At 51.3% G+C, this 67,338-nt stretch overlaps 2 protein-coding genes across 2 annotated transcripts in view; both read right to left on the bottom strand.

The window, feature by feature from the left end:
• The window catches only part of TTLL2 (tubulin tyrosine ligase like 2), a 13,580-nt gene extending 2,843 nt beyond the window's left edge, over window positions 1–10,737 (bottom strand). The window contains exons 1-3 of the mRNA XM_032408240.1: window positions 10,561–10,737; window positions 6,479–8,088; window positions 213–402 (exon numbers count right to left, since the gene is read on the bottom strand). Of these exons, the coding sequence (XP_032264131.1) occupies window positions 213–402; window positions 6,479–8,088; window positions 10,561–10,737 (1,977 nt within the window). The remainder of the gene's footprint in view (window positions 1–212; window positions 403–6,478; window positions 8,089–10,560) is intronic.
• A 15,417-nt stretch (window positions 10,738–26,154) lies between these two features.
• Window positions 26,155–48,100, bottom strand: UNC93A (unc-93 homolog A). Its single transcript, XM_032408238.1, has 8 exons — window positions 48,014–48,100; window positions 44,495–44,676; window positions 43,292–43,521; window positions 41,593–41,718; window positions 39,905–40,113; window positions 37,844–37,979; window positions 36,286–36,417; window positions 26,155–26,420 (listed from the first exon to the last, which is right to left on the bottom strand). Exons 1-8 carry the CDS (start codon window positions 48,098–48,100, stop codon window positions 26,155–26,157), a joined length of 1,368 nt encoding a protein of 455 aa, XP_032264129.1.
• Between the last annotated feature and the right edge of the window lie 19,238 nt (window positions 48,101–67,338).

Raw genomic sequence — 67,338 nt, 5'->3', positions numbered from 1 at the left:
TACCATGGGGGATGCACACCTGTACTGTGGGGGATGCACACCTGTACTGCAGGGATGCACACCTGTACCGTGGTGATGCACACCTGTACCATGGGGGATGCACACCTGTACCACGGGGATGCACACCTGTACCATGGGGATGCACACCTGTACTGTGGGGGATGCACACCTGTACTGTGGGGATGCACACCTGTACCATGGGGGATGCACACCTGTACCTCGGGGATGCACACCTGTACCGTGGTGATGCACACCTGTACCGCGGGGATCCACACCTGTACCTTGGGGATGCACACCTGTACCACGGGGATCCACACCTGTACCGCGGGGATGCACACCTGTACCACTGCAATGTGCATGGTCTCACAGGTGTGCAGGCTGCCAACCACCTGGGTGTTAATCCTAAACCCGAGAGACAGAAACTTTGAGGGGGACGAAGCTGACTGCCTCCCATGCTATGCGAGCTGACCTTGTTTCTGTTACACTTCCACGAAACAACCATATTAGTCCGTGTTTTGTTAGTCTGTGTTTTCTTATTTAGAACTCAAACTCGTCTCCCGTTGCTGCTGAAACAAATCTCTACCAGCAACGGCTTCTAGTCCTGGAAGTCAGAATTCTAAGATGGGTTGGCAGGGCTGCGTCCCAGCTGGGGGCTCTCGGGGAGAACCCGCTCCCTTCCTTCCGCCAGCTTCTACAGCCCGCCGGTCCTTGGCCCGTGTGCCCCTCCTCCACCTCCAGAGCCAGTGGTGCAGATTCGTCACATCTCTCTGACTCTGCTTCCATTACCAGCCCTCTGCTGTGAGGTGACATCTTCACGGGCCCCAGGATTGGGACGTAGACGTCTTCGGGGGGCAACGCTGCCTACAGCAACGCTCGACGGAAGAACACAATTCAACAATATTCTCTCCGTGTGAAAGGCACTTGACGTCCTCACTGTCCGGATTCCTACACAAGTTTCTGATAAAGTGTGGTGAATCTATGAGACTAAAAATGTCCTTAGCTCTGTGACTCGCTTGGTGGTCCCCTATGTGTAGTGAGAAGCTCCATGGCTTCCCTGTCCCTTAGCAGCTAGGTTTCTGCTGACGGCACCGTGTGCGCAGTGACAGATTTGCTGCTGGATGCTGCCCTCCCAGCAGCTGGATTTCCTGCCCAGAGCCCACTACCTCCTAGCGACACCCCAGCACTGCTGAAACACCCCTCAGCCTTCCGCACGCTCACCCGCACCTGGGCTTCACTGACCCTCGGCCCCTTGTACCCCTGCATGGGCCCATCGCCCCAAACCTGTCTCCTCTCGCCAGCGACTTTCTCCATGGGATGTGCTCCAGGGTTCTTCTTTTTGTTGTTTATACAATCTTTGTTTTATTTTATTTATTTTATTTGAATTCAGTTAGCCAACATACAGTACATCATTAGTTTCAGAGGTAGAGGTCAGTGATTCATCAGCTGCATAGAACACCCAGTGCTCATCACATGTGCCCTCCTTAATGCCCATCCCCCAGGTACCCCATCCCCCACCCCCTCCTCTCCAGTGACCCTCAGTTTGGTTCCTAGAGTTAAGAGTCTCTCATGGTTTGTCTCCCTCTCTGATTTCTTCCCATCCAGTTTTCCCTCCCTTCCCCTGTGATCCTCTGTGCTGTTTCTTATGTTCCACGTATGAGTGAAACCACATGATAATTGTCTTTCTCTGCTTGACTTATTTCTCTCCAGGGTTCTCAGGAACAAAAATACTCTCTCTCCTGAGAGACTTTCCTTGACATCACAAAGTACATCAGTAATCTTGCAAATCCCCTCCCAAACCACACAGTCTGCTAGTATGTGCGCGTTTCCAGATCTTGAAAATGAGAAAAGCATGATCTGCAGAGCACCAATACAGCAATCCAGCATATTTATTTCCTTTATTTTGTTTGGATATATAGCTTTTTTTTTTTTTTTAAAGAAGAACTGACGAGGCATTTGGTTAAATTAAAGGCAAGATAGACACTGAAACTTCTAGCAGGAATGTCGGGTCACAGCCACCAGCTGAGGGAGGCGGCCTCGCGTGGCCCGAGAGCCCCAGCCCAGAAGCACGGGGGCCTGGGTCTGCTTCCCAGAGGCCAATCAGCAGAGACCTATGTGAAAATGCTTGGAAAAATAAAATAAAACAGAAACATCTCTACAAACCTGAAAAAAGTCCCCATCAGCCTTGAAGGTGTCCAGGTTTTGTAGTAAGTACAGATCTAATGATAGAATATTCACTAAAACCAACCCCAAATCAGTTTTTTAATGAAAATAATATTTTAGTTATTTTAGAACTTAAATGAATTGTGTCCTTTATTTTGGGAAGCCGCCCCGGAGAGGGGGAAGGGGGCGCACCCTCTTCGTGACACCAGTGTTCTTCCCCGCCGTGCAAGCTAGCCTGCTGACCCCTTCCTGTCGGCCCCCGGAAAGCTCTGGTGTCTTCCCTTGTTAACGCAGGCGGTCTGCTCGTTTAGGCTTCGGAGCCCTGCCGTGTTTCTGCAAGGTGGCAGCGCCACAGAGCCGGGGGCCCCACGGCCAGCCCCACTGCCCAGGACCCTCACCGCCAGATTGCTCCCAGCTTGCCAGCTCAGAAGTGGGAAGGGGGGTGACTACAAGGGTCTCCGGAATGCCCATTCACCCCAGTTAAGGCACTGATCTGTTCTGCACGGCAGTTCTCCGGGCTCCGAGCTCCCCACACACTCACACTCCCGGGGTTGGGGGTGTGCTGGGCTCCTCCTCCTCCTGAAGCCCAGGGCCGTCCTCCGGGAGCGGCTGTGGGTGAACATGGTGGGGAGCACACGAGCTAGGAGGGTCTAGGAAGTTCCAGGAGGCCAGACCTCTTGTGTGGCCCTTGCTGGTGCCGAAAGCCGCTGCTTGTCTGTGTTCTTCAGTCCTGTCCGGTCCTGACCAAGGGGGAATCCTAGGCCGACGCTCCTGTGACTTTCTCCTGCAGCAGATGCTACCCACCATCTGGTGTTCACCTGCGGCCTCAGGGCGCACCGAGGCCTCAGGGACTACTCCAGGCCTCGGTTTCCCTGCAGCTCCCCATCTGACCACCCTTCCATTTTCACAGGCGAATGCTGCCTGTGTCTGCCGAGCACCCCTTCTTCCGAGAACTGTGCCTCTATGCTTTCCTCAAGGGAAGTCTTCCTCCTGCTCTCCAGGGGCTCTGGGGGGCCCCCAGGGTGCACCCGACCCCCCATTCCCTGGGATAAGGGGGACCCATGTGACCTAGGCTTGCCCTGTCATCCCCCCACTGGACGACGTGGGTCAGGGTCTTTTTCACAGAAGGAAAGAGAGAGGAGGTATTTCTTTACCCTCTGACCCTAAAACGAGATGTCAGACTGAACGTAAAAGAGACACACAGGAAAGCAGAATGTAGCTGTAGGAGGACTGAGCCAACTCAGAGGTGAGCCGAGCCAGGGGAGGGCAGAGTCCAGCAGGGAGCGCAGGGGCCCCGTCCCTTCCTGCCCGAGCCAGCAACCCTCCCTTATCCCTCAGCTGGCCCGTCTCCTGCATCGTCCCCCTGCAGAGTCCCTGGGAAACTAACCCTCGGGGAGACCGTAACGGACAGTGATTTCAGACGGTAGCCTGCTTGGGGACATCAGTATCTCAGGATGCTGAGGATGCGGGGATGTGGCTTACCTCCCACCGTCCCTTCCTGACAGGGTCCACCCTGCAGAGGAGCGGAGACGCCCTGGACGAGCCTCCTCCACAGGGGGCCGTGCCATCAGCGCACACATTTGCAGGTGGACATGGGGAGTCTGCTCAACAGACAGGAAGAGTCTCGAGGGTCAGGTTTGGAAGAGACCACGCGGGGGACTGCCCTCCTTCTGCCCATGTCCACCGGACCCCCTGCATGCCCCTGAGGTGGCGGCGGCGGCACGGCTCTGAGCCCTGCCGGTGGGTCTGTCTCACGCTGGCCGGCCGCTGTGCACCTGCCACCTGTCTTCCCGGGCTGTCCCACCACGTCCTGCTCAGGCTCCGCCCACTCGGGGGGCGGGCTTGGCGGGTGGGGGCCACACTCCCCCCACTGCTTTCCAGCCCGGTGTGACCTCGGTGTCAGTGAGCACACTTCTAGCTTCCCCATTCCTTCCAGAAGGTTCTCAGCGTGACTTCCTGTGTCCCCTGCTGTTGGTTTCTTCCAACCTCGAGTCCAGGGGAGATAGAATGCAGTTTGGAAATGAAGTAAGAATCTTCCCCTTCAACTGCAAGGCGCTTCCAGCTCCCTGGGAGATTTCTCAGAGTCAGTGACCCCATTCACGTCCCAGGCTCCTTTACTTACATTTCCCTTGAGCTGCCCCTCTCCTGGTCCTCCGCTCGGAGACGAGTCTTGGGTCTTTGTGTCACCTTGCATTGGCAGCTACTTTAGCGCCCAGTTTGGAGTATGAGGCAAACCCCACCCCCAAATCCTCAAAGCCAGGAAACCCAACACCCTATTTTTTCTTGGGGTCCCTAGTGGTACTGCCTTCTTTCTCCCCTCTGTGACTCCTCACGCTTGTCTATTTGCACGCGCCAACGTGTTCAGTTGTACTGAGTGAAGGTATGAGGAAATGTACGCCTATTCCACTTTCCCAGAAGTGAAAGTCCAAGGATTTTTTTGAAGAACTACCACATCTCCCGGAGAATTCTCTGGACTCTGTAGTTTTGACCTTCCTACCTCAGCAAGACTGCATTCATGTTTTCCCTCCATGTCCCTTACACAAGTGTGCACCTGCGTGCAAATTCTACGCACAGTTTCCTGGTGCGTTTGAGGTTTATCTCACTCCACTATGATTTTTGTTTAATTGGCCCACATTTTGCCATTTGAGAGATATACTGCCCAGACTTTGCATGTTTTTCCTGACAGACGGCCCAAGGCTATTGCCGTAAAACTTCAAATGCCCCAATAAAATCATCTATCCTTAATAGCACACGCTTCACTCCTCTCTGCAACGTTCATCCTCCCAGCTGAGTCATTAAAACCTGGCTCATGATGAAGGAGTGAGTATTTGAAGACACGGAGAGAATGAGAGCTAATCTCTGGTTTTCCAGCGATGCCAGCCTCATGATTTGGTCTTAGAGCGCACCTCAACGTTTGTGGAAAAGAACCTTTTCTTCATTTGCCAAATACTATAAAGTGGAAAACTGATATAAAAGATCAGAACAATCTTGATGCACTTACATTCCCACTCGACTCCTTTAAATCTTTCCTGGAACAAGACTGGGAGCAAATAAATGGACTTATGCATGAAACCAGGCAATGAACAAAATAGGCATTACAGCCTCGTGTTGAGAGTGCTGGATTTTTTCTCTCCCCCTTTCTTTCTGAACCATTCAGATCAAGCACTAGAATTTCGTTAGCCATTGAGGGGCACCTGCAGGTGCAATCGCAGTACGTAATCATACGCCGGTACTGAGAGCAATCACTTCCTGCGTTCTCTTTCTATGGCCGCATCACCCGCTGTGCGCCCTGCGTCCCCAGTCTATGTTTCGTCCTGCCTGTCTTAACTTGTGCTTTAACTTCTTCATTGTGGGAAAATAAGCATAACGTGAAATTTCCCATTAGTGACATTTGGCACATTCATTCATGGTGATGTGCAACCATCACCAGAACATTCTTGTCTTCCAAAAGGAAACCCCCCACCCACTTGCAGTTGCTCTCCAGTCCCCCACCCTGGACCCTGCAAACACCAATCTGTATTCTGTGTCTGTGGATTTGCTGACTCCAGACGTCGGCATGGAATCCTGCAACATGTGGCCTCGTGTGTCTGGCTTTTTTTCACTCAGCATAATGTTTTCAAGTAAACGCTGGAGACTTTGTGTCTTAGGACTCGTCAATACTTTCTTATGAGGCAGGAATGGTAACAGGGCTGCATCTGGAAGGTTCTGAGGTCACATGCTGGCATGGTAACCTATCAGTGAGGGGGCCAACCCAGAGGGGGCCACCTTTTGAATATGGTTGATGGATGTCCCCAGTGGGAAGCTATGTGGCACAGTGTCTGAGTTAGGGCCCAGGACCTAGGACTGATAGAGTCATTTGGGTATTTTGGGGGGAGGTTTTCAGCAATTGGCTTTACCCCAGATGACTGTTTAATCATTAAGTTGACAAAAATAATTTTGAAAAAAAATGGTGTGTTAAAAAACAAAAAAGTTAACCCTTGGTCTTTTTTTGTGTTGTTCTCACATAAGAGTCCTTAAAAATGTTCTAGTAATCTTTTCATGTTTAAATAAGTGCACTGTATAATTGTAATAAAGCATTTCCAAGTGCAGGCAAGAGGCTGGGTGGCATTCTCCCAAGAAATCAGAGCAAATAAGCCACTCATATCATATAATTTAATCACCACGTGAATGTGTCCAAATTTGCAGAGTAGTTATATTTACATACGCACCCACATCAGGGGTCCCAGTGACGTGGTCGATGTGCTGAATACAGAGGTCAAGGGCTGAGCCGTTGCTGTCCCTGGCGACGGAATCCCTGGTTTCCCCAAGACTCTTTTACCTTCTTTTTGCTTCCTTTTCTGCCATGTGGGGATGTTGCTTATTCATTAGTTTCTGGAGCTCTTGGATTATTCTTCGAACATTTAATCCATTCCTAGAAGCTCCAAAAGTAGCTTCATTGAAAGGAAAAATGAGCACAAAGTTCCCTGCTTGGAGATCTGGCACCTTGCTGTTGTCCGAGGGGACGCACGGGGAGATGCTGGTCTTGCCCACGCACGATTGAATGAGTGACATGAATGGAATGAGCGTCTTATGGGTCGAGTGTCTACCCTTCAGCTTTGGCTTGGTTTGGGGGGGTTCTTTTGTTGACAGAAGTAGGTCCTTCTTCCTACTCGTCATTTCCCTCGGCTGGGAGGCATGTTTATTTTCAGGACATATTTTTACGGCTTTCTTCACAGCAGATTCATCCTTAAATGTCCTACCTGTGAGCTGTAAGAGGGACTCACAGGACAGAGCGCTACAAGCCTTGTTGAGTCTACCCATGTCCAGCTTGGCAAGGGAGACGCTGCGGCTCCCCTTAGCACCGTCACGACATTCCGTCCTCTCGTTTCTTAGACCCTGCGAGTAAATCAGCTCAATGGTGTCATGGATAAGCTTCCTCTTCACTGATACGTCCGCCGAACAATCTACGGACAGGGCGGGGCTGAAGTTGACCTCCAGAAGCCAGGGTTTCAAGTTGTCGTCAATCAAAATGTCAAACCCAAAGAGCTCAAAGCAATTGGCCGCGAAGGGGACCGAGGGAGCGATGGCGAGCACCGTGAGAATAACCATGTGGTTGATTTTCCGCCACAAAAGCAGGTCATCCACATCCCAACTGCGAAGGTAGGAGAAGAATCTGCTGAGGGTCCACTTGCAGCCGTGACCAATCACTTCTTTGATTTTCTCATATGAGACCCCAGATTTATTGATGCTGCTGTTGGTCAAATGGGCATAATTGTTCTGCAGATTACTGAGGTCAAACTTCTCTGTGGCAAACCGCACTAGCCCTTCTTGGTAAATATAAATGGTCAAAGGCTTAAAGCCGGTGACACAAACATAGATGCGGAGGTCACATTTATATCTGCCCACAAGCAGAGGGTTGCAGATATATTTCTGTACTACGTATGTATCATCAAAGATTAAGTCTTTAATGTCACTGAAAATGATGATACCCCTCCCGCGAGAGAGTTCGGCAGGCTTACAAATCCAGTAGCTGTGCTTGGCGCCCAGCACGTGCTTCTCCCTAAAATATTCGGCCACGAACCTGTTGTAGTCCTTGGGCATGATGAACGTCAGGGGGATGAACTCGTACAGGGGCGTGCCATACATCTTCTTCATGTGCTTCAGGTGTTTGGCCAGATGGTCCTTCCTGGTGAGCTTGGTGGTGCCCGGGTGGTGGTTGAGGTGTTGCCACGGCTTGATGTTGACGTGCTCGGTCATCCGGAAGGAGGAAGTCCTCCAATACAGGTTCCAGTCTTCCACGTTCTGCTCTCCTTGATCGAACTTGTCCCACCCACGCTCCAGCAGGACACTCTGCACCATTTCGGGTGTGCTGTCATCTACGCGAAACACCAGCGGCTTCAGGATGGGCCCCGGAGGTTCGTCCTCTGTCATGAAATACGGTTTTCTTTTCTAAAAATTGATGATCAGAAATGCATTAGCAGGTGGGCAGGGGGGATCGCCTTCAAGAGGAGCTTACCCATAAAAGATTCCACATCCTATGGCCAGCCGTTTGGTCTGTGCCTTCCCGCACATCAGACGGTCTCACCAGATACCTACCTCTCTGCTCCCCCTGCAAAAATAGACCCGGGCCTCCCTGTGCAGTCTGTCTCTCCAGACATTACCTGCCTATTTCTCCCTTTTAGAGACATGTTCAAAGTGTTGGCAGTTCACCACCAATACTCTTGAGGGCTACTCTGCTCTAGGGCTGGAGGTGCAGTGAATCCTGTTGGCCTAAACCAGGAACATTCTTTAGAAAAAGCAAATGTCAAGTTGTCTACAGTTAGATGAATTTGGACATGCAAAAGCATGAAGCGCTGGTGTTAATATGATTAGCAGGGGTCTTACTGGCCTGAGAAGCTTAAGGAGTTTGGATCAGATACCTGCGATGGCCACCAGTAACTCCCCCATATCCCCAGTGGTCAGAGGCTGGGTTCCTTCCAACACATGGTAACTTGCAAGAAAAATAGTTAAGAAAAATCTTAGTTTCTAGAACTTTCACATTCTGTGAAAACAAAGACGATGTGAAGATCGTGCCTCGCAGTTCGCAAAGATACCCAGAAAGTGCATGTTTGGCATCTTTCTGAAATTTCAAAGAAAGAAAACAAGATAGCTTTTGAGAAAATCAAAACCGATAGTGAGGCATGATGTTTCCTTATGACCTAGGGGGAAAGGGTAACAAAGTCAAAGCTTCGTGGGGGAGATGTTGATATTCCAAAGTCCTAGAACAACGTGCTAATCAAAAATTCCAAGTTCAGGCAATTTTGACTTGTTTCTTTGACAATGTTAGTATGTTGGTGCACAATTTATCATTTAAGGAGGCATACAGAGCTTATTTCGGTGGAAATGCTGCGGTTTGGGAGACTCTGACTGATGCCATGGGAGGAAACTTTGGTACTGCGTTCTCAGTGAAGTCGGTCTGGCCAGAGCGAAAGTGGTCAGGAAGGACAGAGGGAGGGACGGAGGTCCAGCTTGCTCACCCACCTTCTTCTCCAGGTTTGAAATTGGGCAGAGTCAAGGAGCGAAGGAGACACCTTGTTCCCAGCGACCTTGTTTCCGACTGAAGCCAACCGCAGAGTATGGCTGGCCTCTGATCCCGAGGCTGCTAACAGGCTGGGCAGTGGCTCGAGAACTGTGTCCGAAAGAGCTGTGAACAAGCAGCGTCAACAGATGAACGAGCACCTTGTCGGTGCTGTTACTGCTATGACCAGGAGGAGCACGCAGAATTTACAGATCTGGCACTGTGATTAAGAAATTCAATCTTTGCAATTTACAGCAATGTTTTCAAACTATGTTCAATGACATTAACAGGTATTATAGCAGAGAGAGTGTGTGTGTGGGCACTCATGTGTGCGGGGGGGAGGGGAAGAAGATTCAGAGTCAAAATAATCATGGAAGCTGGATGAAACATGGTTGAAAGTGTTTTTTCTCTTTCTAGCTTCAAGAAATATGCCATCTTTCCCAAGCTTATTTGATCATGAAACCCTCTTAAAATTTCTGTTCTATCAGCTACCATTTCACAAAAGCTGTGTGGGAAATATTGAGTAGGACAAACCAAATTGAATGGAACCGCCCACCCTCCCAGCCTTGGAAACAAACCTATCAAGAGGAGACAGTGTGGTGTTCTGGCTAGAGCCTTGTTTCATGGGGGGTCAGCACTCAGTGGCTATAGGAGCCTGGCCTTCTCCCAGCTCCGCAGGTCAGTGGACAAGAACAGACCAGGAAATTCGGCTCTTGAGGACGGTCTGCAAACCTGGGTTTCCTCTCACCACGGAACCAAGAAAGCCAGTCAGTTGTCCTCTTGAGAGGTGAAGAACACGGTCTAATGAGGCTTTGGGTATTTACTAGGGCCGCTTATGTAGCCATCGGCCCTGGATCCTCTTTCAGCTGAGTATCTGTCTTCCTGTTAAAATTTCGTTGAGAAACCAAATGCATCATTACGAGTTTTCTCTGCTCAATAAGAGTTCATCTGGAGAGCTACTGACATTTCTTTCATCCTGCCTCTTTCAGACTTACAGACGCTCACAGCAGCAGATAGTTCTGTCTGACTGAGGAAAGCATGTGGTGGGGGGAGTAGGTGTAGGGATGACAAACAGGTCGGGGACCAATTCGTGAGCCCTCCCTGGGAGGAGAATGTCAGGACTGAGCCTCCGGCAGGAAGAGGCCACCATGGGGGAGATGACACGGGTGGTGGTGACCGAGTGGGGAGGAGCCAGCCGAGGACCCTTCCTGTGGCAGGGCACGCCGTCGGGGCCCGCACACGGCATTACGTGGCGCACAGCCCAGTCACACGGCTTTCGCCGCCGGTGGATATAAAGGAGGAAGTGCTCATGTTAAGGGGAGTGAAGATGTTCTCGTAACTCTATGTGTGGCAGTGCTGCTTGCCTGTGGGGCAAAGGCCCTCTGCTGGGGGAAACTGGACAAAGCCTCTTCGGCGTGCTCTCGGGTGCTGGCCCCACACGGCCTGGGCCCCTTTCTGGAGCGGGCAGCCGAGCCGACAGTCACCCTTGTCTCATCGCGGAACAGACTGTCCTCCTCGTGGGTAAGAGTGAAGTTATCCATGGAGATTTTCATAATCACCCATTTTCTTCCTTGGTCTGAGATGAGGGAAAAGAAATCCTCTAGGAAGGAGGAAGGTGACAAGGTAACACCACTCATGGCCACGGCAGGACCAGCCACGGGTAGGCTCTAGCTCTGGGTGTGGCCACGTGGTCCATGGACATAGAAGGAGCACCCGTGAAATGCACGTGTCTTTCCCCTGTGTTATGGTGTCCAAAGGCTGGCCTCCTGCTGCTGAAGGAGGAGGTGAGGGAGGAGCAGGGGGGGGAGCAGAGAGGGAGGTGAAGGGGGAAGTGAGGGAGGAGGTGAGGGAGAGGTGAGGGAAGAGGGGAGGGAGGAGGAGGGGGAGGAGTAGAGCGGGGAGGTGAAGGGAGAGGTGAGGGAGGATCAGAGTGGGGAGCAGAAGGGGAGGTGAAGGGGGAAGTGAGGGAGGAGGGGAGGGAGGGGAGAGGGAGGAGTAGAGTGGGGAGGTGAAGGGAGAGGTGAGGAAGGATGGGGGGCAGACAAGGGAGGAGTAGAGTGGGGAGGTGAAGGGAGAGGTGAGGGAGGATCAGAGGGGGGAGCAGAGGGGGGGAGCAGATGGGGAGGTGAAGGGGGAAGTGAGGGAGGAGGAGGGGGAGGAGGGGAGGGAGGAGGAGGGGGAGGAGCATCAAAGCCCAGCAGAGGGTTAGACGTGCCCCCTGCACGGGGTGACCCACACCAAGGTTGTCAGCGGGGTGGTGGCTGCTGGTGTCCCTGTCCTTCATATGTTTCGTATGATTAAATACCACGTGACCTTTTTAGGAGAAGGAGCAAGTGGCCCCAGAGGGTCCGGGCCTGGGGGTTCTGGACGGAAGCCGGGGGGCCCTGCAGAGGAGCAAGAAACACCCATGAGCACCACTGGGGTGCACGACCTTCGGAGAGCCAAGAGTGGCGGGGCCCCCGGCGGTGGGGCCCAGTCGCGGGCGGGGTCAGGTGTGCGGGCCTCCTCGAAGCAGCATCAGGTGCCTCTCCAGCCGTGAGGGAAGGAGGCTTTGTGTCTAGTACTGTCCGAGTCTGACCCTCTCTGTGCTGGCCACGAGAAGAACGCTTGTTTACCCCGAGGAGCAGCCGGCTGGACTGGGAGGCCGGCAGGATGCGGCTGGGACGGGGTCCGCGCCCCCGCGCTCCGGGCACCTGCAGCAGGCCTGCTGGGGCTGCCGGCGGCCCGGCAGGTCCGGTGAGTGTGGGGTCTGCGGTCTGCGCTCCGAAGGGGAGGTGGGGGTGCGGGGTCACCAGGGGGAGTCTCCCCTCTCCAGGGGCTGCAGGCCAGCGTTGGTGCCCCTTAAAATGAGCACTTCCTCCTTTACACCCACTGACGTGGCCATCCGTCCGCCTCACCCACCGAAACAGGAGTTAAACCTCAGGGCTGCTTTTTAATCCCTGTTCCCGCATTGGGTGCCCCGTTGGTGGGATAAATGAATGAACCAGCAGACCAGTGTGGGGTTGGGGCAGGGGAGAACATGGGGGTTACATTTTTTCCTGTACATTAGAGGAATACAAGATGTCATACATTTTTCCTTCATTTCAGCCGCAGGTAAGTAACACTGAGTACAGGTAGACATAGGATTCCTACTCCATTGCTCATTTCTGCCCAAGATTTCCTCTCCTTTTTTATAACATTATAACATCTCATTTATCTAGGTCAGAAGCCAAGAGGTTTATGGCTAATTTAAGCTTCTCAGTCTTGAACCCAAAATTCAGTGGAAAATTCTATTCCCAATTAAAATAGACATCACCAAACCTGACATTGTACCAAATAAGCACTAGACCTTTCCACCTTTTCTCCAAGTGCTTAAATCCGTAACTATATGTTTATTTGGGTGTTTGGACTTGTAAGACTGTGACACGTAAGCTGTACTGGAGGAAAATTGAAATGACCGCTATTGCAAGGAAATTAATTAAAGATAAAATAACTTCTATAATTAAGGCAGTGCTGGGTATTTTATTTGCACAAGCAGAGAGCCCTGGCTATTTTGCAAAGGCATCAATTTATATTAATTGATGTCTATAATAAACAATTAAAATATTAACTTGGGCTGTACTAAGATTTAAAAGGCAAAGTAATGTGTTATGCCATGTAAGTATCATATGCAAACACACATGCGTAACATGAAAATAGAATATGACATGTTAATTATTTTAAAATATGTGCCGTTCACCCAGGACGGAAGTGGAGGTCCTGGTCAACCTAACGGCTATGGTTCTAAACCGGAACGTAGCTGGGGCTCCCGTTGGAAGAGCTCTCAGGGACCACAGACTTTATCCTGAAAAGAGGCCGTTAAACATTCTCTTCCAGCTTGAAAACACTTTATTTGGAATACAGTTCTCAGCCTCCCTGGGCAGTCACGCAGATGTATCACGATTGGCCCAGAAATGTGTCCAAGTAATAATAATTACTAATAATGTGTACTCTCCACCAGTGCACTGCAAAGGAATTATCTATACACTGCCATGAGATAGAGTCGTGATCTCCCACCTGCATTTCCACGTGCTCTCTCCGTGGGATGCACGTGGCAGGTGCACGGCCACAGACCTGAAGACACTGGAAACAGCCCGTCCGCCAATGAGGCTTGAAGGATGAAGAGTCCCCGTGAGGCATTCCAAGCTAAGGTCAGCCTCCACGTAAAAACTTCCAGAAGGAGACCAGAACGCACTGAGCTGCTCCCCGAAGGGAGCGGCGTACCCTGGCCCGCAGGACAAAGTCCATGTGCTTTCACCTCCGTCAGGAGAGGGACGGGCTGTGACTGGGAACGTTGCCGGAACATTCCCGGCTCAAAGGCCTCGTCTGGGTGGAGAACACACCACACCTGGGACAGAACGACCGTCTGACACCGTGTGTGAAGCAGGAGCAAGTAAAGGCCCAGAGAAGCTGGGGGACGCACAGCCGGAGACCCACGTCTCAGGGCAGGCCACGCTCTCGTGTCTTCCTTGGCTGGGACTCGGCCGATGTCATACTCAGCTTCGGAACAGCTGTAGCCTGATGCTGAGAAGCTGCACCCAAACGTCTGTTTGGGTCGTTACTATAATCACGGGGCTTAATGATCTCTTAGAGCCTGGTCAGCCCCGGTCATGCTCTGTCCCGGCTCACTCTTTTCCTCGCCGTGAGGACACCCCCTGGGCATGCGGGGCCCTGTTGCCATCGCTGTGGGCCCACTGCTTCTCCTGGAAGACTGATTCCTGAGTGGGAATTCTCTGGGAGGGGCTAGCTCCCAGCGTCCCAGCCCCGAGGACCGCTAGCTCTCACACTCTCTCCTTTCCAGCCTGGGACCCCTAGAGAGAATCGGGCACCCGGGCGCCCATTCTCTCTATGCACACCTCCTTTTCAGCTCATCCACTCCTGTGGGACGAACAACCCCAGGCCACTTCTGTGTGAACTGGTTTCCAGCTAGTGTTAAACCACGCGACCGAGTGCCACGAATGTCTGTTGTCATTGGACTGAGACGGGAAATATTTGGGGGTCAAGGAGAGGGATCCTCCTTGGATGACCCTGAAACCAGACGCTGCAAGAGCAAACACAGATTCTACCCATGCAGAGAACCCGTTTCTTAAAGAACCTCAGTCCATGGCTTCCTCAGTGGTTCTGTTTACATCGTACATGTACAGATGAAAGGAATAAAACCACACGTATTTCTATAAAAAGGTCTCTGCTTTCAGAACCTCAACCATTAATTTCAAAAGCACCTGCCCTGCCTTCATTGGAATTCCTGGGGATTTGCTACATGCAGCCTCGATGTTCACGTGTCCCACGTGGAAACATGGTTTCGTTAACTTGTTTCGCTGTGCAGTCTTGCCTTCAGCCCTACCGCAGATATATAAGAACACGCGCCGTCCTGCTGCGCACACAGGGGACACGTCACACCGCTCATGTGCTGTTCACACGTGCAAAGCACTCTGTTCCTATTAGCTAGGGACAGGCAGTGGCTGTGGGCTCCTGTGTAGTTCTAGGGGCGAAGCCAGGTGCTGGAGGAGGGACCGTCCCCTGCAACCATTTTTTTTTTTTTTTTGGAAATGCGTTGTTATTAACTTAAACTCAGAACAATTTTTAATTATTCTAAATCAGTGCCCATGCACTATTTTTTGCATTGATGATAGGTTCTGTTTTATTGCTAAAGCCATCAGTTCCCCGAGGGAAAAGGCCACATCCGATAACGCCTTACCCCAGACCCCTGAGCCGCAAATCCGTCTGCAGGAAGCACCAATGGAACAGAACTGACTTAAAGTGAAAATGTCCATCTTCCCAGGACTTGCGGAGCTGAATTTGCCCCTTTGCAAACTGCATATAAGAAGGTGCTGGTTTTTTGTTTTTTTGTTTTGCCTACTGGAAAGCGTTCAAAATGTCCTGTCTACGTCTGAAGGCCACACTTCTTAGCGTGGCATTCAAGGTGTTCCCATGAGTCCTCAGCCTCTGTTCAGTGGAACACACCTCCCGGCCCGACTTCCAGCTTGGCACGTGAGGGCCGTGAGCCCGGTGTCCGGCACCAGGCCCTCGCTGCGGCCTCCGTGCATCCCTACTTCATGCCCCCCCTCAGCCCCCTCCTCTGGGGCCCACGCCCTTCACACTCACCTTAGGGAAAACCATTCCCCCCTACGCTGCAGGACCAGGCAGCGTCCTGCTCTGCCCTGAAGCCGTGGCATCCGTCAGCTCTTGGAAAACAGGCTGCTTGGGATGTTCAGCTTGACCGCCCCTCTCACCGTGGGGTGCCGCTGAGTTCCCTCCTCCGCCCATCTGTCACAGAATGTGCTTACCCTGTCTGTCCTCTTGCTGCAGATCCACACACAGTAGGCACTCTGTGTATTTTCTGGACTGTTGAAGCAATGCAGCCCAGCTAGGGACGGAGGGCTTTTCCTCCTGAGTCATACGAAGTCTGGAGCACAGGGGCCCCGCTGCTCAGAACGCACACTGGCCATTCCTGGCAGCCCCGGCCCCCTGAGCTCTCTGGGAGGAGTAGGTCCTGGGATGGAGGCACACACTGGGGCCCCCTCCAGTGCTGGGTGTGACTTGCATGCACTTATCCCTGAGCCCGGCTTGGGGTGAATGACTCCAAGGGGGTCTGTGGTCCGCCTTTAGCCGCTGCAGAGCCCAGTTGAAAGGGCAGAACTGGAAGGACCCATGCTGGTCACTCAGTGATGCAAACCTGCTCTCCTCACAAAGGGGGGCACACATCATTTCAGGGGCAGGGGCTGAGGGCTTCAGAAGCCCTTCGGATATGGACCCAGGCTTCATTTGCATCTCCTCCATCTTCTTCCCGAGGATCTTCTTCCTTCTGTGGGGACTACATTCAGCCCAGGCTCCCTGGCCCCTGTCAGCTGCAGACCAGAGTTCGCAGAGGGGCTCAGGGCGTAGGACAGACGAACAAGAAGAGGCGGGTGAGCTCCTCCGTGGGGCTACCTGGGATCTTCTTGTGCTTTTCCCTGGTGGGATCTCAAAACAGATCATTTCCACATAAAAACAGTTGAGTTTGCAAAATGAATCTTTGTTTCTTTAAGCCACGTTTATACCTGAGCCCCCAGTCGGCACCATCCTTCCTGCGAGGCTGTGCCCTTCCCCCACGCCCTCGTTCTGTCCCCCGGGGCCTGTGCACCACACCTGTGGACTTTGGGAGGACACCAAAGAAGATCCGCCCAGCATTTCAAGGCGAGGTACCTCGCCATAGGATCTTTGTACTCGGCTCACTCAGGCTCCGGCGTCTTATTACTCTGTTGATTAATGTTTGATGTTTCGATGCCAAGTATTTAATTACAGACACTGTTACACCCTTGCAGGACCAATAAATTCCTTTACGTGATATAAGAAACTGCACAACAGAACAGCCAGAGACGTGTCAGGCGAAGGGAAATGCTGCAGATTTCCTAATTAGCAAACCAAGAATAAAAGTAATTCATTGTCTGTAGCCTACAAGGCATTTTTACTTTCTGGCTTGACATGTTCATTCGTAGTTAATTACCTACTGTTACCTGCAACCATATGTGCCGGAAAATAACGTAAGAACAGAGTAACGGAGTCCTTCCCCCAGCTGTCTTCACGAGCATCAGATGACGGGGGGTTTGGCCATGGTTTTGAGAGATGCACAGAGACAGGGTTGGCATCCAGACACAAGTAAGAGCATCTGGGCCAAAATCATGTAGTTTAGAGATCTACACATTCTAAATTTGTTCAGTAGTTTAAAATTTTCCCCTTCAATTCGAGATGTTCACATGAGCTTCCAAGACTGCCGGTAACTCTGAGAAAGGGGGGCAGGCTGTCAAGATCCAAGGACATTCTAAGGGCACGCTTCCCAGATGGAACGTGTTGGCTTCATCCAAAATGAGCATTCTTTCCCACATTCGTCCACTGGGTGGTTCCTCTGAATGTCTCAGTGGGCTCAGTTCTCCCTTGGCTCGTGTTCCCTGTGGGTCCCGTCCCCCTCAGACACGGAGAGGCTTAGGGAAGGCTGGGCGCCTCCTAGTGTTCAACCACACAGACCCTGGAGCTTGGGCTCCGATGATGGAGCCAGAGGGGCACTCACGCGCTCGGCTGCGCCTCTCCAGAACCACTTACTCCTCTACTCCAGGCTGGAGCCAACAGCTTTGGGGTTGGTGATCCATGGCTCTGGGGCCTCATGAGTGTCCATGTAATCTCACCTTCAAGTGCAAATGCTCCTTGTCCAGGACACACTTACCTCCTCTGGTAGGATCCAGAGGAAGTTGGGCTCATTATGATGTTTAAATCTAGAACTTTGGTGGAGTCCAAGGAAACACTGAACCAATAGGTCGAATTTTCCTTTTTTTAAATACCTCGGTCCTACCCACCAAATGAGCGCCAAAACTCATACCCCAGGTGGTCGATAGAAAAAGAATCCCCTCTACCATCTGCTCAGCCCAAGGGAGAGCGATGTGAAAAACAGCACAATCTACAGGAACTTGGAAATCTTTTCTGCCCCTGAAGATCTTTCCAACCAGTGACCAAGCCCTTGACACTTTCCAGTTAAGATTCACTGAAAACTACACCAAGCATAGCACCTGGTTCACTGGAAGGAGGGTGAATGTTTATTGAGAATGGATTTTTATTTATTACCAGGATCACTTCAGTACTTCTTGAAGGACATTTATAAACATAATACTTTTACAATAAAAGCATAATCAAGAGAGAAGTACAAATAATTAAGAACAACAAAAAAATCTATGGTTTTGGAAGTTGTTGCCCTTAGAGGAAGCCATAGACTGGGTCCCCATGGGGCTCCACACAGGTGTTTTGTTTCCTGGTCTGGGGGTTGGTTATATGGATGTATTCAGTTTGTGAAATTTTATCAAGCTGTACTTGTACAATTATACATTTTCTGTCTTTATTTTACAATTCAATAGAAAGCTCCAAAAAATTAAGCGCATATATCTCAGTTGAAGAATAGCATCTGGAGTTACTCTCATCAGCTACCCTTTTAGTAGAAAAATGACCAGGAGTTAAGAAATCAAGTTTTGTCCCAATTCTTCAACTAACTATCTCTGTGACATTAATCTTACTGACTGTTCTTGCTTCTCTCATCATGATCATGTAAGGAATCTGAACTAGAATAATCTTAATGCCCAACATTTCAGCTGCATAATGGTCCTTGACCCGCACCTCAGGCTCCAGCCACTGCCTCTTTTCCAGAGAAACCCTCCGCGAAGGGCTGGAAATCCTCCCTGAATCCACTTCTCTCCTCTTTTGAGATACTTGGCCCAGGTCTTCATCCCCAAGACACCACTGAGCTGCTCTGGCCACAGACACAGGGGACCTCATTGTGCCAAATCGGGGATCCGTTCCCCACTGTCCTCTGACCACACACCCCAGTGGCCGACACCAGAGCCGACCCGTCTCTGGGACACGGTCACTAACTGGGCTCTGCCGTGTCACTCTCTCGGGGTGCTCCTTTGTCCCACTGGTCACTTTCTTCCAGGCTCCTCCTGGTCGCCCTGACCCGTAAGACTGGAAGGTGCAGGGATTCAGACCCCAGGGCTTTGCTTTCGCCAGGCCCACCCACAGGTTGGTGTCCTTCCACGCCATGACCTTGACATACTCTCTATGGTGCTGACGTCCCCGTTTCTCTCCCTCCCTACAGATTCCAGCCTCCGACGTCTCACACACTCCACCCCAGGCTCCTGATTGCTGTCCCATGAACCCGCTCCTCTGCCAACCTCCCCAGTCTAGGAAAGTGGCCACTCGACTCTTCCAAACTTCTGGAGTTTTCTGTGGCTCAGCTCCTCTGCCTCAGCACGTCTCCTAGACTCTGCCTTGCAAGCCCGTCCTCAGTCTGAGCCCTTCACACCCTTTCCACTCCCTGCCCCCGGGTCCGCCCTGGTACCAGCCACAGTCCTTTCTTGCTCGAACGATTCAACAGCTTCTCAGTTCAATGGCTTGTAAGTCTCTGTCTTACTCCTGTGCTGACTAGTCGTCTTTGCAGCAGCCAGAGGGAGCCTTTGAAAACTAAGACATATCATGTCACTCCTGTCTCTTGTGGGTTCTGTACTGGGGTGCATAGGTCCCCTGGAAATTCATGTCCTTCCCAGAACATTCTGAGGTCATTTCAGGGGTAGTTGAGACAAGGTCAGGCTGGATAGGGTGGGCTCTCACTCAGTATGCATGGGGTCCTCATCAGAAAGGAGAAAAGACGCAAAGACAGACAGACACAGACAACACAGACTCATGGAAGCCCGCCACGTGATGCATCCACGGGCCATGGGACATCCAGGACCGCAGGCAACACCAGGAACCGGAAGAGCAGGAAGGATGTTCCAGTACAGGCTTTTGGGGGGAGAACGACCGTGCCCACACCTTGATTTTGGACTCCCAGCCTGTAGACTGGGAAAGAATCAATTCCCACTGTTGTAGCCACTCACATTTAGTTTTGTGTGCTTTATGGCTCAGAATAAAGCCCAGAGTCTTACCTGGCCCATAGGCCCTCCGTGATCTGCTCTGCTTTCTGGCCTTGAGTCCGGCCTTTCCTCCCCACACACCCGTCTGGCCCTGGGCTGCGGCGGGCTGTTGGCGGCTCCCCATGCCTAACTGGGCTGCGTTCCGCTGGGCACCCGCGGTTTCCCTCCTCATAGCACCTGTCAGAGAAGCGGGACCCTTCCACCGACACAGAGGAGCGACTTCCCTCCACGGCTGCACCAGCATCACTCCTGACGCCCGTCCTACTGCCCTGCTCCTCAGACAGACTTTCACCCAATGACCTATTGTACGTTCTCGGCTTAGAGCAAATTTCTTGAGAATGGAGGCTTGCTGTCAGGCCCCCTGCTGTAGGGAGCATGCGCAGAGCAACTTCGGGCACTTAGCAAGCACTTGCTGAGTGCATGAGTGAACACCTTCTCGTTTGCTTACTGGACAATTTCCTCGTGTGGCAAGAGTTGTTCCGGGCAAACTGGGCCTGCTTGGGGTTTGTTGGGGTCAAGAATGGAGGCTGCACAGATCAGGTGAAGTCTCGCGCAGAATTTGCTGGGACAGCACAAATCAGGGTTGTCATCTCTAGAAGCGTGTGGAGTGGAGGTGGCGGGGACGCCAGGCAGGAGGTCAGCGAGGGGCAGAGGGACAGAGCAATGGGGAGCATTTGGCTGGTGCTAGCGGAGGTTCTCATAGAATGAGATCCGTGGCCCTATAGTGAACACAGATCCGCTTTTATTTAAGGGCATCCCACTCACACTGGCCTCAGAATTTCGTCGATGGGCTCTGCGGCTTGCTGCGGGTGTGGACAGGTCCCAGCGCCCCTGCAGCTTGTCCCCGGGAACCCATGTGGGTCTCCGCTGGGTCTCTGAGCCCCTGCAGGGTGGTGATGGCTGGAGCGGAAGAAGCTCGTGCCCCCCGCGGCCAGAGGCTGGAAGGAAAGAGCCCCTCTGTAATACGAATGCCTCGGACTTCAGGAAAACATCTGGGGGACACGCAGAGGCAGCTCTGCTCCACGGTTTGAATTCCTAGCTAAAGCGCTGTACCTTCCGGAGCAGCCTGGCAGGGAAGCTTCCTGCTGTTTTGCTGTGTTTCTGTAAGGAAGTCGGGGGCGGGGGGGGGGGGGGGGGGCAGGCGAAGGGGCATCACACGGAGTCAGGTTTCGGTTCTCTGTGAGAGAAGTAACCAGCAAGGCACCGTCCACGGGAAGGCGGGTAGCACTCCAGAGAGGGGTCGGAGCGGGCTCGGAGGGCCAGGCGAAACAGGTGAGCAGGGGTCACCCTCCAGGGACGGGATGACAGGCCCTTCTCTGCCCACACGGCTGGGAAGGCGGCGGTGGCCTCCCCTGCCCGCCAGGGGGCACTGTGTGGCCGCCGTGGTCCCCTGCTCCTGCCCGGGAAGGTGGAGCCCCGCGGTGGGGTCAGAAGGTGGAGGACCTGGGGTTCCACACACTGGGCTCTCTGGCGCTCACCGGGCAGTGCGTTCTCATCCCGCGCGTGCGGGAGGGAAGAACAAACAGGGAAGGGAGCGAGGCAAAGGGCCTGATTGCCAGACTCAGATACCCTCCAGCTGTGTCATCAGCCCACCGTCCCGCCCTCACGCAGGGAGGGGACAGGTCGTCTTAGGTGCCAGCATGGAAGAGAGGACAGAAGGCGCTGGGAACGCGTTGAGAGGGCACCCGAGGCAGGCAGGCTGCTGCCTGCAGGGAGCAGGGCCGTTTTATAGGATCTCCCCGAAGAAGGGACCTCTCAGCTGAATTCTGAGCACTCTGTTAGCCAGACAGAGGAGGAGGACAGGAATTTTCGTAAAGCTAGCGATAACTGCGACGTCGCAGAGATGCGAGAGACATTTATGTTGCTCTTTGGGGAAAGGACAGGGGTGGAGGGCCAGGGTGAGGTGGGACAAGCTATGGGGAGCCCTGTACGCCAGGTGAGGGCGTTGGGACTTCATCCTGAAAGAGAACAGTCATTGCTGGTGGATGGGGAGGGACAGCCGTGTGTCACCCTTACACTCTGAGGGACGGTCGGTCGGGTCACCTGCCAACAGAGGCCACAGGGAGAGACGGGGCTTGGAAGATTCCCAAATAGCAGGTGACCCAAACAGGGCTGGTGACTGATGGGGGGTGATAGCTGGGGTGCAGAGGCGTCCAGGAAGAGCCTCCAGCAGTGGGCCTGATGCCTGTGGGTAGCTCTTCATGGGAGGGGGACCAGAGCAGCAGGGTGGTCACTGGATGGGCCGGACATTGGGATGCCCACCTGCCTGCAGGAGCGGGGGACACAGGTCATGTGGCCCGGGGAGGGAGGGGCTTCTGGGAGAAGTCTGGAGTTGGGCCAGTGGAGGTGCACGGAAGTGAGCCTGGAAAGGGTCTCAGGAGGAAGAAGAATCTCTGGCTTTGATTTGGACGTGAAGCTGGAAGTGGGTGTCAAATACCTTATACTCGCTCAGCTCTCATTTGATGGTACCATGTGTCTTCTCTCTGGCCAGTGTCATGCCCTGAATAGGAAGCCCAGGCTGGAGCAGACCCTCACCAGCCAGAGTTAGGGTTAGGGTTAGGGTTAGGGTTAGGGTTAGGGTTAGGGTTAGGGCTGGACCTCCGAAGGCCCTTGGCCCCAGCTCTGGAGTAGAAGCTTCTAGTCTCCTGCAGGGTAAAGCAGAGAGTGATCAGGCCCTCACTGAGTGCAGCCCCCTTCCCCGGCCTCCTAGCCCTCCTCGCCCCACCTGTTCACAGGACCCCATTCCCACTGCACGCCCTCTGCCTCTGTCAGGGGTCCCGGATGTCAAACTGCCCTAAAACACACACGGACTTCTGTTGGACTGTGCTTGCCCGCATTCTTCGCTGAACATCCCTTTATGTTTTAGGACCCAGAAAATGATTCTCTTTGAAAACACTGACAAGGCTCCTTTCATCCAATAATGATGATTATATAATCTGTGGTTGTTTTTATTGCCTTGGCTGCCTGTGGACTTGGGCTCATTTTAGCAAATTGGAGGGACTCTCTAGATTTCTGACCACATTTCTCTTTATTAGGTGCTTTTTAACTTTGTTATTTCTACATTTAGCATTTTCTTTCAGATATATCTCCAATTTTCAGGAAGTTTTTTATGATATATTGTGACATACATCCCTACATTATAGATTTTTTAAATCTTGCCCTTATTAATTACTCTAAGCAAGTAACACAGTATGCATTTATTGCTGAGGCCTGGGAGTTGGGCCAAGAGAGTTGGGATTGTTGGATCAAATCCTAGGGCTGCTTGGGAAGTCCTGTACTTTAACCTTCATCCAGGGGTGGGACACCCCATCGTACACAGCGCTTCGCAGACATCACAACAATACTTTGTCTTAATGATTCCTTACGAAATGCCAAGATTCTCACTGTAGAAAAGGAGTACTAAGAGCAAGATGAAATCACTTACTTTCTGCTACAATCCAGTACTGGTGTGACCTCGGGCGCTGGCCATTCATCCTTCACCTGCTGACCAGGCAGAGACCAGAGTGGGGCGGGGGGGTGACTCTCTGTCCGGGCCCCGCACCGGGGTTCTTGGGCACATTCTCAAACTCTTCTCACCAAGAAGTTCGAAGCAGGAAGAGAAGAGAGAAGGCCCTCGTGCCGTAGGCGATCTTCCAGAGAGAGCTGGGGACGCAGCCGAGCGGCTGGCTGGGCAGATGGGCAGGTGCTATCTGCCGGGCACCTCTGCTGGCACCAGCCAAATGCCCCCAAGCAGCCGCTGCCCGTGTCTGCGTCAGGCTGACCTGCAGGCCTCCTGTCCCTCGAGGAGGCCTGGGCTCTGGGCAGCCCTGGCATCGGGCGCACTTTCCCATGAGCATCAACAGGAGCAGACAGGATCATGTGCTCAGTGATCTGATCAGAACTCTGGCGAACACTCAGCCTCGAGTGAAATCATCCAAGGCAGCAAAATCCCTGCCGTGGGGACGCTCGGAGACTCTGTGCTGTTGCTCGCAGTCCTCACCAAGATGGCTTTTGCTCTCGGTGTTGGGACAAGGGTGGTGTTTGGGCCTGAAGTTTGAAACCAGGCTCCTCTGCCCACATTCTCATCTTCGAGGGTCTAACAGATCAGGGAGACCCTCCAGGCAGGGAGGGGCCGAGCACCCCTAGCACCAGGACAGAGAGTCCAGCTTCTGCCCGTTAAGTCAGGTCAGCCTATCCCCTCCCTCAGACACTCGACAGCAGGCGGCCTCTGGGTCAGGAAACCACAAGGTCCCAGTCACAGAGGACACATCCCCAGCCTTGCAAAAAAAATCATTAAAAAAATAAAACAAAATAAATAAGATAAAATAACATAAAATATCAGGACAGCTTGTGTCCCCTCTGTGTCTGGGCTCTGACGCTGGACATGGGCTTGGACTGGTGCCCCTACTGTTCTCTGCAGCGCTTTGCCCGTACTTCCTGGCCCTGCTCTCAGCCTGTGGGTCCTTTTCCATGGACCTTTGGCTCAAGGCGCCCTCCTCACTGCCATCCATGTCTCAGCAGACTCCTAGCGGGCTCAGGAGAATCTGGCCCGTTATCTCTAGGATAATCTTCAAGGGCCTCTCTGGAAGGTATGAGGGATTCTTAAGTAAGTGAAGGTGTCTCACTTGCAAAGGCTCTGAGCTAAGAGAGTAACCAAAGGTCAGTTCCAAATCAGCCTGTCTTATCCTGATTTGCATCCAGGAGCTGCACATCCTTTATGTCCGGAATCCTAAACCTCCAAGTTGTAGGGACCATGCTTGTCATCTACCCCTCGTGGAAGGCCTTCTATACAAATACATTTGAGTTTTTGTGAAATAACCGAAACTCTGTGTTCGGAGATGGTCAAGAGTTCTTACAGGCAAATGTGACGCAAAAGGGAAAACAACATCACGAGATTCAGAGAACATGAAGACTCAGTTTTGTTGAGACCATGGAGGGCTTCAAGAAGTCATGGAAGGCAGGATGGGAGGGCAGAAATGATTCGGATGGAGACACAAGGGGAGGCCCGGCCCCTCCCTTCAGAAGCAAAGGAGACATGAGGAGGATGCGAGGTGGGCAGAGGGTCCACAGAGGCCGTGGAGGAGCAAGTGAGCCAGCCGGAGGGGAACCACAGGACCAGGCTAACAGACTCAACTCATATTGACTTGCGGGAGCAGGTGAGGGGGGCAGGGTTTGGCTGGAATTTCATGGAGAGACCAAGGAATGGGTGAATAGTTCTTTGAATTATTGATGGATTTTCTTCACTCAACAAACATTCACTAAGTGCCTGCTGGTATTGTATCCCAGACATGGCAGAGCTCAAGGTTCAGTTGAGGGAGATGCTCATACAAAAACTAAATACAACAGAATATAAGTTGCTTAGGCTTGTGAGGACAGTCACATAAGCTGGGTGCATTGGTGTGGAGGGGCAGGAAGGTTCTCAAGGTCGAGGAAGCGTGTGAGCAAAGGTCTGGAGCAGAGTGTCCTGGAGAGAAGCCTGGCAGCCTCCTGTGCGCCCTGGGACTGGAGACACTTGCCTCGTTGAAGGGGGGGGCATGAAAAGGTTTTAGGGAGATGATAGGACTTTGTTAAAGGCCCGGAGGAATGCTGGGCTGGGGTGGAGGCTGGGGTCAGAGGGGGGCTGCCCACAGGGAAGCAGGAGGTGTGGGAATGTGCAGAAGGGCCACCTTCATGGGACACGGATGGAGCAGCCTTGGTGAAGGGCAGGGACCAAGGAGGAAAGATGGCACCTCAGGGTGAAGGGGGAAAAGGGAAACATCCCAGGGCTACCGTCAGAGGCGCCAGAGGGTGCTGAGCTCCAGGGAGAAGGAAGACGTCTCAGAAGGAGGCAGAAGCCAGCATTAGCAGGGGTTACACACGACGAGGATGGGAATAGACTATTGGTGGACGTGGGTCCTGATCGGAAGGTGCACGTGTAACAGGTAACAAATCTGCCCACGGTCCAGGTTTATCGTGTTGTTAGCCTTACGCATTGTAGTTGCAGGCATGCTAACTCACTTATGTGATGACCGTGGTGTGTGTGAGCTAGGTGAGTATTCAGAATAAAAGTATCTGCATGGGAGATACGACCATCATATAGTTGCATTTATTTAGAAACTCATAGTCTGTAAACTTCAAGGGACATAAACTCTCATCTGCTTTGTCACTCACTGACTCTGAGAGGGAGTCAGCTGACTTGCTTGGATGTCAGTTTACCCATTTGTAAAATTAGAGTGTCCGACTCATTATTTTCACAAACAACAACGGTGAGTACAGCAGGTGGGAGCTGTTGGTTCTCCCTAAGCAAGTTGCTGTTGGCTGATGATGCTCTCAACTTCCTTCTTTGTGTCCGACATTAATGGATTCCTTCATGCATACTCTCCATCTCCACTGGTGACATGGTGGACTGAAAACTTGTTAGAATAGGAAAAAATTATACAAAAAAATGGATCTATGTTCTGTCTTCAGGACGGCTAAATACTGCTGACACCGTTGTGAAGAATCAGCTATAAAGCCTGAGGCCCGCCGGTAGAGCTCTCTTGCGACACCCCGTCACATGGCCGTCTCTGCTCCCGCCCCCTCCGCTGGCTTTGTCTGTTCTGAGGCAGCTGGCCTGGCCAGGCTCTTGGCCTCCAGGTACTCCACAGTCCCGTATGCCAGCATGGTCAGACTCAGGACTCCCAGGAGGATGTAGAGTTTGATGTTGACGCACAAGAACGTGCTGTATCCAAATGCAATGACGAACCCCAGCGCTTCCCACAGGCGGTAATTCGCAAAGGCAGCCTCCTTGTTCTTCTCGAACAGAACGCCGTAAAGAGCTGCAGAGGACACACGGCATGAACATGTTGCTGCAAAACCTCAAATGGTTTTTTTCTATTATTGCTGAAAGCAGTGCAGCTTCTCGGCTGACCAATTTTGTCAACAAAGTCAGGAATGTTTCCTTCTTAAAAGGACAGAATTGTTTTCTGTTGGGGATTATGGACGTCTGGAGACATTCGTTAGCAGTGAAGAACCATTATACATACAATTCGGGACTCAGGCAATGTTAGCACTGGACGGAGTTAGTCCAGCCTATCACTCGGGGAGTGAGAACGTGGAAAAGTGAAGCAGAGCTTAGAGGCCTGGCCTGGGTCAGATGAGGCCTGGCCCTTCGCTGGAGTCCAGAAGCAAAGACAAACACAAGCAATCCTAACCCCAGGACCTCAGCCTGTGACTGAATTCAGAAACGGGGCATTTAGAGAAGTGATTAAGGCAAATGAGGTCATTAGAGAGGGCCCTCATCCCACGACTAGCGTCCTTACAAGGAGAGGGGGTCAGGACACAGATGTGCACATAGGGACGGCCATGTGGGGACACAAGGAGAAGACAGCCGTCTACACGCCAAGGAGCGAGGCCTCAGCAGAGGCTAGCCTGCCCACCCCTGGGTCTCGGACCTCCAGCCTCCAGAATCGTAAGACACAAAAATGTCTGTTGTTTAAGCCGCCCATCTGTTGTACTCTGTTGACAGTCCTAGCAGGATAGTACAGTCTGATAAATGCTTTTAGATGAAAGTAAATGATTTTTGCAGGATGGTAAAATATTTGATATACCTCGATGAGAACCAGAAGCTCCCCATCTCCTGAGCTGAGTGAGGTGGCCGATGTGTAGAGGGGGTTAACAGCTAGGAAGCTGAGGCCCAGTGCTGGCCCATCTTGCTCTGTCATCCTGAGCTGCCCGGGCCACCTCCCCTCCCCTCTGGCAGATGGCCTCACCTCTTCACCAAGGACACCTCTCCTTGTGCACTCCATCCACCGTAACCCAGAAAGGGCCCTGCACAGAGGCCCCCCTCTGCTACCGTCCCCTCGGGGACTTCACCCCATCATGGAACCCCTGTCCTGCACCTTCAGCCTGACTCCCTCTCTTACCTCCTTCTCTTCAGTCTAGAAACAAAGCCGGGTCTTTCCCACATGTCACACACGCTGGGTTCAGATCCCTTGTGCCTCTGTCTACACCGCTGTCTGTCTACACCCTACTGCATGGCAGGCACAGCACTGAGTCCTGCAACATGAAAAGGCATGACATCTGCTGTGGAGGAGCCCACAGCCCATTAGTGGATTTGGACTCCGAACGTTTGGATCTCCTCTCCATGTGACCCTCCTGTCTCGCCTGGACTGTTCACTGCCTTGTCTCTCGTCTGCTCCACACTGACCTATTTCCTCCTTTCTTGTCTTACTCTGCTCCGTGTTACTCCCCACATTGCGGCTAGGATGATCTTTGCAAAGTGTAAATATGTCATGTCACTCCCACTCGGGGAAGTCTTCGGCGACCCCGCCCGGCTCTGGGGTAGAACAAGCATCTCCTCATGGGGGCAGGTCCTTCTGTGACCTGACCTTGTCACTCCAGGGCACCGCCTGTCACTGTGGAGCGTGCCCCCTGCTTCGGGCCCACTGACCGTGCTTCTGGGCCTTGTGCCTTTGCATGTGGCAGGCCTGGTGGGAAGTGCCTTTGCCAGACCTCTCCGGTGATGGTCCCCCTGTGGTTCTTCTGTCAGGTTCTCCATGATGCCATCCCACCAAGTGTCTCATTCTTACCCGGAATAATTCCAATGCTCTCATAGTGTCAGCCAAAGCACTTAGTGAATGACCAAGTGGACCAGTGGATGGACAGTGACTTCCTGAAGTCAGTAGGGCGCCAACGGGTGAAACCCCAAGCCCACATCCTGCGGGGTAACTGCAAAGAGAGCTGCCTGTTCGTCTTCTCTCCTTCTAGTTATTACCCAAAAGCCCACCCCGGGATGGAGTCGAGGTAACACGGGACCTGCAGCCGGAGCAGAGCACAGGCCAAGGCGCCGTGTTTGCCCATGAATGAGACAATAGGTAAACAGAAATATGAGTGTGGTCCTGTAGCACGGGGGGCGGGGGAGATGCACAGCAAGCCCTACGTCTGCCCCAGCCTCAGGGGCACCAGCCATGATCTGCACCAGAGACTGTTCTTTCTGGGGCAGCTGGAGTCTGGAAAGTTGTAGGGATTTTGCTAGGACTGCCCGTCCGGCAGGATGGGCAGCTGTGGGAGGGAGAGCCCACGTGGAACGTTCACACACATTCCTTTGCCCGCTCTCATCCTGTTCTTACCCTTTGCCCCTTTCCTCCTCCCTACATTTCTCAGGGGAGGGACGTAGGGAAGAGAAGCCTCTCCGGCACTGGTTTGAGGCCAGCAGCGAGGTCTCCTGCAACCCTGTCTGGAAACGTCACCACTCAGAAGGTTCTTGGATTTGGTTACTCGGCTGTTTGCCTACCATGGGAAGAACTCAGGAGGATGAGGCCATCAGAAAGATATAAGATCAGATATACATCATAAACAATATTCGTGTGCTTGGGAAAACAAGAGGCTGTTTGGAAGGCTCAGAAGAAGGTGCCCTTGTTGTCCGAGGCTGTGAAGTGCCACCTTAATGAAAGCACACCCACAATGAGAGTTTAATAACAAGATCTGGGATTTAGTAACTCCTAAGGTTATTTTAAAGATTTCTTGTCTTTCTACAGATGGCCAACAGATACATGAAAAGATGCCCATCATCAGGAAATGCAAATCAAAACCACGATGAGATACCACCTCACACCTGTCAGAACGGCTAAAATCAATAACACAGGAAACAATAAGTGTTGGCGAGGATGCGGGGAAAGGGGAACCCTGGTGCACTATTGGTGGGAATGCAAGCTGGAGCAGCCACTCTGGAAAACAGTATGGACGTCCTTCAAAAAGTTAAATATAGAACTGCCCTATGATCCAGCAATTGCACTACTGGGTATTTATCCAAATAATACAAAAATACTAATTCAAAGGGGTACAGGCATCCCTATGTTTATACCAACATTATTTACAATAGCCAAATTATAGAAACAGCCCAAATGTCCACTGACTGGTGAATGGATGAAGAAGAGGTGGTGTTTATATACAATAGAATATGATTCAGCCATAAGAAAGAATGAAATGTTGCCATTTTTTTGGGGGGGGTGAGGCAGAGGAGGATGGAGAGAGAGAATCTCAAGCAGGCTCAATACCCAGTGCAGAGCCCCAAGTGGGGCTCGATCTCATAACCCTGAGATCATGACCTGAACCAAAATCAAAAGTTGGATGCTTAGCCAACTGAGCCACCCAGGCTTCCCCAAAATCTTGCCATTTGCAACGACATGGATGGAGCTAGAGAGTATAATGCTAATTGAAATAAGTCAGCTGGAGAAAGACAAATGCCATATAATTTCACATGGAACTTTACAAGCAAACAAATGAGCAAAAGGAAAAAGAGAGACAGAAAGAGAGAGAGAGAGAAACCAAGACACCTTTTAACTATAGAGAACATACTGATGGTGACCAGAGGGGACAAGGGTGGGACGTTGGGTTAAACAAGTGATGAGGATCAAGGAGTACATTTGCGATGAGCACCGGGTGATGTATAGAAATGTTGAATCACTACATTGTACACCTGAAACTAATATAACACTGTACGTTAACTAACTGGAATTCAAATAAAAACGAACTCACTAAATAAAGATCACTTGTCTTTTGTTAGAGGGTGACACTTAAAACTGGATCCAAACGTGAGATGCTAGTGAGGAAGATCCACGTTTGAAACACAATGGCTGCGAGAGGTAGGTGTTTCCATGATCTGTGGCCAACAGGTACAAGGGTGCCCTTAGCAGATATGGAGCAAACACACCCCAATTCCATGAATATTCTAGTAATATGGCAATGCTAATTTTAAAGTAATGTGTTTGATCTATAGTTTGGCAGCTTTAGATTTCAAGATTAAATTTAGATTGTGATGATTATAAATTACCGAGTCGGGCTTTTCAGGAAATTACTCATGATCTGGATCCTATTTTAATCCGAACATAAAGAAAGCAACACATTAATTGTGTCAAATTCCAACAGTTACTTAGGGACATAGTGGGCAGAGGGGAAAGACATTCAAGAGAAAAACAAAGTAGGTAAAATCATATTTCAACAATTCTGAAGTCACTTCACACGTAGACTAGGTTTGAACAGATAAGCAATGTGGCGCGCACAGTGGGAGCCGGGTTTCTCCTTGTCAGAGAGGGAAGTCACGGATCAGCAGGGGGAGGGCCAGAATGAACCCGTGGTGCTGGAGGGGAGTCGGGGACCCCAATGTGGACTCATCCTCACTTGAGGTCCCTACGGCCAGGCAGATGCAGAAATACAGACATGTGCGCATGTGGGTCAGCACGCACACATCCATCTCCCCACTCTGGCCCAGAAGCCTTGTCATCTCAGATGCAATGAGCATGCCCAGCACGCCAATCTTATTTTTTACCGCTGTTATCCAATCAAATGAACCCAGGGTCCGTGGAGAAACGGGTGATGCTAGTGCTGGCACAGGAGATGGATCTGGAATAGTTTGTGGTACTGGGAGGTAGGGAAGTACTAAAACAGAAATAGATGGCTGGAAGAAGGACACAGGTGCCAACAGAAAGATCCCAACGGCCAAAGCTAAAACAGTTAGAGCAACAGAACAAGTAACATCGATTGGACTGTGACCCAAAGGACATAATACACACATGAGCCCATAGTAATGAAGACAAATGGTTGAGTAAATAACTAAATAAACTGGGGAGAAGGGACAAATATTCCCGATGAAGGAATTATACATGATTTTTGTACAGACTCTTCCTCTAGCAGGTGGAGGTTAATTACCTCCCCCTTGATTGTTGGCTAGATGTGGTGACTGGCTCCCCAAAATTGGCTGTGGAAAGGGAAAAGCAGCAACCCTGCTCTGGAGAGGTCTGGCAGTTATCCGGGCTGGCCAGCGATCAAGGTTCACATCGTCAGTGATGGATGTGATGAGAAGAGCACTTCACTCTGGGGTCTTTCTACCCAAAGCCCATAACTCCAGCCTAATCATGAGAAACATCAGACAACCCGAAACTAGGGACATGCTACAATATCTGACCAGTATTCTTCAGGAGTATCAAGGTCATGAACAACAAGGAAGAGAAACTGTCACAGATCAGACCAAGGACATGAGGCAACTCAATGCAGTGGGGACGCTGGGTGGGACCCTGGATGGGACTGCGGGGAGGACCATGGGAGGGATCCTGGGTGGGATCCTGGGTGGGACCCTGGGACACACAAAGTGGGAAAACTGGAGAAAGCCAAATAAATCTAAAGTTTAGTTGAGTCATGTACCAACATTAATTTCTTAGTTTTGACAAACATACCACTGTTTTGCAAGATATTAGCATTAGGGGAAACTAAGAAAATGGTATATGGGAACTCTCTGTACTGTCTTTGCCACTTTTCTGTAAACTCAAATTATTCCAAAATAAAAGGTTTATTTAAAAAGAAAAGAAGCCTTGCTCCCAGCCTCGTCCTCCCCAGGAAGGCACGGGTGGGAGTGACCAGAGGCTGACCCCTGTCTGCGCATGAGGGGTGGACTTGTCATCGGGCAGTCTTGTTTGCTTGGAGAGGACAGGTCAGTGAACTGAGCATGTGACACAGGCAGATTTTCTGTGTGTATCAACCTGAGACAGCCCCTCCGGCGGCTACCAGGGCAAGCGAGCATGTTTAGACCAGATACTCTGAATCTCAAACGCAGCGCCTTGGTGTGCAAGGGTTGCTATGGCAACAGCAGCCCTCTTTGCCGCACTGTCAGAGCGACTGAGCAGACTGGAGCCGGTGGCCCAGATCCGTGGCTCCCAAGGCTGCCGGCGCCCCGAGCCCCGTGGGACCGTGGAGCAGTGGTTCCAGCCCTGCCCCAGGGAGGAGGGCCGGGGCGCGCGGGCATCCGGTCTGCTTCCACGCCAGGTTCTGAACGGAGACGCAAGGGCAGAGAGGGGCTTAAGTTGCACCGAATCCTGTTCGGCCTCATTAATTAGGAAAGGGCGCGGCTCCCCTCACGTGTCCTCCCAAATGAGAGACACACGTTCAGGGAGAATAAGACGACAAATCCAACCTGCTACTTAAAAAAACTAAAATAAGAGAGAGCTGCTCCGGGGGGTGTGGCGGGAGCTACGCAAAATTTGCAGTCTCCGTGAATACAGGGAGCCCGAGGACGCGCCGCGTGGCCGGGAGCCCGGCGCAGTCAGCCCGCAGGGGACTGGGTGATGAAAACATCGCTCCCCGCGAGGATGACTGCGGGCTTCGACTCCAAAGGAAATGCTCAGGTAATGAAAAGAACAATTTCCCCCAACAACCGATGTTTCCTTGAAAAAAGTTACTTTTTGTCGGCACATAAAGACAGAAATAATTCATTTTAAATTAGTACCCTTATTCCAGGGAGTCTTTCTTCAGCCACCCCCTGTGCTCGACTGTCCCAGGTGTTCGCTGGACCTCACCTAACCTCGTCCGCACAATCTCGACAGGGCTCTGCCTGCCAGGCTCTTCTGTCCTTGGCAAGAAAAGGACAGTGAAAACCGTCATCATTCCTGCGTCTCGGGGAGAAAGAAAGCCAAGCATGGTCACAGCAGTCGTCTGAAACATTACTGCATGCGGTATTATGTGACCCCGTACCCCAGTCCCCTGCCTGGCTTTTAATGTGTAAATGCTTTAAAATTGCCCATGAGCTCAGCGGCCTCGGCTAACACCGTGGGAGGCAAGACGGCGCGCGCGTGTCCTCGGGAACACACGGGTCTCACTCCTGCACGCGGAGGCTGAGAGAAGTTCTCTCCCGATGCTCCCCGGGTGACGCGACCTGTCCCTGCTTTACAGTTCTGGACTGCTCAGAAAGCTAAGGTGCTTCCGACTACTGTTCCTCGTGGAATCGGTACTTCTCTGGAGTGACCCTGCTGGTTTCTGTGAACAGTTTCTGTCACCGCTGCAACCACATTCCATCACGGCTCGGAGTCACACACTCGTCAGTCACCTGCTTCGGGAGCTGACGAAAGCCACCTGTGCCCCCGAGGCGGTAGGGAGGCCGGGAAGCCCGGACGCCTGAATCCAGCAGATCGGGTTTGTGCGAAGATGTTTTTCCAACTGTTCTGTGAGCTGGCCACAACGCGGCTCGTGAGGAAGGAGCCACCGCAGGGACACTGAGGCCACCATGGCGGTAGGGGCAGCGGCCAAGCCCCGGGCCTCGTGCTGTTTGCGGACTGGCCTGACCCACTCTCTAGCCCCCACGGGTTTCCCAGCGCGGGGCTGGCCGTGATGTCACGAGGGGAGGAGGCTCTCTTCGGAGCCAAATCCTGGGGCCCCCGGCACCCCCTTCCTGTCCCAGGCTGGAGACGGGCCTGTGGGAAACTCAGGGCTGTCATTCGCAGTCAGCTCCTCAGATGGAAGCCCTCGGTCAGCGGCCTTGCATGCGTGCCACCCACACCCCTGCTTCCTGCCCCCCTCCCAGTGGCAGCCCCGACACCCTCAGCTCGTCTCACCGTGGAGAGCGTGGCCCACGGCCGACACGGGCGCCCCCCAGACACCCCAACCGCTCGGCTGCCGCAGACTCCCACATCAGGCCCCCCGCTCCGGTCGCCGCCGGGGCTCGCCGGCCTCCTGCGGGACCCCTGCTCTGAGCCTCCGGCCACTCACTGCGCACCCGGACCACCGCTGCATGGTGACCTGGGCGTCCCTCCCGCAGGCGGCCCCCCGTGTAGCGGGAGTGCGCCGTCCGTGCACAGCACCCCGTCCAGAAGCCTTGGATCCGGCAGCCCAGCACTGGGCGCCCCTGCTGTCAGGCCAGGCCCTCTGACCCCTGTGCGGCCCCCCGCCCCTCCTCCGCTGGGTCTCTCTCGCTGCCCAGCCCCGTGGGGCCTTGTGTCCCCCACACAGACCCCCATCGCCTGGTTCGACCTCGGGTAGCCTCTGCCCCACATTGTGTCCTGTGTCAGCTCACTGGTGGCATGTTACCACCTCCTGTCCTCCGCTCTGTGGGCGGCTGAGCCTCGGGGCACCAGGCGGCTCCACACGGGCTCACCCCCCCCCCCCCCCTCCCCCGGCCAGCTCCCGAGACTGCCCAACAGGACGGCGGGGCTCTGGGCCTGCACCCACATCCCAGCTCTGCCCTCAGAGCCCGCCCGCACAAGCGCCCCGGCGTCCGCGCTCTGCTCTGCGGCCCCACGCGTGTGGGGGAGAGCGTGCCTGGCTGGCAGGCTCTGTCCGCCGTCCCCAAGCCTGACCGTGTAGCTCGGTAACGCTGCCTGGCACTCCGTGGGGACCCTGCTGACTGCTCTCCCCGTGGTGACAAGGCTCCCTGAGCTTCTTCCTTCCCACTCCCTTCCCTTGGTCCCCCGAAAAAGGGCAGCCCTCCTCCGGGCCAAGGGGGACCCCTCTGTCCTCCTGTCCCCCTCATCCTCGTCCTCAAGTCCTCATTCGGCTCCCCCACCTTGTCCTTTACTGGCCCCGGCCCCCCATCTCCCCTGTCCTCATCGGGGTCCCCGACTCTGCATCTAAAGCAATCATGGTGAGTGGTGAACCCTATAAACAACCACCTCTTAGAGCCGAGTCCCCCAGCAGTGTCCTCTCTCGGCCTCCGCTTGTCTGCCCTTCGTCCCCCCACCCTGGGGACGCTGCCCCGAGGCCACACGCCCCGCCCGCCAGCTGGCCCCGGCGCGTCCTGCCTCGACCCGCTTCCCCAGCCTCCTGCTCTGCACAGTGCCCTCTCGGGTGGCTCTGTTTTTTCTTCCCCAAGTGAACCCGCAGCCCCTTGTCCCCCCATAACCCGATGGAGCTGACCTTGTCGTTTCCCCCCTGGACGCTTTCTGCTGCTTGCACCAACACTGAGCAAAGCTGGACCCCTCCCTAGGCAGCCTGGGCCCCCCTCAGGCCCCCATCCTCTCCGCCTCACCCCCAGCACCCTGGCCCAGCCTGTCCCCTCGGCGTGTCCCATCTGCTGCGGCCAGAACACTTGTGTCCCCCAGATTCATAGGGTGAGCCCTAACCCCATGGTGACAGTGTTAGGAGGTGGGGCCTCTGGGGGACGAGGAGGTCTTACTGCGGAGCCCTTATGAGTTGGATCTGTGTCCTCATGCGCCTGTCCCGCCGAGCACTCCCTTGTCCCTCCCACCACGTGAGGAACAGCAGGAAGACAGCTCTATGAACCAGGAAGCGGCCTCTCGGGACACAGACTCTGCACCGTGGTCTCAGACTTGCAGCTTCCCTCCCGGCACCCCGGCCTCCCCCCGGCCTCCCCCCGGCCCCCCATGGCCTCCCACACTGCAGCCTTGCCTGAGGACAGCCAGCCAGGGCCCCACTCAGGGCTGACCTCCAGACAAGCCCCGGCTGACCGCCCCTCCCGCCCCCAACTCAGTTCCCCAGAAAACTGCACCCCGGTCCCCATGCCCCTTGCTTGGTCGCTGTCACAGTGACCTGCCTGCTCTTCTACTCAGAGGTTACACACCTCTCTCCCCATCGGGGCCGACTGTGCCTAGAAGGCCCCTCCAGCCCCATGGTTCCAGCATCTAGCACGTGGGCCGGGCCACTGCTCAGGGAAGCTCTTCAAACAGAAAGCCACGAGGGGGCCACCATTCTTAGGGAAGAAAGTTGTACCCGCGGCTGACTTCCTTCTTTTGTGTTCTGGGTCTGAATAAACGCTCAAACCCACGTAGGCACCTGGAGCACCCTTGGCCCCCCTGCTTGCCTCCTGCTCTAGGCTTGCTGCCTGGTGCGTCACCTCCCCCGGGGGCCCCGGGATGGCGGGTCCTCCGCCCACCACGTGTCCCCCACGCTGGCCTAGGTAGGGACCCCCGAGAGGAGACTCACCATTGTTCTGTGTCTGCCAGACGGCGTCGGCCACGCCCCAAAGGCCAGAAAACATGAAGAACACAGCCAGCTGGTGGGGGTGAGGTCTCCACAGCAAGAGGGCGATGATGCAAGACAGGTGGGTGACCGCGCCTGTGGGCACAGAGGGCAGAAACCAGCAGGAAGTGAGCGCAGCCCGGGGGAGGCTGGGACCAGGTGACGCTCAGGGAACCGCTTTGTTTGCTTCAACATATAAGTAATCTTTCCTGGAAACATTTCCTGGAAACACCAAACAGCCTTCCTCAATTGGATTCTGACACTGAAAGTGCCAGCAGACCGGCTAGTGTGCCCTTCACAGTCTCTCACTGCAGGGCGCATATGGGGGGGGACCCGCGAGTGTGCCCTTCACAGTCTCTCACTGCAGGGCGCACCTGGCGGGGGGACCCACGAGTGTGCCCTTCACAGTCTCTCACTGCAGGGTGCATATGGGGGAGGACCCACGAGTGTGCCCTTCACAGTCTCTCACGGCAGGGCGCACCTGGCGGGGGGAGACGCTCTGCTCATCTTCGGCCCCTCACCGTCCAGGCAGGGCCGGGGAGACGAGCCCCTGTGCCTTGCGGGGAGTGTCATTGTGCCCCAGCTGAGGAGACCCAAAGGGGCGGAAGGGAGTGCTGGGCTCTCTGTGAGTGCTGGGGGCATGGGGATGTCGCTGGGCTCCCCAGCAGGTGCTGATGTGAACAGAGAGGTGGGCAGAGCCACCAGGCTCCTTCCTCCTGACTTTACCCTGGTGTCAAGAGTTCTGGCCTAGGGGCGCCTGGGTGGCTCAGTCGTTAAGCGTCTGCCTTCGGCTCAGATCATGATCCCGGGGTCCCGGGATCGAGCCCCGCATCGGGCTCCCTGCTCAGCGGGAAGACTGCTTCTCCCTCTCCCACTTCCCCTGCTTGTGTTCCCTCTCTCGCGGTGTCTCTCTTTTGGTCAAATAATAAATAAAATCTTTAAAAAAAAAAAGAGTTCTGGCCTCATGATTCCTGCGGACACTGGGGCGTCTATGACTACAATGTAGCATGGAACAGCTTATGACGTTGCAGAAAAGGGAGCTGCCTACTGCATTCGCCGTGGCTGTGTGGCCTGGGGCATACTTGCCACCCTCCTCCGTTCCCGAATTTCTTCATCTGTAAAGTGGGCAGTGTCCACCCAGGGCGATCGGAAGGATGAAAGGGGAAAACCTATGCAGATGCTGCGGCCCCTGGCGGACGCTGACTAGTGCTTATTGCTTCCCCTCCTCGCTGTGTCCCGGCTGCAGACACAGGAGCCCGGACTGGGCGCCCGGGTCACAGTCTCGTCAGTGCCCTTATTATTCACGCGGTCTCTGCTTCTTCTTTCTCCCCTTCCCAAGAGACACAGAGGGTGAGGCGTGCTTAGAACACAGTCTTGTCCCGCAAGGCGAGGACAGGAAGCCTCCCCGCCTGCCACGCACACTCAACCCACACACCCTGGCTGAGCTGAGCTCGGCCCCCGTCCGCGCCCCGCCGTCCACCCGCCACCATTCCCACCCGCGGGCGCCGTCGGGTCCACCTACCCAGCGCGTAGAGAGCGATTCTGCCCGTGTGCTGGGAGAGACTTCCGTACAGCACAGAGCACAGCGAGTTGGTGGCCGAGAAGCAGATCATCACGTACCCGACAAACTGGATCCCCAGGGCGCAGGTGGTGTAGGACTGCAGGGGGAGCACAGGGGAGGTTACCCGGCCGCGTGTGGTGTGCTGGCGAGTCTGGGACAGGGATCACGGGTGACACGCGTTCTGCGGTGGGACGGCCGACGTGCTGGGCTGGCCCGGACCTTCGCCTAGGCCTCCGCCCCCCCACCTCCGGGGAGGAGAGCACGCCCAAGGTGGGTGGGAACTAACAAGGACAGACACCTGCACACAATTCTCCCCACGCAGCCTTTGCCGTATGTTGTGGGGTTCTTAGGAATTACGCGGGGCCCAGTGGAGCAGCTCCTGGTGGAGTTGGTCATTTCCTATTCTCTCACCAGACAGTTGACAGAGGGTGGGGAGGCATGAACAGGGGGACACAGAGCACTCTCGGGGCAGCAAAGCCTCTCGGTGTGACACCATAATGGTGGACGCGTGTCCTTACGCACGTGTCCGTACCCACAGAACACAAGCACCAGGAGAGACCCCTAACGTGGGCAGTGATGACCTTTCATGGCAGGTTCACAGGTTGGCACAAATGTCCCCGTGGGCAGGATGTTGACAAGGGGAGGCTGCGCAGGTGTGGGGCCGGGCACCTCCTGCCAACTTTGCCATGAACCTGAAGCAGCTCCACAAATAAAATCCTAATAGAAAGGAAGCCGTTGTGAAGAAAATGAACAGGATCTCTGTGCAAACAAGAAGAAAGAGGGGAGCTCCTGCACCAGATGGTGGGGTACCAAGTGGCCCCAGCCTGGACCCGGGACAGCGCCTGCTACCACGGCCCGCGCCCTCACGCCCACACCCACCACTCCTGTCCTCGGGCAGAATCAGGACAGACACACAGACGAGTGGGCTGGACAGGAAGCTCTGCTGCTTTGGGACGGTGGGGGCCGTGGCTGAGGTCACATGCCACGTGGCCAAGAGCAAAGCCCACGGGAGGGGCCGTGGCCAAATGCCAAAGGACTGTTTTGTCATTTTTGTCTTTAGTCTTTGGAACTCCAAGACTCTCCGTCAAGACTGTCCCAGGAGCGGGGGGGACCCGAGAGAATCTAGGACGCACGCATCCTGCATGGAGCGTATGTGTCCTAAAAGATATTTGTGGTTAACCTGAAATTCAGATTTAACTGGGCATCTGGCTAGTTCGGCACGTCTACCTGGGAGGGAGCTGCGGTGGGCACGAAGCTAGAGAAGTTTCCTGGTCAAGGAAGAGCAATCCTCAAGGAGCAGCCTTGGTCCTGGCTCTCCGGCCCGTTGGCACCCCAGCTCCCAACCAGCACTTTCTGGAAAAGGGGGTCTCCACTCTCTACCACCCCCGCCTGAGGCATCCCTCCCATGGCACCCCAGGACGATCTTCAGGACACGAAGCACGTGGGTGGGGAGCTATGGAGGCAAAACCTCCGTGAGCATGCTGCGGCCGCGAGGGATGGTGGTGGACGGTGGCCTCGCATTCCTGCTGTGCCAGCCCCGGGGGACAGGTGTCTCTCCGCTGGCCTGCCCCCAGAGAGGCCTTCCCTATGCACGACGTGGGTAGGCAGGCGTCTAGGGAGAGACAGGGCGACAGTGCCCGAGAGCCAATCCATTTCCAGATTGAAAGGCATAATTTGAAAACTAGCATGGGAAGGAATTCCAGTGTTCCTCGTGGGTTTCATGTTTTTCCCTAAAAGAAGGGCAAAGCGTGAGCTGCAGGCAGGCTTAACACAAGGAAGTGTTACAGGGGATGACTCCCGGAGAGCTTGCACCCTTTCCCTGAAGACACCTCTCCAGTGAGAGCTGGGCCCTGCAGATGAGGCCGAGCTCCGGGGGGACGGGGGCAGTGACCTGGACGCTGAGCTCCTGAAGCAAAGGCTCCGCTCTCCAGCCCCAGCAGCTGCGCCCCCCAGCCGGCCCCAGGGCAGGGGCCCCGAGACGCACGGGTGTTGGGGTGCGCGTCCCGTGCAGTCCTCTCGTACCCTGGTGTAGTCGCCCGCGAGGAAGGCTTGCTCGAATCCGCTGTACAGGGGCAGCAGCCCCAGGAGGCACAGGCGCTTGTCTCGAAGAAGCCTGAGGGTGGACAGCAGGGCGGACCAAAAAGGTAACTTCTCTCCTTCACTTTCCTGCTGAGCATCTTTGATGGGTTCGAGAAACACGGCAATGAGCAGGACCGCCAGGACGCCGCTCCCTGGTGGGAAGACAGGGCCGGTGCTGGGGGCTCACAGGAGCCGGGAGCCACCGGTACTCCTCTCCTTTGGGGCATCGGTTTCAAATCCTGCTTTAAGTGAAGCGAGGCTGCCGAGGCTGAGCAGAGCCTCCGGACCGCACCACACACCCTGCGAGACGCCGGGGCCCTCCGCGCCCCTCACCGCCACTGTTCCCTCGTCCTCACCCTCAGGTAACTGCCAGCAGGAGCCAGTCTCCCTTCTCGGGACCACAAGTCCTACGAGGTTATCATTTGCTGAGCTTTATGTTTATTGTTTCCCCACAACAGGGGGGCTGGGAACTGGGTGCATCCCAAACACAAGGGGTACTGCTCGTTCGAAGACAAGGAACGAAGCAGCTCCTTATCCGTTAAGGTGGGCAATCCCCACGGGGAGCAGCTGAGGGAAAGACCCGTGCGGAGCTGCTTGCCTTCAGAGAGGAAGGGCGTGAGGCGCGCTGTCACACGGGCCACTGGGTCCAGGAACGACCGACTGGGGGTGGTCTCGGCCGGACCAGCCAGGAGGGGGGACAGAGGGGGCTTTCCCTCTCCCCGGGGGTGCGTTTTGAACCACGTGAATGGGCTGACTATGCAAACACACTCCATTCAAGACAACTATTCGCTCCCCCAGAGGGACACCTGTGCCCTCCTAATCCCACGGGTGTGACTGCCCCTCTTTCTGCACCCCTGTGTTATTTGGATCGAGGGCTAGTATTTACTCCTTTTCCTCTTTACCCAGAAGCCCTCTCAGTCCTCCCTGGTTTTAGGATATCCGTGTACCTGTGCCAGGTTCCCGTCTCTGGCAACACTAACGACACTCAGTGTTCTGGGAGCCACAGATCAGCCAAGAGCCTGATGCTTTTCCCGCTTCTCTGAAAGGCAGTGAAAACCCCTCAGAACGGTTTTCAGCCACCATTTCTAGTCCGATAGCTTAGGCCCGTCAACCTCTAAAGAGGACTTGAATTATTTTTTCTCTTTGCTTCATCTCACCAGCCTGATGTGACACCGTGTGGCGGCCGGGCGTTCCTGGGACCACCAGGTTCACAAAGCCAGCCCCTCCCAAGCTGTGGGCAGAGCTGGTGAAGGCACGCAGCGGGGAACCTCATGTGGGGGCTGAGGATGCAGGAAAGGCATTTCCATGGCCTGGGCTGTTCCTTGAGACCAACAATCCCCACCGTTGTAACTTTGGAACAGTATTTTTAATTTGTTAATAAAAATATAAATAAGCACACATGGCCACTGGCTACTGTATTGAACTTTGCAAAAGAAAAACGATTCTATCATCACAGGAAACTGTTAGATAGCCCTGTTCTGCTGTATTTGATTTCATATGAAGAATACCTAAGTACAACCCCGCTGAACACATTTTGCAGGAATACTTACACTTTGAGAAGATACTGTTTTTCAACACAGGAAAGAGTTAAGTTTGCTTTCCTTGGGGCTCCGCCCTCTGTGAGCACGTACCCGTGTAGATGCCCAGCAGGGTGTAGACGAGCGTCTGCGAGGGACGCTGGGTGCTGTTGGTGGACGCCGCGGCCATCAGGCAGTCACTGGCCCCACAAGACAGGAGCTGCTCCTCTGGGATGGCCTCTGTGCCATCGGAAGCAAAAAGGTGACATGAGAACACAGGAAACGGATAGGACCAGGGGCATGAGGAGTGAATCGCATGGCTAACAGGAGCCTGGACACCCCACAGGCAAGAGTCACGATAGGTCGAAGTCAGGGGATGTGGGCTTGTGTGACCAAGTACCTCAAAACACACTTCCTCTTGGGCACACATCTGTAGGCGTGATTTTAGACACGAGACAAATGAGCCATAAATGCTGGCTGCTTGTTGTATGACTTTCTGGACATAAGGAAAATGCTCACCGTTTCCAAACTAATCAAGAAGAAATAAGGTACATTAGCATTAGAATAGGCGTCAGAAAGCCTGGGGTCTCTTTCAGATTCATCTGTAGCCATTCCGTGACCTTGAGCAGGTCCTTTCCTACCTCTTCTGAGTGTTAGTTTCCCTATCTGCTAAAAGAATAAAATGTGTACCATCAACGACTCTCAGACCACGTCAGAGTCTCTGGAGAGAGGGGGGAGATGTCACGGGAGAAAGAACAGTTGTCATAATAGAAATCTCATCACATAGAACTTGGCTGGTGATGTCTGCAGCACAGACAATGAGAGGCAGGTTGGAGGGAGGCGGAGAAGCCTTGCAGGGCTCTTGGGATGCCTCACTCCTCAGAGTCTGTGTCTGGAGATCGCTTGGAGAATTAAGCTCACTTGCCTGAATGTCTTTAAAAGTAAAGCTGTTCACTCCATTTCGCACCAGTCGTGTTGTAGAGACTGAACCTTAATCCCAGTTTCTGTTGTATTATTGCTGACCTTGATAAGCAATATTGAGTAAAAATGGGTATCCATCCACCCGATGGTTTCCTTTCTTCAGACGTGAGAAACAGGAGAAAGAGGATTTTGGAGTTTCCCAAAGGTGGGACTTCATAGGGGATGGCAGGATGGAGGACCAGGACAGAGAGATAGGGATAATCCTGGTAAGAGTCAGGAGTTAAGACCTTCCCCCTCGTCTCACCCCATGAATAAAGGTTGCCTGTGAGAATTGGAGAGATTTATTTCCTCTGCCCTTGGTTTAAATCCTCAGACATCAAAGGGTGCAGACATTAAACAGATACACACTTTACAGCCATGTCTGGGCAAGGTCAGGTAAAGACGTGAGTTAAGACATCAGCCATCAGATGTTGAAATCAGTTAAGGGACAACTGGTCTTATGTGGAACATTTAAGACACTGGACAGTGGATCAGTTCAGTGGGACAATAAATCAGTTGAGCCTGTTCTTGGTCTAAAAGGATAGTGATAGCTCCATGAACCCGAGTTCCACTGTCAGTGACCCTCCATTTCCCCCGGGCACTGCTCTGCAAGTGCTCCGCCTGCCCCGGGGAGGGCAGGGTCCGAATTGCTGGGGCACTTGTGGACAAGACAGACCCTCAGACCTGCACAGACTGTCCTGGAGAACAGGTGGGAACCAGGAGAGGCCGGGGCACAGGCAGCTGAGAACCACGTCTTTAGGTAGTTCACCTGCCCGAGTCATGGAATAAAGATGTGTGTGGATGGGATGGGGGCCCCTCTCAGGGGCCATCACTGAGCCCTATTCCCTTTTACCTTGGGTAGGCATCTGGCCAAACACCAGGGATGAGATCAGGTTGCCCCACACACCGGATGACTGGAATATGAGAAAGAAGATGCCAAAATACTGATTCACCACATCTCTGCCAACTTTTCCCACCTTCTCTGCTTGTGTGTTTCCCATGATGGTGAGGTACGTGCATTGAGCGGACCACAGCGGGGCTGCTCCAAGGCCCAGCAGTATGGAGGTGGGAATCAAGGTGTACCTGTAAAATAAAACACAGACAATGCCTCTTCTTCCTCCGTTCTTCCCTGCTTCTGTGGAGAAGGAGGCTCCATGCCTAGTGCATCATAAGCATTATTATGTTGATGGATTCACCATCCGTCAGACTCAGATAAATGACTAAACCCAGTGCCCTTTCTGGTTCAGGTTCATTAGCAAGAGAGAAATTCACTGCCAGTGAACTTCTTTGTGTTTGAAAGCAACTACAATGAGCTGAGATTACAAGTAAGGCTGGGTGGTTTTTGAGTATTTCTAACAGCTGTACGTTTAAAATGATTTATTCATTTTTGAAACATTGATTGATTGATTCACCCTCTCCATTGAGGACTCTGTATGAAAACTCTACGGCAGTAATAAAAAGAAGAATATGAAGTCACCATAATCATTATGTCCTGGATGATAACGGGCATCCCTCCAAAGAGATGTTTGACAGGTGTGTTCTTGGGAATAAGAGCGAGGGGCCGGTGCTCTTACAGCGTGGTCCCGGAGGATCCCTCTCAATCAGGGAGTAAGCAGGGCTCAGGCTGGGGCCCCTGCACCAGCTCCAGCCCTGCCATGTTCACTTTCTGTGGTGGGATGAAGGTATGGTGGGACCAATGGGTCCATTGGTCACATTCTGCTAAATCCCCTGAAATTCACCCTGGATATCTTAGGGTCTAGCTCTCATTGCTGGGGCCACAAAAGTGCCCTGGTGCAGGGAGGGAAGCTCAAGGCCCACAACAGACTTGAGGGAAGGTCATGGCTGGGAACTGGTGGGAGGAGATGGGCCCAGCAAAAGGGACAGAGACATCTTGATGAGAAAAAAATGGGAAGAAAACCTCCACATTATCCTGTCCAGGAGCAGAGAGGAATTTCAGGAAGCAGCACTCATGTTAAAGTGGATGCAGTGGGGTGTCATCGGGCAGCTGAACCTGAGGCCTGACCCAGAAGCAGGGCGGGAGCTGTGTGGGCTGTACCAGCTGGCGTAGAAGTTGCCCAGGGAGAAGGCCACGTAGCAGCACATGGAGATGACGATGGTCCACTTGCAGCCAAACTTCTTAATCAGGAGCGGCGGGAGGAACATGGAGGACAGGAGCATCCCGCCATACAGCGTGCTGAGTGCCGTCACCCCCAGGCCTTCCTCACTGTACAGGCTGCTCTGTGGGGGACAAAACCACCCGGGTCAGAGGGGCCGGTGGCCAAGGGGAAAGAGCTCTAGGTCAGCGCTAGTTTCCTGAGACCACCAGCAATAGGCTTTCCCTGGTGGGCGGCCCCCTCCCAGCTGACAGGTGCAGTGTGGGGGGAAACCAGCACAGTCCCAACAGAGAGTCAGCTGCTGCTAGAGACTAGGGAGGGGAAACCCGAGGCCCTCGGTGCTGGGGTCATGGTGGGGCAGAGGGCCTCATGCCCTCTGTGGCATCTGCTCCCGTCAATAGAACAGCTTTGCATTCCTCCCCTTTAAGGCTGAGAAATGGGTGTGATTTTCCCCATGGAAGAGATAAAGATGGGGACATTGTCTCCTTGTAGATTCATATGCACAGCTAGATAGTTAGATGATCTGGAAGCTGGTACTTTAATGCCTGGACTGTTCACATTCCTTCCTAGCTGGTCCCCCTTCTGACAAGACAATGTCCTGAGGCAAGGTACCCTGCACAGGGCAGGTGCAGCCCCCTGGCACTTCCTCACTGTCATTCTGTCTACTGTGGACCCCAAACCCTTGGGCTGAGTTCTGGCTCTGCATAGCACCCACCACTCCAAGATTCTCTCTTCTTTCTCTCTTCCTTTCCTGCCCCACCCCTCGACGTGCTCTGACCTTCCTTGTCCTCACTTTTCAAAGGGTTCCCATTCTTCAAGTGTAGATCAAGCATCTCCAAGGGCTCCAGGATAACGTCATCCACAGAGACCGCTGCTTTGATCCTATGCTAGAATTTCACCTGACCTCTAGCAATACCACCTGGTGACCCGCGACGTCACCCCAGCTGACAACGATCCCCCAACATGGGCAATATTCTGTTCTTTCCAAATGTCTCCCGATGCCTTGCCCAAAGCGGGTACATAACTGTATTTGTGGATTATTTGAAACTGAAAGTAACCACAGCTAGTCATGAAAATTCTGAAATCTGGTTGGAAGATGGAAATTGAGCACTCTGCTCTGACTTAGGGGTTATCTGGAAATTTCCGCTTACGACTCTGGTTGCTAGGAGTGTGGAGTGAGAGAGTTGGTTCAGCCTGAGCCTTTTGTTTCCTTAATACAAACGTATGAAATTCTCCTGTGTTACTGAGCTTGGCTCCTCGTATGTTCATGAGAAGCATACAGCACTTCTGTGCACTAGAATTTCTCCTCCACACACAGTGCTGCTGCAAATCAGCAAGGTATGTTGGTCACTTATAATGAAATCTGACTGCAAACCACTGAAAAGGAAGACAGATTTCAGTAGCCAAAGTGGGAATCAAATTTTAAAAGCAAATTTCTTTTCTACGTGAATGCCGGTGTTCAAACACCTGCGTCTGCATGTGTTAGAAGAGCAGACCTGCAGAATACTGTATGCGGATGAGTACGTGTGCGTGTGTGAAATTTGAATTATGCAAGACCTGCTCACATAAGCAAGTAGGACATTCACTTAAGTCACCCAACAAATACATCCTTAAGCACTTACCAGGAGAGGCTCCGTGCACTGCTCTAGCGAAACCAAAGGAAATTACAACAGCCACTGCCCTCCAGGAGTGCATAGTGGACAGGAGCTGACGGGGGTCAGTAACACCAACGAACAGGCCATTGCAACTGGGCCTGAGTCCTGCAAGGGAAGCTAGCCCAGTGCAGTCAGGAAGACCTTCTAGAAGGAGTGAAGACCAAATGAGATCTGGAGGATGAGGGGGTAACCTGAGGAGGGGGGGGAGGTGTGGGAGGCAGGAGATGTGGGGGATGAGTTTGCATGGGCCTCGTCCTGAGCTGAGAGGCAGCAGGGAACATTTAGCTGCTTTGTCCAGAGCCGTGAAGCTCTGCTGGGAAGATGAGGCTGGGCAGCCTGCCAGACTACACCGTGAGGAGTCCCGGCTCAGTCCTGGGGAGTAGGATCGGATCTTTAAGGCCATGGAGAGCCTGGGAAGGTAGGTAAGCTGGAGATTAGCATGCACCGCTGACTTTCATGCACAGAGTTATCCATTGATTGCCTCCTGTGTGTTGAGGACTGTCTTAGTCAGGGGGACATGGTCACAGAGTAGTGACCATCCTCCCGGCATCAGGGACTCACGGGCTTACTGCAGAGCCTGCTACAGCACTAGGGGAGTACACACAAGTGTGCCCCATCCAGACTTTGGTTCCAGGGAGCAGGGAAGGGGGAGAAGGGGGGGCATCCAAGTGGAGATCTGAATGACTAGTAGGAGACCGTTAGCCACAGGAGTGAGAGGGCCGCAGCAGGGGGACGCTTGTAGGTGGGCGCCCGGGTCCAGGGGTGAGTTCGGATCAGGGCTGGGACCCTGGAGACACCTGGGACCATCTGTACCACCCCCTGGAGGCCTGAGAATGAAGCTGAGCAGATGAAAGCCAAAGGGACAGGCAGGTGCCCCCAACATCGTGGGGACACAGCCATGCCTAAGGTCACTTCTGTCCATGTCATTGCATTCTTTTGCTTAGGCCAGTCCTGACTGATGGAGACAGTCCTAGTTAAACCATGTTTACATATTCTGGATCAGCAAGCAAGGAAACATGTTGGGTCAGGTCTAGGAAAGAAGGCAGAGAAGTGGGCGGGGGGGGGATTGCCCCACGCCAGAGTTGGAGGTCTGGTTCCCTAACATCTCAGGTCTTCCAAGGAAGAAGGGGCCTCAGCAACAATTGTGGGTGCTTCTATTCCCAGGAGCCCAGGCAGACTGGGGAGGACCTGGGTGTGTGGGGGGCGGGGGGGAGGGGGGAGTCGTCTGCTCTCCCTGGATGGCTGCCCCTATGCCAAATACATTTCAAAGAAAAAAAAAAAAGTAACTATCTGGGGACATATATAGCAAATCTACTCCCAGGCACATGTGACCCCTGCCACAGCTGTTTAGAGAGGCCCGAGGAGGAAAGAGTACCATAGGGGTCAAACTTATAGAGACCACTTTGTCCAAATTCACTGTATTGCTTAAAGAGGCTTAGAATCTATATAATTTAGTGAAACTTGATAAATTCACGTTACTACCCCAACCACAAAGCCAAAGTCCTGAAACCATAGAATTCACCATGATTCATCCTGAGTCTCTAACTATCCAAAGGTGAAGAATGTCTTATCACATCACTAAGTCAACCCATACCCCTTGTCCAAGGGTCAAGCACACGCTCTCTGCTGTGCAATCCTGCTGGCGGGGTGAGGCTGTGTGTTGCAAGCTCGCATATAGAAACCACTGTTTGAGAAGATTTGGGGGTGAACTGATTAATCAGAAATTCCACGTTCCTCGTCTTCTGTGACCATGGGGATTCTTGAAGGCCAAGAGACAGACGTTCACGCACAAGTGTTCTCACTTACCTGCAGACTCTGCAGACCTCCATAGGCTGTAAAGAGAAGCAGAAATCCAAAAGAAACCACAAGGACATTCTTCAGGCTTCTTTCCATCATGCCGATGAAAGGTGTCAACCATCAGTGGACACGTAGAGTCGTAGTTCCCTTAAAGAAACCAGTCGGGGCACAGGAAGAGCAGTCTGTACCAAGAAGTCCCCTTCTCTCTCTCCTCTGTGTGAGAGGCACGCAGCTCATTAAGGCCCCTGTGCGTTAATGGACTTGGTTATCACTGACGCCAGGAAGCACCATGGGGGTTGTTACTCATTCACCTTCTCTGTGACCTACAATAACCACTTTCTAACAGGGCAAAAGATTAGGACTTTTATCAGCTTGTACGTACTTGCAGTTTTCCCCTATTAATTTCTAGATAAAGTCCTTACAGTAAAATAATCATTTTCATACACAAACACACACATATATTATATACATATATGTGTGTGTATATATATATATGATGGTACCTTTCGCATTAAAAGAAATCGTCAATAGTACAGAATGTAGATGTACTTCAGTCTTAAAGAACAAAGTATAGGGGCGCCTGGGTGGCTCAGTTGTTAAGCGTCTGCCTTCGGCTCAGGTCATGATCCCAGGGTCCTGGGATCGAGCCCCGCATCGGGCTCCCTGCTCAGCGGGAAGCCTGCTTCTCCCTCTCCCACTCCCCCTGCTTGTGTTCCCTCTCTCGCTGTGTCTCTCTCTGTCAAATAAATGAATAAAATTTAAAAAAAAAAAAAAAGAAGAACAAAGTGTAAATGTGGGCTTCAAGATATATAGCGTAACTTCTGAAAATGACAACATGATTGGAAGATCCAAGGGCCAAAGTTTTGGTTATCTCAAAGACTATGTGATTTTACAACACTGCAATAATTAAAAAAACAAAACCACAACACCTCCTGAGTATAGCATTTTACAATTTGCAAAGGACTTTACATGCATCATTTTATGTTGTCCCAAAGGGAGCTCTGATAATTGTCACTGGAACTCTCAGACCTGACTAGACAGGGAGCTGAGCTTCAGAACAGATCACAGATTTGGGATTTTTTGAATAGAGCTGTGCTGTCCAAGAGAACTTTTTGCACTGTCCATGGCAGCCACAGGCTAGATGTGGCTATTGAGCCCTCGAAACATGGCTCGTGCAACTAAGGAGCTGAACTCATCACTGCATTTAATTTTAATTAATTTAACTTTAAATAGCTACCTGTTGCAGCATCTACCATATTGGGCAGCACCCATCTGGTTTTAAAGAACTTAACCATATCTCACAGTTAATAAGCTAAATCATTCGTTTATCCAATTGTTCATTCAATTGTTCCATTCAGTTGTTAGTGAACTTGATGTTTGAAGATTGTTTCCAAAGTTCTGTGAAATTAGCAATTTTTATTTAGTCTAGACTGATGGTGACCTAACATGGTTAGGTTACTGGCAACGCCCGCCATTCGTGGGAGCATGTCATTCCTTTTGAAGAGCACGAGAAAGCCCTTGCAGCTTGATTTATTCTTGTGAAAATAAAATTTTTAGGAAAATAATGGTTTTACATACAGACAAAACGTGGATTGTCATCTTAATACAGACATGCAAGCAACATCGTCCCTAAAAGACACCAACATGGACACAAATGAGACCAGTGGGTGCAAACCCTAACCCGTCACTTCTCTGCCCAAGAGTCTCATGGGAATCGCACCACTTTCCAAACCCGCTTTCCTCTTGAAAGGGGAGAGTTGCAAAAGTTCAGGAAGCTAATAATTGTGAAGGCCCCCCGAATAGCCCTAACACATAGTCATCACCAGGAAATGTTAACTGGCTAAGATGACATTTTAACTTTCACAGAAAATACCACTTGGAACAGTTATTTAAAGAAATCTAATACTTAGCATAACATGCACTTTTTTACACCAATCTTATCGATTAATGAACTCTGGTTTCGTTTTTATTTTCAGCAACATTCTAGCTTACTTCAGTGCTGGCCTGTCTATAACTATTCACAATCAACTTCCACTCTGATCTTACAAGACCCAGCTGAGGTTTTCTTCTGTTACCCACTGTTCAAACGTACCAGAACCACCTTCTGGGATTTGCTCACTGACTCTTGGGGAACAACTCCAGGGAGCTACCCTTCTGGCTCTGTGCTTATGTCACGAAGCCTCAGTCTGCTCCTGTCTTTGCAAGCCACGTCCATCCCTGTCCCTCTAACTGTCCTTCTGGTAGTCAGTTCACATGGAAATAATTGCTTTCATCCTATCTGCTCCCACTTTCCCTCCTGGTTCTGCCCTTTTATCCTTCATAATAGCGGCTTTTTAAATGAACAGCATTTTACAATCTGCCTTGGCTCTCTAGCAGAACAAAATGCTCCCCCCACCCAGTTTTAATGAGAATTAATTCACATACATCACTGTGTCATTTTGAGGTAGGCAGCATGGTGGTTTGATTTACCTTTATTATAAAATAATTACCACAATAGGTTCAGCTACCATCCACCGTCTCATATAGATACAATAAAAAGAAAAGGAAGAAAAGAGAAAAGAAAAAAACATTTTCTTGTGATGAACTCTTAGGATTTGGAAACTTCCCTGTATTTCCTAGACATACGTACAGCCGTGTTATAGTTGTAACTGTATGCTCTACCTCACATCCCTAGTAATTATTGATCTTGTGATTGGAATTTTGTACCTTTTGACCACCTTCCTCCATTTTCCCATCACCCTCTGTCTCTGGTAACCACAAGTCTGATTTTTTTTCTATGAGTTTTTAAATTTTTTAACTTTATTTTTTAAGATTCTACATGTAAGAGAGATCATACAGTATTTGTCTTCCTTTGTCTTATTTCACTTAGCATAATGCCTTCAGAGTCCACCCATGTTGTCACAAACGGTAGGAGTTCCACATTTTTTATGGCTGAATAATGTTCCATGGCATCCATATACACAACTTACCTATCCATTCATTCATTAATGGACACTTAGGTTGTTTCCATGTCTCGGCTATTATAAATAATGCTGCTATGAACATAGGGGTACAGGTATATTTTTGAGTTAGTGTTTTCATTTTCTTTGGATACACACCCAGAAGTGATATTGCTAGATCATACTGTAGTTCTATTTTTAACTTTTTGAATAACCTTGATTCTGTTTTCCACAGTGGCTGCACCAATTTACATTCCTACCAACAGTGCATAAGGGATCCTTTTCTCGACATCCTGCCAGCTTTTGTCATCTCTTGTCTTTTTGACGATGGCTATTCTAACAGGTGTGAGGTGATATCTCATTATGTTTTTGATTTACAGTTTCCTGATGATTCGAGATATTGTGCATTTTTTCATGTACCTGTTGGCTTTTGGTGTATCTTCTTTGGAGAAATGGCTATTCAGGTCCTTTGCCCATTTTTAAATTCTTTTTTGTTTGTTTTTGTTTGTTTGTTTGTTGCTATTGAGTTGTATGCGTTCTTTACATATATTGGATATTAATCCCTTATCAGATGTATGGTTTGCAAATATTTTTCCCCTTCCATAGGTTTTCTTTTCACTTTGTTGATGGTTTCTTTTGCTGTGCAGAGCTTTTTAGTTTGATGGAGTCCCACTCATTTACTTTTGATTTTGTTGCTTATGCTGTAGGCATAACATCCAGACATCACCACCAAGACTCATGTCAAGGAGCTTTATTCTTGTGTTTTCTTCTAGGAGTTTCATGGTGGCAGGTCTTATATTTAAGTCTTTAATTCATTTTGAGTTAATTTTTGTGTGTGGAATAAGATATGGGCCCAGTTTCATTCTCTTACAAGTGAATATCCAATTATCCCAGCACCATGTATTGAAAAAGCTGTCTTCTCTCCATTGAGTATTCTTGGCTCCCTTGTCAAACACTAGTTAAACTCTATAATGCTTGGGTTTATTTCTCACTTCTGTTCCATTGGTTTATTCATCTGTTTTTATGCCAGCACCATACTCTTTTGATGACTATTGCTTTATAGTATAGCTTGAAATCAGGAAGTGTGATGCTTTCTGCTTTGTTCTTAGGATTTCTTTGGCTTTGGGGGGTCTTTTGTGGCTCCATATAAAATTTTAAGAGTTTTTTTCCTATTTCTGTAAAAAATGCCTTTGGAATCTTGATAGGGATTGCCTTAAATCTATAGATGTCTTATGGTAGTACTGACTTTTTAACAATATGAATGTTCCCAGTCCATGAACATGGGATACTTTCCATTTATTTGTGTCTTCTTTGATGTCTTTCATCAATGCCTTGTAGTTTTCAGAGTACAGATCTTTCACCTCCTTAAATTTATTCCTAAATATTTTATTGTTTTTGATGCTATTGTAAGTGGGATCAATTTCAATTATTTCCTTTTCTGAAAATGTGTTGTTGGTGTATAGAAACGCTTACTTTCATATGTTGATTTTGTATCTTGCAACTTCACTGAATTCATTGATTAGATCTAATAGTTTCTTGGTTGAACCTTTAGGATTTTCTATATATAAGATAATGTCCTTTGAAAAGAGAGATAATTTTACTTCTTCCTTTTTAATTCTGATACCTTTTACTTTTTTTTTCTTGCCTGATTGCTCTGGCTAGGACTTCTAGTACTATGTTGAATAGAAGCAGTGAGAGTGGGCACCATTGTCTTCTTCCTGATCCTAGAGGAAATGTTTCAACCTTTCACCACTGAGCATGATATTAGCCATGGGCTTGTCATATATGGTTTTAATTATGTTGAGATATGTTTTTTCTGTGCCTAATTTGTTGAGTTTTTATTGTGAATAAATGTTGAATTTTGTCAAATGCTTCTTCTGCTTCTATTGAAATGATTATGATTCTTTTCTTTTATTCTATTAACGTGATGTATCACAATGATTGATTTATGTATGTCAGACTATCCATCCTCACATTCCAAATTGTAAATCCTATTTGTTCATGGTGAGTGGTCCTTTTAATGTGGTGCTGAATTTGGTTTGCTAGTATTTTGTGGAAAATTTTTGCATTGATATTCATCAGTGATATTGGCCTGTAGTTTTTATGTTTGTTTTTCTGGTAGCATCCTTTTTTGGTTTTGGTATCAGGATAATGCTGACCTCATAAAATGAGTTTGGGAATGGCCCCCCTCCTTGATTTTTTTGGAAGAGCTTGGGAAGAATTGGTGTTAGTTCTTCTTTGAGTGGTAAAATTCACTGACAAAGCCATCTGGTCTTGGGCTTTTCTTCATTGGGAGATTTTTTTTATTGCTGAGTCAATCTCCTTACTAGTAATTTGTCTGTGCACATTTTTTATTTCTTCCTTATTCAGCCTTGTTAATTTATAGATTTCTAAAAAATTTTCCATTTTTATTAGGTTATCCAGTTTGTGGGCATATAGTTGCTTATCACAGCCTCTTACGATCCTTTGAATTTCTGTAGTATCCAGTGTAATGTCTCCTTTCCCATTTATAACTCAGTTGACTTGGGTCCTTTTTCTTTTTTCTTTGGTTAGATAAGGGTTTGTAAATTTTATCATTTCAAAGAACAAAGTCTTACTTTGGTTAATCTTTGCTATTTTTTTTTTCTATTCTCTATTTCATTTATTTCTGCTCTAATCTTTATTATTTCCTTTCTTCTAACTTTGTGTTCAGTTTGTACCTTAAGGCGTAAAATTTGGTTGCTTATTTAGGATCTTTCTTGCTTCTTAATATTGGCATTTATTGAAATGAACTTCCCTCTTAGAACTGTTTTTCCTGCATCCACAAGTTCTGATACGTTGTGTTTCCATTTTTGTCTGTCTCAAAAAACTTTTTTATTTCTCCTTTAATTTCTTCTTTGATCCATTGGTTGTTCAGGTGAGTGTTGTTTAATTTTCATGTGTTCATAAATTTTCCAGATTTCCTTTTGTTATTGATTTCTGGGTTCATGACATTGTGGTCAGAGAAGATACTTGATATAATTTCAACCATTTAGAATCTGGTAAGACTTGTTTTGTGGTCTAACTTATAGTTTATCCAAAAAATGATCCATGTGCACCTGAGAAGAATGTGTATTCTGTTGTTGGATAGAATGCTCTGCATATGTTGTTGTTCCAATCTGTTGTTCCCATATTGATTCTCTGTCTGTATGATCTCTCTATTGTTGAGAATAGGGTAATAAAGTCCCCCACTATTATTGTACCCACTATTATTGTATTCCTGCTGATTTCTTCTTTTAGCTCTGTTAGTTTTTGCTTTATATATTTAGGTGCTCCGATGTTGAGTGCAGAAATATTTACAATTGTTATATCTTTTTGATGTATTGACCCTTTTATCACCATTTAATAATCTTCTTTGTCTCTTTTTTACCATTTTTAGTTTAAAGTGTGTTTTATCCAGTGTAGGTATAGCTACCCCTGCTTTTTTATTATTGTTGTTGTTATCATTCGCTTGAAATGTCATTTTCCATCCCTTCACTTTCTGTCTATGTGTGTCTTTAAGGCTAAAGTGAATCCCTCCTAGACAGCATATTGTTAGATCTTGTTTTTTTTTTTTTTTTTTTTTATTACCCAGCCATTTTATATCTTTTAATTGGCGAATTCAATCCCTTTATGTTTAAAGTAATTACTGATAAGTAAGAACTTACTATTGTCCTTCTGTTAACTGTTTTCTGGTTATTTTATAGATCTTGTTTCTTATCCTACTTTTTTTTGTGTGTGTTTTAATGTCTTTTGGTATCAGTATGTTTTGACTTCTTTATCATGTACTTTTGTACAATTACTACAGGATTTTCCCTTGTGGTTATCATGAGGCTGACATAGAATATCTTAAATTTATAACATCTTATTTTAAACTGATAATAACTCAACTCCAATAAAATTCATAAACTTTATACTTTTACTTCTCCTCCCCTTCACATTTTAGCTTATTGCTATTGCAATTTATATTTTTTATATTGTATAACTAATAACAGACTATTGTAGTTATGGTTATTTTTAATACTTTCATTTTTTTTATTACTTTTAAACTAGAGTTGTAAGTGAATTAGGCACCACTATTACCATATTGCAGAATCTGACCATGGCTATATATTTATCATTACCGGTGAGGTTTGCACTATCTTTTTATGGTTTTGTTGATGTTAATAGCATTCCTTTCCTTCACTCAGAGAATCCCTTTAACATTTCTTGTAAGGCAGGTCTGGTGGTAATGAACTCTCTTGGCTTTTGTTTGTTTAGTAAAGTTTTTATTCCTCTTTCATTTCTGAAGGACAGCTTCACCAGGTATAGAATTCTTGGTTGACAGTTATTGTCTTTCAATATTTTGAATATGTCATTCCATTTTCTCCTGGCCTGAAAAATTTCTATTGAGAAATCTATTTCTAGTCTTATGGGGCTTCCTTTATAATTTCCATCTTTTGTTTTGCTGCTCTTAAAATTCTTTTTATTTTTATTTTTTTGTCTTTGACTGTTGATAATTTAATTACAATGTGTCTCAATGTAGCCCTCATTTGGATTCAACCTATTTGGGGTCCTTTGGACCTCATGGATCTGGATGTCCATTTCTCTCCCTGGGTTTGGGAAGTTTTCAGCCATTGTTACTTCAAATAAGCTTTCTGTTCCTTTCTCTTTCTCTTGTCCTTCTTGAATTTCCCTAATGTGAATATTGTTTCTTTTCATTGTGTGCTATAATTCCCATAGGCTTTCTTCACTCTTTCACTCTTTTTTCTTTTTGCTCCTCTGACTGAATAACTTCCAATGTCCTGTCCTCTAGGTCACTGATTCTTTATTCTCCATGGTTGAGTCTGGTTTTCAAATCTTCTACTGAATTCATCAGTCCAGTTATTGTATTTTTTTTGACTCCCGGATTTCATGTTTGTTTGTTTGTTTTGATGGTTGCTATTCCTTGTTGAACTTCTTATTTTGTTCATGCATTGTTTTCCTAATTTTGTTTAGTTGTCTGTCTGTTTTCTTGTAGTCCACTAAACTTCCTGAAGAGGATTGTTCTGAATTCTCTGTCTGACAGATCTCCATTTCTTTAGGGTCAGTTATTGGAACTTTATTAGTTTCCTTTGGTGGTGTCATATGTACCTGATTTTTCATGATCCTTGATTCATTACATTGGTATCTGTGCATCTGAGTAATTGAGCTCCTCTTCTAGATGTTACAGGTTTGCTCTGGCAGAGACAGCTCTTCACCAGTCAGCTCTGTTTGGGTTTCTGGGTGTGTCTGCTGGTAATGTCCTTGGGGAGATGGGCCCTGATATTATGGCCTATTTTTGGCAAGGAAACTTTTCCAGCTCTGTGGATGGGAATTGGGGCTGTGTTATTGACTGAGAACAGTTGAAAAAGACTGCTGGTTTGGTTCCCTACCCCTCAAGTGAGGCAGTAGGATGGGCTCCACAGTTGGCTGGATTCTCTGGTCAGGTTTACTAGATGGTCAGGACTAGGTACTACATTCAGTACTAAATAGGGCTATGAATTAGTTTCTCTGCCCTGGCAGGACAACAGGACCAGAGCCTGTATGGCTCATGGTTTGGGGACCTGAATCAAGCTAGAATTCCCTGGTTAGGGGAGGCCCCTTGTTTTGCTCTGCAGATGGGGGAAGTCACAGGTTAGGCTCTCTGTTCAAGTGCCACTGTACATAGGACTATTAAATAGGCTATGCAGCTTCCCATGTACTTTGGTTAGGTTGCTTACAGGTTGAAGGCTGTATTCAGTGATGAGCTGAGCCATGAATTAGATGTGCAGGGATGGCCAGGAACAGCAGGGGAAACCACTCTAAAGATGGTGAAGTTCTTTGTTTCTTGCCTTAACTCAGGCCAACCCACACCCCAAGTTTCCTGGAAGAATAGGGCCACGAGCTTTCCTCTGCAAACTGTCAGCTGTGCCTGTCCTTATCTCCACTCTAGCACTGCTGGGTCACACAGCTTCTAGGAGTTGTCACCAAGCCTTCTGGTTATATGGGGCTGGAAGACACTCTGCACAGTGGGCGGGGCTCTGTCTCAGCCCCTGTGCCTGGAAGGGAAGGGGAAAAGCTGCTCTCAATTTCCCAAACAAGCTCTCTGGTTGGGAGGGGCTGGGAGCAACCCAGGGACTTGGCATTGTACTCATTTCCCTGCTTGTGTGCAGCACAGGAAGCATCCATGCTTGGTACTGGCTTTGTCCCGGGGGCCATTAGCCTGCCTGCTTGCTTCTCAGCTCATGCACAGCTGGGCTGCACAGCTTTCAGGAGCTGCTACCAGGCCTTCTAGCCAGATGGGGCTGGAAGGCCCTCTTCACAGGGGGTGGGGTTGTCTCAGCCCCTATGCCTGGGCAGGAGCTGCTCCAGGCTACTCTCAATTTACCAAACAAGCTGTCTGGTTGGGAGGGACCAAGAGCTACCCTGGAACTTAGCTGTGTGTAGATTTCCCTGCTTGTGCGTAGCTCAGGAAGTCTCTACGTTCAGTAGTGGCTTTGCTCTGGGGGCCATCAGCTCTGCCTGCTGGCCTTTTGGCTGGAGCACCACTGGGCTGCACAGCTTCCAGGAATTGTTGCCAGTCCTTCTGCTCGAATGGGGCTAGAAGGCACTCTCCACGGTGAGTGGGGCTGTGACTCAGCACCTTGCCTGGGCACGGGCAAACTGGGCTCCAGGGCTGGCAGAACTCCTTGTTCGAGGATCCAAATCAGGCAGATCTGCACCCCACTAAGTTCCCTGGTCAGACCATAACCCCGACTTGGTTTTGCAGATGAACAAAATCTCTCGTGGGGATTACTACTTGGGCACTGCAATTATGAACAAGGTCTGCCGAGATCCCGGCGCTGGTGTGGCAAGCCCCTCCCCCCTTCCCTTGCACAGTCAAATTCCCAGTGGTTGAGTCCCGCACATTCCCCTGCAATCCCCATGGTATGAAATCAGATTAGGGGCTCCCACAAAATGACCCACAATGCTGGAGAGGCTAGTTGTTACCCTGGATTCCCTTTTCCCACTGGATGAACCAGCGGCTCAGGGGAGACCTCTCCATGTGGGGCTGTGTTGGCCTAAGGGAGGGACGATGTAGTAACATGTGGCCATATGGCCGTTTGGCGGCTTCTCTTGTCCGGCTGACACAGTCTGTCCTGGTCTCTGAGGTGCAGGAGGTACTTCAGCCTCATGCCTGTGTTCTAGGATTCTCTCAGGGGTGTTGTTCTCTGGTAGTTGCTAGTTGTCCTTCTTGGGAGAGGGGACGGAAGTCAGAGACAACATATGTCGTCATTTTAGTGATGTCGCTCTCCCAAAATATTTCTTAAGAGATGCCCACCAAGACCGTGCCCAAACTGTTCATGTGATGAGGACAAGTTTAGATGAAGTTACAATACTTTCCTCATAATCGGAGGGACCCAGCCTGAGAAGTGTGTGTCCACTAATTTACACATTCCTGCAGGTACGTGGCTGGGACGGGGACAAGAGTGGGGAATTCCAGAAACCCAAAAGCTGATTTGGCCTGTCAGCCGTGTCAGCATTATGAGAAACGCATAACTGGCCTGGGGAGCTTCCAATGGCTGAAAACTTAGGTATAAATGGCTCAAAATACCAATAATCACTTCATTCCTTACAATTAACAACACCTTATCACTTAGAGGAAGGAAGATGGTTTTGTAGATCTGCTTGAATCCTCACGATCACTTACTGGGTATTAAATGAAAGACGCCATCTGGCACATGGCTGAGAATGAAGGTTCTGGAGACTCACGGGGTTTGACAGGCGGGGATTTTACCAGCCACTAGATGCCACTGTTTTGCCGACACGGAAAGCTCCCGGAGGTGTGAGTCCTACAGGATCACGTTTTGCATCAGTAAACTTCCTGCTGAGAAGCTAAAGATCGCTCTCACTTCCAGGGAAGTCTCATCAGTGATTTGTTCTTTTGAAGAAATTACTTATATAAGCAAATTGATATCAATTTTCTTGACATTTAGACCTGATATTTTTGTTAATAAAAGCAGCCCACAAATTCAAATTTGTCCTATTCATTAGTTATACTTTCTTCTAATAAAGATGAGCAATGTATTTGTAAGGAATGGAGCAAATTATTGCTGATGTTTGGAATTCTTACACTTTGGAAATAAATGTATTTGGTGCTTTTTTTCTTTTTTAAAGTAAGGGCAATTTATATTCTCTCAACTCTGGCTTCAGAAAACATTCTGTTAATCTCTTAGCAAGTGTTTCAAAGCAGCTGAAGCCTCGGAGGGGCAGGCTGGCCTGCTGGCTGGTGGGGGAGGCCGGCGGCTGTGAGGACCGAGCTGGCCACGGTGCTCTGGACGCGGCTGGGGTCCATCCCGGATCCTGTCCTCCCCCAGCTGAGGTCCCTTCAGCTCCTTCCCATCACTTATCCGAGAGAGCCAAGACCCTCCTCAGGACAAACTCAGTGGAATCAGGGCCCAGAGAGAGACCTGAAATATTCCGAAATATGTTCACGCTCACAGTGCTCACGAAGCATGTCAGCCCTGGGAGCCGTGCTGAGATCCTGGGTCTTCCCTGCCCCGGGGTCCTTCGCACGCCTTTCCACTTGGGCCATGTGAGCGGCCTGACTGCAGCCCGCATCCTCGGCAGGAATCTGCGGGGCCCCCGAGCCACCACGTCTGGAAAGGCCAAGGCGCCTCATCTTGTCCCAGAGAGAAGGAGACAAGCAGGTCGCTGTGAGCGCTTGGGATGCCCTGCCAGTGTCGAAACATGAAGGAGTCGGAGAGGGGAAAGTCCTCACGCCACACTCGCGTATTTGGGGGGGGCGAGGGAGGCGCCCGTTTAGTGCACACTCTTGCGTGCACATGCATGCACACACGCCTCTTTGTTTTCCATGTGCACTGTCCCTTTCCCTCCGGTGGGCCTTCTGCTGCCTGAGCGGCCCAGCCGCCTTCTGCAGGCAGTCAAGCCGCTTGCCCCGGCCTGCCCTGTGCCAGAGACAGCTCTGGGTGCTGAGGCCAACCAAGTGCTGGCCGGCAAGGGCCCCCGTTCCCACGGAGGTTTCATACCCCTGAAGGAAACAGGCAGTAAACCACGAAGCAAATAGAGAAATCACAGCAGTTCAGGTGGGGTACCCACTGTCGCCTAAAGAAAGCAGGTCACGTGATAGAACGGATGGGGAGGGAGAGCCCATCGGCCCCCTGCCTCACACCTCCACCAAGGCGACAGAGCCCACCACCCGCAGCTGCTCAGTGCCGTGGGCGCTGAGCCGGACCAGGCTTCTCCCCACAGAAAGTGAAAGTTCCAGCCCTGCGTCTTGTGAGCCCAGCAGACCAGAGCCTGAGGCCCTCTGATTGAACAGGGTCCCACTGAGCCCTGGGAGCAGCTGAGAAAGCTGGACCTATCACTGGGACAGCCAAGGGCCAAATGGACATTTGCCCACGATCCTGGATGAGGGCGAGTGGTGATTACGCCAGAATGTTCTGGGTAGTTCTCAATCCATCATTTTGTCTGCCTGGGCAAAGCTGCAGGGATGTAAAATTACCTTGGTCAATCTCCAAAGATAATTGTGTGCCTTTGATCCCACAACACACAGACGTCCATAAAGTTTGCATTACGTCTCCCCAGACTAAATAACGCCGCGCGTGACGATTTTACCTAGTTTTGTGCCTCCTTAGTTCCCATCATTACCGTGGCATATGCCTTCTTAGATCCTGGAGAACGCTGGACGTTTTCCTGGTTTGCTTCTGGTGGCAAGGAGAACGACCGACTTCTCCAAAGCGCCCTGGGAAATCACTCACGATACCTCCTTCGCAAGTGGCGCAACCTGTTTGCAAATTACAAGTCCGCGGTGGCTGCTTATCTGGGAACCACTTGACTCTCTCTGGGAAAGATTTGCCAGCGAGATGTGGAAAGGCACACTAGGAGAGAGCCCGGTGTGGTTGAGGACATTTTATAAAGTCTTCTACTGAGGTCTTGGTTTTCACACAAAAACAGCATAAGCTCATTTTAATAAAAAAAAAAATCATCTCGTGGAATTTAAGAAACAAAACAAATGAACAAATAAAGAAAAAAGAAACAAATAAAAAAAACCAGACTCTTAACTGCAGAGAACACCCTGGTGGTTGTGGGGGAGGGGGAGGGGGGTGGGGGAGGGAAGGGGATTGGGGTGCACGCATGGTGAGCATGTGTAGTGCACAGAAATGTTGACTCACTCTATTGTACACCTGAATCTAATACAACACTGTGTGTTAATTATACTTCAATAAAAACATTAAGAAATTAAAAGAGTTAAAAGAAAAAAAGAAAAATCATGCACATACAGGTATATGAGAATACGAATACACACACACACATACACACATCTGTGCACAGCTACATACAGGGAGTCTACAGGCAGGACTCACACCAAACCCTTCGCTGGACAACAGAAAGGTGGCAGTCCGGGGCGTGTGTCCTCTAGTTGATGCACCCGTATACTATTCCCATATGTCTAGAAAAAGCATATAATTTTATAAAGAATAAAAGTTTTTAAAGGAAAATGGACTTACCTAAAGAAATTTTGTTATGAAGAACTCTAAACATTAAACTAAGACTCCAAATTATTTTCAGGCTTCTGATTTAATCATTAACCTGTTCCCCTCTGAGCTTCTCCTGAACGTCCTCGGGCCCCACCTGCTCCCAACACCAGTGGTTTACGAAGCGAATGCAAACAGGCGCCAGGTATCTGCCACCTGCTCCCAGCTTCCTGCGCTTCCCGACGGAGCCTAGCTCTGTCCCCTGCCCTGCCCCGCGTGCCGTGCAGGCCATCCTTTGCCAGCGTGGGGATACCGCCACCGTGATCACCTAGCCTCAAGCCGGTTTCCCACAGGATCACCAGCTCCTTGAGGCCTGGTCTGTCTGTGCCGAGCCGGAAAGAAGCGAGACGTGTGGCTGGGGCCCCCGAGGCAGCCTGGCAACCAGCGGTGCAGAGGGCTCCCCCGCGTTCTGCTCCCTGCTCCCCGAGTCCTGCTCCACACAGGCCGCAGGGAGACGTGCGCTGGAGAGAAGGCAGGGCCCCCCCTCCCCCAGCCTGAGACCCGTGCGATGGCCGGCCCTCAGGGGAGGCCAGCACGACTGCACAGTGTTCATGGCCCCCCAGGACCAGCTGCCCCCGGCTGGGAGGGGACCACACACCTCCTCGTGCTGTTCAGTCAAGAAGCACCTCCTGCCCCTCGGGGACGGGGACGCCCTGCAGGACCGCAGGCCATGACAGGGTGGGGAAGGGCGCTTCTGCTGCGGCGGGGAGAAATCAGGCTGATGATGTGTTTTGAGAACCGGGAGGGATTGTGACTCACAAGATGAGTAAGGGTTCTGTGCTTAGGCCGTATTGCCTGCAGGGCAACTCGGCCTTTGGGGGCCTGGGTTCGGCCCCGGGGGCTGTGCGCCCCGCGTTCCCAACGCAGGACACCCAGCTGGTGTGGACCCAAGAACCTCCGCACAGAGACGTCTCCCGAGTGTTCTTAGCCCACCAAGCGCGGGCAGCGCACCTGCTGGGTCAGCTGGCCTGAACCCGACAGCTGGCTGCCCCTGGACTCGGGACCGAGTTTTCTTGGGAAAATGGGCTCTGTGTGTGGGTTCTACATGCAAAATCGTGTTTTTCCGAGTAATCCCTAATATCTGGTTTTTTGAACATGGTGAATTCAATTGATGTCATGGTATTTCACTGTATCCCTGCTGTCCGAGCTCTGTTTTGTGAAGTGGGCTGGGAGCCAGGACTTAGGGGGAAGCTCATGCTCCTGGTCCTCACACTAGTTTCTCGTCTGCATCTTTCCCTCGCCCTCCCCAGCCTGGATGCGCCAAGTAGCTCGTCCTCGCTCCTCCACCATGCGGTTCTTTTGTGTTCTGAGAGCCCTTCGTTGTGCACGCAGCCCGTGCCGCCCGCTGTCTTCCGATCTAACGGTGCACAGACGGCTCTGGTGGGCTGGGACGGATCGCTAATGCAGCCTCCCGGGGCTCCCACCTGGGATGTCCTCCGGGGCAGTGATGAGCCTCGGTAGAAGCTTCTAGAGAGGGGGTGGGTTTGCTAAGGGCAACACGCAGCGCTGGAGTTCACTTTGGATACGATTCCCCGAGCTGGCCCATCGTGGCTAAGCTGAGTTGCCACAGTGAGGTCAAGGTGAGGGCCCTTTGATGGGCACGACCAGGGCCAGCCTCGATGAGACAGGTTACCTGATTCAGCCACTGCTCTACTCATGTTTAAATTTTTTCCTTCAATTCCATCCCTAAGCAAAGGCTGCTTCAGTTCTCACAGTCCCAAAGCAAAAGTCTTAGGACAGAAAGAGAAAGATTGGGACCAGCTTGAGTCAGATTTCCACCGCTGGTCCGATTCCCCCATGGGTGTGGCGGGGTGTTCAAGGAGCCCTCACCTGGCATGAGGCCATCCGCGTGGCTGGGACGGAACCCCTCGGGGAGAGCATATGGGGTCCCAGGGCCCGGCCACACCCCGATGGCTTCCCCTGCAAATGGACTTCAGGAGAGCTCTAGTCCCCGACCTCTCTGTTGAGACCAGTGGGGACGTCTTCCTGTCTCGCAATATCACAGTTTGGAGCCCCTTGAGGATCTCTGGACGGATAGCTCATCGTACCAGTTCTTTCTTCACTTATCACTCAGCTACCGGCGGTCGTGCGTCCTGAGTCACGTTTGCTTTATGTTTTCAAGCACTAAAAACGTAACATAAGCTTACTGGCAATATACCCTTCCCTCAGAGAAAATTGTAATGTACAAAAAAATCCTGTCTCTTCTAAGGTTTGACTCCCCAGTCCCGGGTGCGCGGTCAGGATTCTTGCCGCAGCCGTCGTGCTCACGTCGCTCCACCAAGGAACTCAGTTGCGACCGTCACTGGAAGCCCCATGTTGGTCTCCGATCTGAAGACAATTGTCTTCTGGTTCGCCGGGGGTCCTGCTTGCAGATGTGACTCTTCCTACCACCCCGGGGCTCTGCAGCCCTGCCCTGTTCTCCCACCCACGCAGGCCGCCGGAGAGGCAGCTTCCCTCCTCCCCACCATCTGGGCTGCTTCTGCAGGAGCTTGTCACATACTCACTTCGCCGAGTGCTATCTGCTCATCCAGGGAGCATGCATTTGCTGGCTACCAGTGAAGTGCAGGAGCTGCGGAAGGACCCAGAGATAGAGCTGTGCAGAGTCACCATCCTTGAACATTTAGCAGGAGATCCAGACAAATTTCTACTGCGATGAACCACGACGTAGGACCTGCAGGCGCTCCTGAACAGCTAGAAGGACAGGTCCAGGTGGAGGACGAGGGCCCCACAGAGCAGCATTGAAGCCGAAATCTGAGGGGCACCTCAGGGTGGAATGGAGTCGGATCCACAAGCAGACGGAATGGTTCTGAAATAGGCAGGAGGATCCGTGGCTCCCCAGACAAATCAAGACTCAGTACGGCGGAAAAGTAACCAGGGCTCGTCCCTGCTCCGGCGAGGAGCATGCCCTTTGTTAATTCTGGCAGGCGGGGCGGTCAAGATTACTGTCCCTGACACCCACCTCTGTCCCTGGTCCTATTTTATGTCTGTCTTAACGCATATGCAGACTTTTTTTTTACATAGATGGAATTATTTTCTATACTTTTTAAAGAGGGTAGACCTCACGTTAACTGTTCTTACCAAAATAAAACAGAATAACCAAACTAGCCCTTCTTTTGTTTAATGCTGTATTTGGCCATGCACAGATTTTAAGATTTAATTTATTAAAACATACAATGGTATATTTTTTGTCGTGTTTATGAAAACCACACCAAATATATTTTATCTTTTCTTTTTGTTTTTATGTGTCTTTTTTTTTTTTTTTTACATTTAAGTCTTTGATCAACTGGAATTTATGTTGGTAAAGGGACTGACTTCACTTTTTTCAAAATCATTAGCTTTTTGCCTCAGTGATGTTATTGGATAATCCATGCTCTTCACACCATTTTGCACAGACGTTTGATCAGGTGTCACGTTCTTACACTTACACCGGCATGCATGCTGTCCCAACACTCTGTCTCTGCAGTAACCTCTCACTGTTCGTGTCACCAAAGCGCTGTGATGCGTCCTGATAGCTGGTCATTGTCCTTATCCTCAGGATTTTCCAGGTGTCCCCGGGAAGCAGACGCCGAGACGGACTGTTTGCAAGGCATGTGGGGAAGGAAGCTGGACAGGGCAGTGAGGAAACAGGAGCAGGGAGGAGTGGAAACGGAGGGGGGGCCCAGGTGGTGTAAGGTGTGCTGATCCCATCGGAGCAGGGACACCACCTGCCACGCTCTCAGGATGCTTACCCCTCCGCGCCCTCCCTTGGGGCTCGTCTCGCTGCGAGCACCCCAGGAAAAGCTCATACTCCAAGAGGGAGTGTGGGGGTGCTGGCCAGCCTGGGTGCAGGGCCGCGACCCCTGAGTCACTGGCTCCCCGGGGTCCTTCCCTGACTTGACCCTGACTGCTGGTTGACATGCCTTCTGTGCACTCGGGGCCCTGGGCAGGACACAAGCTTAGCTGTCCAGCTGCGCACTATACCGCTCCTCTAGCAAAGAGCATCCAAATCAAGACGTTGCCAAAGGCATAGAGTTTTCAAGAATTTTGCCTTTCCACAGGTCCCTCTCCAGGAAGGCCGAGTGAGGGATTTCAAGGTTTGCTTTCAGCTCAGGCGCACTCTGCACTTTCCTGGAAGGCGCAGCTAGGAAGGAATGCTGGATTCCCACCAAAATGCCTGGAACCAAGGCCCCAGCTTGCCCTGACTCTGGGCTGGCCCTTCGGGGTGGTCCAGCTGGTCCGGGGTGGGAGTGTGGCTAGGGGTGACCTCTTGGGCTGGGGCCGGTCCCCGCGGGGCGGGGTGGGGACAAGGACAGTGTCCATTCCATCAGGCTACATTTACTGCATCATCCCTTCTGAAAAATTACAGATGACATTAATTGAGCCAGCTGGTGTTCTCAACACTTCCAAATTTTTATGTCTCTTAATGTAGTATAATTTATTATATTTAACAAAGGCCTGTTGGCATTTTCATTGGGGTGGTGTGCATTTATACATTAATATAACATGATATCAGCGCAGACTGGAGGAGAGGCTGGGTTCATGCCAGAGCTCAACTGTGAGGCCACGTTCAAGATGGAAAGTGAGTTACAGTTACAAGTCCTGGTCATTAGATCTGTGAAGCATCGCAGGTGTTCAGCTTTGAACAGTTGGCGTGAAGCCAGCCTTTTATATTTTAATTGTTGGATAAAAGTTAGTATTTGATGATTTCAGTTGTCCCCAGCAGAGGCGATTGTCACTGCTGTTGAAGAGGACATCTTCCAGGGTGACTCAGCTTGTGACCAGGATTCGGGTCTTCCTGCGTGTGTCCCGTGCATGCATCAGCTAAGGCTAGGCTTGGCTCTGAGGACCATGAATTCCAGTGGCTCACCCTGTGAACGTGTCCTCCTCTCTCAGCTAAAAGGAGGAATCCCTTGGGGGCAGCACCTTGGCTGTCAGGGATCCAGGCTCCTCTGTCCTGTCTCACCTCTCGGCTCCCAGTCATGCCTTTGCTGGCTTCCAGAGCCACCCAGACACCTTCCAGACAGCAAGGAGGACCAGAAGCCTGATCCCCCGTGCCCGGGACCTTCTTGAATGCTCTACACATCGCTTTTTCCTTTCACACTCTCTAGAGACTCAGAGAGAAAGACGCTTCAACCCAAAAGAGGGCCCAGCAGGGCCAGCTTCCAGAAGTTGTTCTCAGCGATAGATTATGGAGGTGTGATTTCCCGCCGTCATGGTGTGCGAGGCTGGGACTCTCCTCACCCTCCGAGCCACGCCTTCTTCAGGACACATGCCAGATGTCACCCAGTGCCGTGTGGACGCGGGTGCCGTGGACGTGGGTGCCGTGGACGCTGGTGCCGTGGATGCGGGTGCCATGGATGTGGGTGCCGTGGATGCGGGTGCCGTGTATGCAGGTGCCATGGACGCGGGTGCCACGCGGATGCAGGTGCCGTGGATGCGGGTGCCATGGACGCGGGTGCCGTGGACGCGGGTGCCGCGCCCCGAAGCTGGGGAGCTGGAGCACTCTTGCAGAGCGTTAGAGCCACGGCTGCTCAGGCCTTGGAGTCGCTGAGGAATACGTGGAGCCAGCCCTGTGTGTCCCGAGCAGCTACACTTCCCAAACTTCCCGAGCCACTGAGTCCCCTCCCCACCCCCCCACCAGGGGGCCTGAGCTCAGATGAGAGGGTGTGCGAAGTGCTTTACAGAGTGGGGGTTCCCACTGTCCTCTGAGTGGGCAGCACGGGCGTCCCCAGCGTGGGAGGCCTGTCTGAGGCACCTTCATCCCTGGTCGCTTCATGGGCAGGAACTTTACATCAACCTCTGGCTGAGTCTGCCCAGAAGGCCCTGCGGCCTCCTCCTGCCAGGGCCTCCTCCCGCCAGGGCCTCCTCCCTCCACGGCCTCCTCCCTCCACGGCCTCCTCCC

The sequence above is a fragment of the Phoca vitulina genome, unplaced genomic scaffold (genome assembly GCF_004348235.1).
Source record: "Phoca vitulina isolate PV1807 unplaced genomic scaffold, GSC_HSeal_1.0 scaffold9, whole genome shotgun sequence".
Classification (NCBI taxonomy): domain Eukaryota; kingdom Metazoa; phylum Chordata; class Mammalia; order Carnivora; family Phocidae; genus Phoca; species Phoca vitulina.
Note: the sequence above shows the minus strand (reverse complement) of the source record. Positions and strands in the feature narration are given on the sequence as shown.

Coding starts and splice junctions, on each gene's coding strand:
- UNC93A (XM_032408238.1), bottom strand. CDS start 48,100: ATGGAAAGAAGCCTGAAGAATGTCCTTGTGGTTTCTTTTGGATTTCTG. Junction 41,719..43,291: donor TGGCCAGATGCCTACCCAAG/GTAAAAGGGAAT, acceptor CCGATGGCACAG/AGGCCATCCCAGAGGAGCAG. Junction 37,980..39,904: donor TCGCGGGCGACTACACCAGG/GTACGAGAGGAC, acceptor CTCCCCCTGCAG/TCCTACACCACCTGCGCCCT.